This window comes from Akebia trifoliata, chromosome 14 (assembly GCF_017979445.1).
Source record: "Akebia trifoliata isolate Shusen 1 chromosome 14, ASM1797944v1, whole genome shotgun sequence".
Taxonomy (NCBI): domain Eukaryota; kingdom Viridiplantae; phylum Streptophyta; class Magnoliopsida; order Ranunculales; family Lardizabalaceae; genus Akebia; species Akebia trifoliata.
This window is the reverse complement of record NC_141388.1, coordinates 15,743,683-15,815,771: the sequence shown is the minus strand read 5'-3', so window position 1 is coordinate 15,815,771 and position 72,089 is coordinate 15,743,683. Positions and strand designations below refer to the sequence as shown.

The window sequence follows — 72,089 nt, the reverse complement described above, 5'->3', positions numbered from 1 at the left end:
GATCTCTAAAGTCCACACACATCCTGACTTTTCCATCCTTCTTCGGCACCGGGACGACATTGGCAATCCACTCTGGGTATTCTACTACTTCCAAGAATCCAGCGTTAATCTGCTTCGTAACTTCTTCTTTTATTTTCAGAGTCCATTCCGGTTTCATACGTCGAAGTTTCTGTTTAATGGGTCGAGCATCTGGATATAACGGAATCCGATGTTGAACAATGTCTGTGCTTATTCCCGGCATATCCTCATAAGACCACGCGAACACGTCTTTGAACTTTCTGAGCAACTCTACTATCCTCTTTGCGTTCATCGGGGGATAATGTGATCCCAATCCGAATCTCTTGAGGGATTGTTCCGAGATTGAAGTTGAGCCCGACGTTCATTTTCTTGGTCAAGTAATTTGATTATTTAGGGGGAGGTTCTTCATCAGAAGATTCTCCCTCCGAAGTCAGATTATTAGTTAAATTATTATTACGCTCGGGGTAATCAAAATTTCTTTCATTTCATTAAAAGAAGATGGGGTAACAGGACTCATTGCCAACTTGACAGACTCACTTAACTTAGTAGCAATAGTGGACTTACTTGACTCAACAGAAAAAAATGACTCATCTGGCATGTCAGACTGAACATGACTAAGGGGACTGACAGACCCAGTCTTGACATGCAACACAGGACTAATTACATGATAGCTAGAGAGACACCCTACAGCGGGTTTGATTGTAGACTGAGGATTTGGGATCCCCTTCTCAGTTGTCAACATCAAGACATTGTGATCTTCAATGAATAACTGGTCGATGTTGAAGGAGTCTAGATTGAACTGCCAGTCTTCAATTTTCTTCTCTTCAGCTTCTGTGTTTGCTTCCTCTTCAGGCCAATCCATACCAAAGAAGATCTCAAACCCTGGCAGACGAGTACCTGTGATGTGGTCAACGAATGGCTCGGGGAACCCACAGTAACAAAAATCTTCTCCTTCCTTCACGAAATATCCATTAAGGGTCTTACGATAAGGTTTCATTTTGATGAGATCCGTGGTGCGTCTTTGCCTTTTCGCAATTGCCTTGTCGCGCTTTGTCTTCCAGTACTGGGTCCAATCTTCATTAGTAGGCTTATATCCTAGCCCAAATGTGCCAATGACCTCTTTAATCACTGGTGCCTCCTTAATACCTTGCTGCTTACGGCCTAAGCCCATACCAGGGAAAAATCTCATTTTCTTGAATATATTGGCCATATTGCAGTTAGAAGTATTTTCCATTGGAAAATATTCTTTCATGGCTTGATCCCATTGGACTAAGCATATTTTCTCAAACTCGAATCCACTGAGCTCTACTCTTTGTTGTTCTGGCTGAATCTCAAGCAGCGGCTCATCCTTAGCTTCAGTACTATTCATGATCCCTACAATTTTAGCATCTCCATGGAGAGTAATTACTAGCCCATCTTTGATAAACTTGACCTTCTGGTGCAGCGTGGAAGGTATGGCTTTGATTTGGTGTAGCCACGGTCTTCCTAATAACAGATTAAAGGAGGACTGGATGTCTATGACCTGAAATTCTGCCAGAAAGTCAGCTATGCCCGTGGACAATCGAAGGTGCAGAATTCCCAGTACGTCCCTTTTAGTGTTATCATAGGCCCTAACCCCTTGATTAGTGGGCTTGAGATCTTCAGTTTTAAACCCAAGGCAAGTGGCGGTCTTCAAAGGGCAAACATTCAATGCACTCCCATTATCGATCAATACCAGAGGTACCCTCATCCCGTTACAGTCAACTGTGATGTGCAGTGGCTTAGTGTGGTTTGCTCCTTCCTTTGGGAGATCGGAGTCCGAGAATGACAAGATATTTTTCACATAGGTCGCCCCTACTATGTTAGCTAGCTGATCTGGAGAAGTGTCGAGGGAGACTTGGGTTGTACTTAATGCTTTGAGAACAGCCTCCCTATGGGCAGTGGAAGCCATAAGTAAACCCCAGACTGAGATGTTGGCTCCTGATTTCTTCAGTTGCTTGATCACAGAGTTATCTTCTTCAATATTTTCTGTGATAGGATCTTCTTTTTCTTTTCTTGCCAAAGCTGCCGGATTATCAACACATAGTTCTTGTGGCTTAAAAACTTTTTCCCCTCGAGTCATATGTCTAACTTCATCACAGGAGAAAGGATAAGGTTCATCTTCTTCAGTCAGCATGTATGGATCTTCATCTGTTAAAGGTACAGGACTTTTTAAGTTCATATGGGCCAACAGGTAACTGGTGAATGTGGGGCTACTGTATCGAGGTGGGGATAGACAATACGTATCATCTGAGGTTAAATCGAATGGTTCGTAGTTTGTGGTGAAAACCTCATCAGTGAAGGCTATCCCGGCAAGGGGGTAACTAGGCGGTTTGACTTGAATGGGATGGATGAGAGAGACTGGATCGAATGGCAATGGTGTGTGAGAAACCATGTTCAAAGTTGGTGGAGGTTGATAGGTAGGCAGTGGATTAGTGGTGACATTCGGTGGGCTAGGGATTGTGACCTTCTTGTTGTCAATCAGGTTTTGAATGGCATGACGTAGGGTAATACATCGATCCGTGTGATGGCCAGGGTTTTGATGGAACTCGCAGAATAAGTTAGAATTGTTTCCAGCTGGCAAGGGATTAGGTAGAGGTCGGGGTTGGATAGGGGTAAGAAGCCTTTTTTTCACCAATTTGTGAAAAGCTACAGTGAGACTCATCCCTAGATTGGTAAATTAACGCGGAGTTCGAGGTTGACTTGGGTGAGCCTTGTTACTAATTCGAACTGGGGGTTGAGCTGGGGTAGCTGATGTGTTGGCTATGTAGACATGGTTGGTGCTAGGTTTAAAAACATAGGGTTTCTTAAGCTTGTTATCCGAGGGGTTAGAAAGAATCCCAGAGGCAAATGCGTCCTCGAGTTGGCTTCCGGCTTGTAACAAAGACTCAAAAGTAGGGAGATATTGGGCCACTAAGTGTTGAACCCACAGTAACTGGATCCTGAGACATTAGCCAACGTAGTGCTGACCCTAATAAAGTCCTCTGAAACAACAACGTCATATGTTCGTCACTGAGCCCCATAGTGCGCATGTTAGTAACATATACCTTAAGATGTGTTTTTGCACACCCTATACCACTAAACTTGTCCATTTCTGGCATCACAAACTTCTCGGGCAGATGGATTCTAGGGATGCGGTTCAGAGCTTCAATACCTGCTGCAATTTCATCGATGCATTTTATACTTTTCATAGCCGACTCTAACTGAGACATTCTGTTAGCTAACATCGGATTTTCATTGACATATTCTTCATCTCCGTCAAGTTCGAAGACTTGATGTGGACGTCTCTCTTCTACTTTCTTTCCTTTTGGATCATTTAAGGGATTGCCTGTTGATTCCGAGGTCTGTTCTAGCACTTCTACTTTACCCTTTATACTGGTGATATCATTGGCAAAGGCTGTCAAGATCTTACGGATCTCTGTAAGTTCAGATTCTGAAGCCATCTCTGCTTGTTGACTTGGTACCGTAGCTCGTTCTAACCGACTGGACTTACGACTCCAACTAGGAGGTGGACGCTTGAGTTTGGGCGCAATGATAATCCTTTATGACCCCATCAAAGGTAAATTTAGTCAATTTCAGTATTACCCTCTTGATAACATTTTAAGGAATCATTTCATTGAGGTTTGTGCACCAATCCATTAATTAATCCATTCACATAATGAACATTCAAAGAAGAAATCAATATTTATTTGAAAGAAAAAAATAGCTTTATTGATTGACAAATAAATGTTCTCATTAAAAACATCTTTCAACAAATTTGACTTGATCTATTTTTACATGGACGTTTGGCTTTGTCTTGACGGTCATCAGGATTCCTGTCAGGCTTGACCCTCTTGGTTCTAACAACTGGCTCTTTGAATTCTGCTGGTCCGTCTGGATACCCTAAGGTGCGCTTGTTCCAAGCTTTCTCAATGAGGTGTACTAACTTTTCAGTCAATGGCTCGGGGGGAAAGAAAGCTTTGTGCTGAGGTAAAGATAACTCTGTAGGCACGTCGTATTGTTCTGTGATCAGATTGGGATGGTCAAAAGATGTTTCTTCTAAACCAATTAGACGGACATAGTATGATCCTTTGGTTCCTAGAACAGGGGGATCAGTCATCCACCAAGGGCACCTAAAACCAATATGACAGGCAAGGCGAGAGTCTAACCATTTGCTCCAAGCTTTGACTGAGTTGTGACGCACTAACAGGTTTCTCTTGGAAAAGTGTTCTGGCCCATATTCAAGGTTTGATGGAACCTCTACGATTTTGAGACGATCACAAAGCCACATATAGAGTAAGTAGGGGCTTCCTTTGAAGCTTTCCCGCTCACCACTTTTTATGGCATCTAATCCTGAGAAAGTTTCAGCTAGGATGAGAGGTACTGGGTTGGCTTTCCTTGAGAGTTGTGAGGCTATATCTATGAAGGACTCAGGGATAGTTTGGCCATCACTATTGGAGGTCAGTATGTATTGGGTTAGGATTTCTAAGCACAATCGATAATCTCTAGTAGTTCGTCAGGCTTCGGGTTTTACATTGATAAGGTGACTGCGGAAGCGATACGGGCCCAGTAACGGTACTAAGTTCAATCTCCCATCATTGACTAAGACTTTGGCTTCTTCCTTGGAAATGTTTAGTCCTGTGGCGAGTTCATCAGAATATCCGGTCTTCAATGAGGGCCTGACTAGAGGGCCTGAAGTGAATATCCTCATGATGCCGCAATAATCCTCGTGAGTAGGGCATAAATGCATATATCCCATATGGAATATGTGAAGATAGGGGTTCCAACGCTTAGCCATAGCATGTAGGAGGTTCCAGTTTATCTCAAACTCATGGAAGTAAAGAGCACTCTTCAACATGAATCTCCCAAAATTGATCTTCTCTACAGGGTGCATTCCTATGACGGTTGTTTTGACTGACTGTTCGATTGGGTTGTCGCCTGCGACTAGCATCCTGGTTTGACACAAAAGGGTATTTTAGTACTCTTCCAATGGTCCATGTAAAAGATCAATTTTTTATTTTCTTTTGGAAAATCTTATTCTTATGGAAAATATTTTTCGAAAAATATTTTTTCTCGGAAAATATTTTTTCTAGAGAACACTTCTTTTGGAAAATAATCTTTTCTGGAAAATATTTTCTTTCTGTAAATTATTTGAAAATTTGATTTCCATTTTCAATTTAAATGACTCGGCCCACCATGATTGTTGGATCGGGATGGACTGAGTCATTGTTGTAAAAGAATGGATTCTTTATTGGGTCGGTGCATCCATTTTAATTTTCAAAAACAACATTTGATCCTTGAGGACAATCATACACTCTGATCTACACCATTCACAACACTCACATACATTCATCAATCAACAGGTTCCAATCAACAAACAACCCGGGAACACCCACGATAAGTTCGAGTCGTGACCTATTGGGACGGTTTCTAGACTCTAAGCTTACTACGTGCAATGCATTTTTATCTGGCTACCCTTGCCCAAGCACACCTATATACCTTTCAATACGTGGTGACTTGGTTTGATATACCGTATAGGTGATAATCTAAAACCTCAATTCACTTCTCTGAAGCCAAAAACAGCCAGTTTGATCTCCAGTTGAGAGGTGGCGCACAATGCTGAACAAGGGCCCACTTAAATACCTCTCGTCTAGAATAGACGTAGTCTATCCCCCTCGTACAGTAGGGTACAACGGGGCAAGATCTGCTTAGGCACCGGTTTTGACCAAGAAGTGTAATTGATATACTTAGATTATCTTTTATACCTACGGGTACGAGTCAAGGGTTGTAGCTTTCATAAATGGTTTGGCATCCCACGAGGGGACCGACCACGTACTAGTACTACATTGGCAATCGGGACATGTGACTGTGTGACTTACAATAGGTCAAAGGCTCAGGTTGCTCCAGCCTGGGTGCATCAATATACTTCTCAGAATCACCTGATCAGATGGTATTGATGCCCCCAGTTTGATATACCTTAAGGTACATGACTGGAGTTGTGGGTTTCATGAATGACGTCGCATCTCCGAAGAGACCGGGCCACGCACTAGTACCACGTTGGCTAAATGGGACGTGTAAGTGCTCAAAACAGTAAACGTGCATGTGGTGTGTGCAAAACAGGGTGGGGTGTGCCCGGGGCCTTTTCAAACAAGTGGGTCCATGGGCTTAATCAAACCAATCATACATTGGATTAAAAAAACATTCGAATCATGTGAATATTCAATCAAGATCAACACCATTCCAATCGCATAAGCACATTAAGTATATCAAGCACACATATCCATGTTATAATCAAATATTTAATCCAGCATTACTTCTTTATGTATTTCGATCAAGGGTTATTTCGGATGGCCCAAAATAATATGAAACTTCAAAGAGTATTAGAAATAGAACAGTAATTGATGAGATCAAAGGTGATGTTTTGTTTTTTTTTTTTTTTTAGTTTTTTTTTTTTTAGAAAACAAATTGATTTTAAAATCAAAGGAGTTTTATGAAAGAAAGTATATGTTGCTGTTGGCAACACATAAACCTAAATTTATTTTCTAAAAAAAAAAATTCTTAATCAGTTCAAGGCTTTGATGGAAGTGTAATTCAATGTAAATTAATCCATTTTAATTACCGAAAAATTGTCCGAAAATTGTATAACACTTGCGAAATCCGATTTTTAATTCGAAACTGTTGACCAATGCTTTCCAACCAACATAAATTTGTATTATATGATTGGGGTGACCTGCCGAAACCACATTGAGTAATTAGTCTTTAAAATCAACGATGATCCGTAGCCGACCCAATTGACATGGGTTACGAACAAAAACGCTCCCCATGATCACCTATTCATCTCAATCTAATCTGTTTCCGATTCTCAACTATCCAAAATCAACAACAGCAAAGAAAACTAGAACCAATGATGCCAAAATTAATCAAGAGCCGAGGGAAAAAATTGATGAACTCCGGAGTCATGATTCTGGTAAAATCAATGGCTTAGGATCTTGGTTTCTGCCCATTTCCAAATCGAAAGAAATAATCAAGATTCTCACGAAGAAGAAAGAAAAAAAATCGAAAAATTTTAAAGATGATGTACCCAAACGCGATCGGGATTCTCATGAACAAACTCTAGCAATTTGATCGGAGAAGAGAAAGAAAGAAAAACAAATAAATCTGTCATGAAAATCCTTTTACAGAGAAAAACCGATCCATATCGGGTTTGATTCGATCAAAACGGCATGATTCATGTCCCGATCTTGCAAAATCTGTGCAAACCCTTGAGATTTCATGTCAATCCGAATTAGAACAGACTCTACACACTTCAGCCGAAAACCATCGTTAATTTTCATGGGAAATCTTTCAAACCGATCGGGTGTGATGATTTGCAGCTCCAAGCCTCTTCATTGGAAGAAAAGGGTTGTTTCCCTAGATCGTGAACCGATCTAATTGATCAAAATCAACCGGATTGGAGAACCAAAGCTGATCGGTCTCTGATCTGGTTTGGTTGGAGACGACGCCATTAACAGGAGAGAAAGAAGAGATAAAAGAGAAAAAAAAAATAAATAAAAAATAAGTAAAACCAAGGGGTTTAAAAAAGAGATTTTTTATTTCACTCAATGCACCCCAACCCACTCGTTTTACCCCTCTTTGTTACACACGGCAGAACGACCCTTTTTTGTTTTATTCATTTTTCTTTACTTCTCTTGCATGCTGCCAATAGACAGCACACTCACATATTAAAAAAGTGTTAAACAATTTTGAACAAAGATCCGAGAACATATTTTTTTTAAAAAAAATTTTAAAAAAAATCTAAAAAAAAACATGATCCACAATCATCGTACCATCACTATTAAAATCATTCCTTCGAATTCTCGCATTATTTGAGGCCATTTCAAATAATTCCCGATTGAATCATACAAATGATATTAGGATATTAAAGAACGAATCACATGATCTATGATTAACCAAAAGAATATAAAAACATAAATAAATAAAATGCAATAAACAAATAATCAATTGACAAAAAATCAAAATAAAAAAAGGTCCTATTAGCGACGTATCCCATACTTGGGGCTTTTCAAGTTTGATCCTCAATCGGTCCCCAGTGGAGTCGCCACTGAAAGCGCCCTCGATATGGTTTAGGAACCAAACTGACTCTAAAACGGATAAAAACTAATCTACTACAGAAAATCTGAATCCGGGGATCGTGTTACGGGGTTGGAAGGTGTTAGGCACCAACCACGTCCGGCCATTGCCGGTCTCTACTTATCCCAAATAAATCTACATCGTTAATGACAAACCTAGATTAAAAAATAATAATAATAAACTTACCTTCGATCTACAAAAGTGTTATTCCCTCAGATCTGGTGAAAACGGCTCTTTGTATCGTATTCCTTACTTCGTTCTATCTCCGGATCTGATTCCTGATCTCCGAGGTAAGGTATCTCCTTCTTGGATCTGGGTGCTTTGAATTTGTTGTGGATTTTTGGGATGTTTTTTAGAGGTTTTTCGGTGTTTTTTAAGCTAAAATCGGAGTAGGGGTGTTAGGGAAGGAGTTAGGGCTCCAAAATTAGGGTTTTGGGGAGGTTGTGGAGGCTTCTTCACCTACTTTTTCTAGGGTTTTTTCTTTGATACGAAAATAGGGTATGGAGGTTCCTATTTATAAAGTTTTTAGAAGCATTAGGGTTTGATTAGGGTTTCAATTAGGGTTTTGACTTAGGTGTTGTTTGTTAAACTGAACAAATAAGTGCTGAATGCTTATAATTGCTGAAACTGTATAAGCGCTGAATTTAAGTGCTGAAATTGTTGTTTGTTTACCGATCTGAATTGTGCTGAACTGATTTAAATTAAGCACTGTAATCACGTAAATATGTTTGTTACTTAATGCTGAAAACTAGTAAATTGACTATATTACCATTTTCAACAATTGTATGTTTAAGGAGAAATTATTAATAAAATTCAAAAATAAAATTTATTTATTAAAAAATACTAAATTTAATTAAATTCGTTTTGGGAATCTAGCCAAACAAATTCTCTCTCCTCCACATCATTTAAAAAGTAAATTTTAAATTTTTTTAATTCAAATTAAAGAGAGAGAATATTAAATATAAATATTTCAGTAAATATTAAATATTAAATATTCCAAAAAAATAAAAGGAAAGAGGAAATTTCTCTCTCCTCTTTTATTTTTTCGAAATATTTAATATTATTTAAATGCGTGAAGGAGAGAGAAAATTTCGACCCTTTAAGGGTCAAAATTTTTTCTCTTTAATTTGAATTAATATTATTTTTTAATTTAAATTAATATTATTTAATGTGAATTAATATTATTTTTTAATTTGAATTAAAATTATTTTTTAATTTAAATTAATATTATTTAATTTGAATTAATATTATTATTTTTATTTGAATTAATATTATTTTTTTAATTTGAATTAAAATTATTTTTTAATTTAATTAATATTATTTAATTTGAATTAATATTATTTTTTTATTTGAATTAATATTATTTAAATACATAGATGAGAGAGAAAATAGGAGAGATAATATTGGTGTGGGTTGCCTTATTAATTTGTGGGGTGCTTATAGCATTATTCATAGGACATAAAAGGTAATACCATTTCAAGTATAAGGGTATACTTGTCCGTGTTGAAAAAGACCGGTGCTTACTGCTTCAGCAAAATAATTAAGTGATCCAACTTCACTTAATGCTTATCACTTATTTTTCAGCAATAAGTGCTGAACATGTGGAGTAAACAAACGTACTGATTGCTGAAGCTGAATTGCATTCAGCATTAAGTGCTGAAATCAGCGGTAAACAAACACCCCCTTAGTCTTTAGGGTTTTAGGGTTTTGACTTTAGTCTTATGAGATTGACTTGATTAGTTTAGATTAGGGTTTTGACCTTAGTCTTATGAGATTGACTTGATTAGTTTAGATTAGGGTTTTGACCTTAGTCTTATTTGATTGACTTTAATATCTTGACCTTAGTCTTTCTTGATTGACTTTAAATTTTGGAGAACCCCCCTCTATTATATCTTTAATTCTTTGGACGCCCAAATGGAGGGGTCCTTAAAGAAATATCTTGCGAACCCTCAACAATTTTGCTTGAAAACCTGATTGATAAATTTTTTGGTTTAAATTTTAATAATTAATTTCATTAATGTTTCACTTTACATTATTTAATGATTTATTTATTAATTTCGAAATTTTTAATTATTAAAATTGTGAAATTACCATTTTGCCCTCGGAGAGGATTTTTTACGTTTTAAGTCGTTTTTCAATGTTCCAAGATGTTTTGAAATCAGTTTTTCGTAAGGAATTCAATGGGAATGTTGGTTTTTGTCATTTATGAAATTTTTTGCGTGAAATGATCGTGAATTTTATGAGGGGTATTTTCATAATTTTGTCAAATTTTGTGAAAATTGGCGAAATGATTTATTTGGTTTCGATTTGTCATTTTATGTATTGAACAGATTTTCCTAAGCGTAATGTAGGCTCTAAGGTTGTTTTGATGTTAGGGGTATTTTGGTAATTTGGTCATTTTTAGTGATTTTTATCGTGAAGCTTCTTTTTTGGCTTGCAGGATAATGATTTCTATGTTTCTGGGGTAGTATTTTCCTAGCGTAGCGTGGTTTCTAAGTTTTGTCAGTTCGAGATACATCATCCGGATTTCTGAAACATATCTGGTAACAAAATAAAGCATTGGAATAGACATCCATCATTGGGAACCTTTGCGATCGGGTTGACGACTTGATTAATCAGGTGGATGCAAAAATGGGGTGTCTACAAGTAGGTAGAGTAGAACTTCCCAAAAAAATTAGTTCATTACTCTTTTCACCCTAGGCAAGTAGAGTAGGACTCCCAAAAAGCTTAGTTCATTATTCTTTCACTCCGAGTAGGTAGAGTAGAACTTCCCAACAAAAATTAGTTCATTACTCTTTCACCCTGGGCAGGTAGAGTAGGACTCCCGAAAAGCTTAATTCATTGCTCTTTCACTCCGAGTAGGTAGAGTAGAACTTCATAAAAAAAATTAGTTGATTACTCTTTCACCCTGGGCAGGTAGAGTAGGACTTCAAAAAAATTAGTTCATTATTCTTTCACCCTGGGCAGGTAGAGTAGGACTTTCAAAAAATAAGTTCATTACTCTTTCACCTAGGGTAGGTAGAGTATAACATTCAACTTTTTATCAACTTTTGATCAACTTTTGTTCAGATTTGTCTCAAATATCATTCAAATGTTCTCGAGTTTTGTTTTACTCAGTTTCACGCAATGCACACATTTGCACAGTTGTTACATCAGTCAAGGAGAATTTTTTAAAATTCAAGGATCTGACACTGCCAGTGAGAGCTATGCTCAAGGACCTGACAATCTTTTAATTCGGGGAGAGCTTTACCCTCAAGGATCCGAATAACTCGACGAACTGTTAAATCAGGCTGCAAAATGAACTGTCACTAGCTTTGGCATTCAGATATCGCACTATCTACCAAAATAGATTTGCTATCTAGTTTGCTTCAACCCTCTGCCAAAGAGGGTGTCTGTAGACACCCCATTTTTGCACTCGCCTGATTAATCAACTCGTCAACCCGATCGTAATGATTCCCAATGATGGATGTTATTTCTATTACTTTATTTTGTTACCAGATGTGTTTCAGAAATCCGGATGAGATATCTCGAACTGACAAAACCTTAGAAACCACGCTACGCTAGGAAAATACGACCCTAGAAATATAGAAATCATCATCTTGCAGACCCAAAAAGAAGTTTCACGATAAAAATCACTAAAAATTGATCAAATTACTAAAATACCCATAACATCAAAACAACCCTAGAGCCTACGTAATGATTAGAAAAACGCTTTCGAACACATAAAACAACAAATCGGAATCAAATAAATCATTTCACCAATTTTCACAGAATTTGACAAAATTACGAAAATGCCCCTCATAAAGTTCACAACCATTTCACACAAAAAAGTCCATAAATGACACAAACTAATATTTTCATTGAATTCCTTACGAAAAATCGATTCTGAAACATCCTAGAACATTAAAAGCCGACTTAAATCGTAAAAAGTCCTCTCCGGGGGCAAAATGATAATTTCACAATTTTTATAATTAAAATTTTCAAAATTAATAAATAAAATATTAAATAATTAAAGTGAAACATTAATGAAATTAATTTAAAATTTTGAACTAAAAAAATCGATCAATCGGGCTCTCATGAAAAATTATTGAGGGTTCGTGAGATATTTCTTTAAGGACAGAAATCGCCTCGACCCGTTTTCCACCAAATTGTGGGTAGGGGTCCGATTGGTAAATTGGGGATTTTGAAAGGTAAGGAGTCGCCACCTAGTTTAGGTCTAGGAACCATAAATGACTCAGAAATGGATCGGGTCGGTCCACAGATCAGAGAATTGGGTAAGGGGTCAGATTACGGATTTTGGAAGGTGTTAGGCATCGAACCCGCCCGATCGAGATGATCGGTCTCTACTACGATCCAAACTATCTTACGGTCAACGGGTAGAGACTAAAGTCAAGATTATGGTCCAATCATCATCACCATCATCATCAAATTATATCGAGTGTGATAAACGAATCTCAAGGCCAATATTCCCTAAATATCATATAATTTCTCGAATTTCGCATAAAGATGGAAATATTTGAAAAAGCCTTAATTCCGGTCTATGCTTCAAAGTCCACATGGCAACATTTCAATTACAAATCCAAATATGTGAAGACTTTCCAAATCGACCAAAATAGGAATTTGTGAAAACTTTCTAAAATGGAAAATTGGGAATACAAAACTTCTAATTTGGGAATTTATGAAATTTCTAAATTAAAAATTAGAAATTTCCTAAATTGAGAGTTCAAAATTAGAAATTAAAAAAAAATGATTTTCCAAATTAGAGAATTATCAAAATTGGGTTTCCCAAATTAGCAATCTATAAATATCAATTTCTCAAAAATAGAAAACCATGATTTTAGGAAAATCACCAAATCAAAGAAAACCCCATAAATCCCCAAAATTAGTAAGTTGTGAATTTTCAAGAATCCATTTTTGCCACGTGAACACAAATCAGCGAGTCGATTCATCAACAACATTTTGAAAAGTAAAATAAGTTTTCACACCCCAATGTCCACCAAAATCAGTGAGTCAACTCATATGTCCATTTCATAAAAAAATTAGATTTTGAAATTCCTATGTACACCAAAAATCAGTGAATTAACTCACGTGGCAACTTCATAAAAGATTCAATTTTATTTTCCTATGCACACATACAAGTCAATGAGTTAACTCAACGTCTATTTTGTTAATAAATCAATTTTGGAATTCCAATGTACATAGAAATCAATGAGTCAATCCACATGCTTATTATTAAAAAGAAAATCGATTTTAAACCCATATGTGCACGCAACTCAGTGAGTTGACTCATGCTCATTTTGTTAAAAAAAATTGATTTTAACTTTCCATGTATATAAAAAAAGTGGTGAGTCGACTCAGTTGCAACTTCATTAAAAATTCAATTTTGAAATTCTCATACTCACACAAATCAGTGAGTCAATTCAATGTCCATTTTATCGGAAGATCCAATTTTGAATTCCCAATGTGCACAAAAAATCAATGACAGCCCACGTGTTAATTTCATTAAAAACTCAGTCTTCATCTTGATTTCACAAATATGAAACATGCACTTAATTGAGGTTTCCAAAAATTCCAGCATCAATATTCTAATTAAGTTAATGTGTGCAAGCTTCATGAATGCTCAATCAAAACGAAAATTAATACGAACATTATAGCAAACTAAGTCAAATAAGAAAATTCGAAATAAAAATCAGCAATCAAATTGATGCCACGTTTGAAACACATGAAGGCATACCTTGATTATTAAGATCAGAAGTCCCTCCAAATCCTTGGTTATTGTGATTCCTTCAAAGAACTCGAAAGCTCAGCTTCTCTAGAGGAACGTGGTAATGATAACTCAAGAAAATCTTGAGTAGAACCGGGATCAAAGGAACCTTGAGAACGAAATATGAGAGGGGTCCGTGATGGGGCTGCTATGAGTATGATAAGAATGAGCAAGATAAAATGGCTGATGTCCGTATGAGACAGGAAGACAAAAGATGAAGGAGGGGCTGTTTTACCGGCTGAAGCTAAGTGAATAGGGCTGAAACACGTGATGAAGGAGGGGGTATTTGGGCTGCCGTAAGGACTATTAATGGAGGCTGAAATATTGTTGATGGAGAGGATGTTTGGGACTATTAATGGGACTGTAATGGACAGTGGGGTTGCTGATTTACTGGAGAGGAAGAAAGGGCAGCAAGGTGCTGCTACGTTGGGGCGTAAAAGAGGGAGAGAATAGACTATTGGAGGAGTTGCTGAAGTAGAAGTTAGGCAGCAATAGTGCAAGGGTATTGAAGCAAGACAAGAGAGGAATGAGTTGCAGGTTTTAATGGGGGATGGGACAATAAGGGAGAAGAAGATGGGGAAGCAAGAGAGAAGAATGAGTAGAGGGGAAAGAGAGAGAACAGAGATGAACGTGATGAAGAGAGGAAGTCAGTGAGGGAGTTGAGAGAGCAACCACGTTTTAGCCCATTGGGCAGCCCCTACGTTGGAGAAGAAGTTTTTCTTTTTTATTATTTTTTTTCTTTCTTTTTCTTCTTCTTTTTTCCTACTTTTGTGGCTGTCCCTTCTCAAGAATGTCAACCTTTCTTGTTTCTTCCAAAATGTCAGCCCCCTCTTTGATGGGTTCCAAAAACCTCCCTTAAGAGAACATAGGATTCTCTTTTTATAGAGTTCACTTTCTATTTTACATTTTTCTTCAACTTTCTCTTTCTTTCCTTATTGATGTTTGCATTTAATTTCTTTTCTTTTTTTTATTTTATTTGATTCTTCTTTGACCGAACCAATAGAGAGAATATCTCTTTTAAAGTTTAGAAAGAATGGGACCATGATCCCACGCTTCGCAATATGTGGCACATTGGTGGATCATCGTTGATTGAATTTTGATTTGTAATTTTGGTTGATGGATTAAGTCATAAGTTTTAATTTCGATTTCATTTTAATTTGATAGATTAATTGTGTTTCACTTTTCGATCTTGATTGGTTGATTAAATTAAGATTTTAATTCGGATTGGTTAATTGGAGCTTGATTTAAATATTATCGATTGCTTGGATTTTTATTTATGTTGATGGGTTGATTAAATTTTGGTTTAAAGTTTTCAAATTAATTGTTTAAATTTGGAATCCGATTTTAATTGTTTAATTTTGAATTAAATTTTAAGTTTCAATTTTTTTAATTTTGAATTAGATCTTAATTGTTTAATTGTTTAATTTTAATTTTTTAATTTTGAATTATATTTTAATTGTTTAATTTTAAGTTTCAATTTTTTTAATTTTGGATTAGATTTTAATTATTTAATTTTAAATTAAATTTTAAGTTTTAATTGTTTAATTTTAATTTGATTTTAATTTTTATTATATTTTCCTAAGGATCGAGATCTCTAAGTTGGGTTTGGAGGTTGAGGGGCATTTTGGTCATTTTTCAATTTTTTTCTTAAATTTCTCTGATTTCATCGATTTGGGTCTCGTTAGACTCGAAATCCTATTCTGAGTACAATGAAAGTACTTTCGAGACTTTTCGGAGGTCCAAAATTCATAAGGAGTATTTTCATCATTTTTTCAATTTTGTCCATTTGGGTGAGTTTTGGCGTGAAGTTTCTTTCAATCGCAACGTGATTATTTCTAAGTCTCGAGATCATGTTTTCCTAGCGTAGCGAGGTCTCTAAGTTGTTCTAATGTGTAGCGAGCCTAAGCGTACGTGCTTGCTAAGTCGAGTTATACAGTGTAGCGATCTTAAGCGTGTATAATTCTATGTCGCGTGGCAAAGAGAAAGAAAGGAATAGAATTAGAAGACAAAAGGGAATTGGAAGGAGGCTTCTCTCAAACTTTTGAGTTCTTTGCACTCATCATTAAGAATCCACAACAACCGGATGACGGATCGCCAAGTCAGGCGGATGCAAAAATGGGGTGTCTATAGGACCCCTCCATTTGGGGGTCCAAAGAATTAAAAATATAATAGAGGAGGGTTCTCCAAAAAATTAAAGGCAATCAAGCAAGACTAAGGTCAAGGTATTAAAGTCAATCAAGTGAGACTAAAGTCAAAATTAGAGTCAATTAAGCAAGACTGAAGTCAAGATATTAAAAGTCGATCAATTAAGACTAAAGTCAAAATATTAAAAGTCAATCAAATAAGACCAAAAGTCAAAACCCTAATAGAGTTCTAATTAGATAATAACTCTATCTAATAGAGTTCTAACTAAAAAATAATTCTACCTAAAATAATTCTAATTAAAACACAATTCTACCTAAAACAAGTCTAACTAAAATACAACTTTAATTAAAAGAACTCTAATTAAATACTAACTCTATCCAAATCAACCCTTAAAAAATTTTTATAAATAGAGGTGCTCACACCCTATTTTCGTATCAAAGAAAAAATCCTAGGAAAAGTAGGTGAAGAAGCCTCCACAACCTCTCCAAAACCCTAATTTTGGAGCCCCAACTCCTTACCTAGCACCCCTACTTCGATTTTAGTTTGAAAAACACCCGAAAACCTCTCAAAAACATCTCAAAAATTCACAACAAATTCGAAGCACCCAGATCCAAGAAGGAGATACCTTACCTCGGAGATCAGAAATCAGATCCGGAGATAAAACGAAGTAATGAATACAGTACAAGGAGCTGTTTTCACCAGATCTGAGGGAATAACACTTTTGCAGATCGAATGTAAGATTTTTCATTATTTTTTAATCTAGGTTTGTTATTAGCGATGTAGATTTATTTGGGATAAGTAGAGACCGACAATGGCCAGGCGGGGTTGGTGCCTAACACCTTCCAACCCCGTAACATAATCCCCGGATTCAGATTTTCCGTAGTAGATTAGTTCATTATCTTTTATAAAGTCAGTTTGTTTCCTAGACCATAATAACTAGGTGGCGACTCCCAAACCTCAAGGGTCAAAAGCGGATCCGCGAACCCTGCGGATCGAGGGCGCTTTCAGCGTCACAAAACCTTAGTAGTACAAATAAAATGCCGTGTGACTTGATCACCAATAAATTTAAAAGCAACTACAAATTAGAGTGATAAGAAAAATAAATTAATCCAATCGTGAACTTTATATCCATTTCCAAATACAATCAGAAATTTTACATTGAAAAAATAAGTTCTAGAAACCTGAAATTTCACCTCTATTTTTTTGTACTTATCTAAATATCTTGAAACTAATCAAGAAATGGAACCAAAGAAAAAAAAAGCGTCAAACTAATACATACCCAAGAAAATTTAAGTAAAACAACATAAAATTAAAAATTATTTTAGAAGAATATGTTAATTTAATATATATTTATTTGATTCATCCTAGTCAACTTTTGAGTGGTAGAATTTTATAACAATGATATAGTAATTAGTGATAGAATATACTAATTAATGTATGTTATGCATTATTACATTACTTCATATGTTCTATTACTATTCTAATTTCTGAATTTAATTTGTAGAAATTAAGGATCATAAATCTTTAGGAACCTAAATCTAATACCTATACATCACTCATCACACTGTTTTTTCCTTCTTTTTTTTTTTTTTTTGATAAATCCACCAAGATATCGTTTAAAAGTTCTTCACTGGTTGGTCGGCCAAATGAATGTTTAACAAGGTCTTTTAGGGGTATGACATTAATTTTTTCATGTTTACTGAAACAACAAATTAACCCTCTTTTCCGACTACTTATACTTATGAAAAATGCTCATCAATAAATTACAACACCAGCATCAACCACAACAATTAATGCGAAAGGTAAATCAATAAATCATACCAACAGGGTAGTACAATAACATTGTTTGATAATAAAATTTAATATTTGGGGTGAAAGAGATTTTTTTGATAACATTCTTAAAACTCTTTTCCTTTTGTCATATTTACTTCATAGTCTCTACAAAATTTGGAAGAGTTACTGGAAGAATTTATTATCAAATAAACTTAAGGTGATGGGGGCACTCATTCATCTTTGAAGCAGACTCTGTATTTGTGATTTGTGCCCATAATTTGGAAAATCATTTCAGAATGTGATCCTCGAGATTATCTCAATGAGAAAATGTAGGAATCTAGATATCATATGACAATGACATTCATCTCAAATAATGATGTAATCAAAGGAACCATACTGATCGTTATTTGGGGTGAATGTCATTGTCATTTAATCGACCAAAACCCTAAAATAATTGAGGAAAATGAGATTCGATCAAAATCTAACATGAATCCATTGATAAATTTGGGTTTTTATTGAGAAATCTAACAAAGTTAGAAAAAATCCTACTCGAGCACAATAAGTTAAGAAATCATAATTCAGGAAAAAAAAATTCATATATCAATTCTAAAGAAATATCCCTCCAATATCGAAATTTCTCCAAAATAAATTAGAAAACATTGTTTGCCTAAACCGGAACAACGAATTAACAAAGCAAAATCCAAAGAAATTCTAGAGCACGCAGATTAATGATTAACTAGTTGTTTTGGAAATCAAAAGTTAATGTGGATTCAAGCATCAAAGAAGTTTCTGAAATTATCTCCAACTATCTTGAATGGAAAATCGTGCCCTAGAACTCGAAATTTGGTAAATTGTGAGATGAGAAGTAGCAAACCTGAATTGATGAGAGAATTCTTCTTGATTTGATCTTTAAGGGATGAATTTCGAAAAATCTCAAAAATAAAACCGTAGATTTCTAAAGCTTTGTTCTTCTTCTTTCGAACGATTATCGAACTATTTTATTTTGGTGAGCAATTTAGTTTCTTTGAGACAAAGATAACAAGGACTGATTTTACCGTGGTAATTTTACCCTCAACGAAACAACTATTCCAGTTCATGAGTTAAGAAATCAGTCATTTCTATTGTAGTGACTGATGTAGTCCATCGCCTTAAAATGACTAATACGAATTGTCGTTTTTACAGTGATATTTAACGCAATATGACGTAGTGTCTCTTCATTGATCATTGCCCCCTTTGTTGACGGCCACTTAATAAGAGAGTGTCCCTAGCAAAACAATCTTCTAACGATTAAGTATTAGTATGAAATATTGCAGAGCTAGTTTTATTTGCCTTTATTCTATTGTTTTAATTTTTATAGACCTGTTTTGGGTTCCCTCCCCATGATCGTTCCATTCAAAAAATTAGAACACCCTTTAATTATAGAGTTTTTTTTATTAAAAAAAAAAAAAAGACAACAATTATAGAGTTATTATGGGACACTTAGGGATTTATTTTCCATGATTGAGCTGCAATAAAAGAGCTTATTCAACTATTCTAATCCATATTCAATTCCTGTTATGTTGTTATTATAATTGTTTCTAATTGTTTGTGGTTCTTTGCATAAACATGCCTACATTCTACTATTTAATTCGGATTACTTCACCTAATACGATGTGTGATATTATAACTGTGATTTTACTATTTCTTTTGTACCATCTACACACTGTTACGGAGTACAAACTATATATTTCCGTCTTTTGTTCTACTTTGGCCTACCTTTTCTTCCTACTATTTGCATTTATTTTATTGTTATTTGTGATTGATTACCATGCCTCTCATTTTCTCTAGATGATTGCTACGCTAACGATTCTGATATAGTTTGATTTGTGACTGCCAATACCGCACGTTCTCCTGATGAAAAAACTGAAATGACTAGGAAAATTAAGATTATCATCATCATCAAAGTCTTATTGCTAAGGTTTGGTGTCAATGGGTCCCCAATAGCATATATGAAGCTAACATGTAAGATTTGTTGGGAGTTGTACTGTAAGTCAACTCCTGAAGTACGAGATCTAAGTTTAGTACATCTTTTATATATGGTACGAGATCTAAGATTAGTAAATCTTTTATAGATGGAAAGTTTAGTAAATCTTTTATTATGTCCCCACTTGGTAAGTTCATAAATTCACTAAAACAAAGTTACCATTTTTGTACTAGAACATTTTATAATTTAGACATACACCTCCATATATTTTTCAAACTAATGACATGCCCTTGATTTGGGTCTTTTCTTATAGACTAATAAAAAGTGAATTAAAATACCATCATCTTCAATCTCTAACAAAACAACTTTTATTTCTTCTCCAAAACGAATCACCTTCAAACTCTTTAATCTCTATGTTAAATTATTTTTAGCTTATTGAACTTCATTTTAAATCATTATTTTTTCAACCTCAATTACCCCCTTAAGAAAAAAAAAAAAAACTTTGATTTTTTTACCCAAAATTGCATTGTCTTCTACTTTTCGAAAAAAATCCTATATTCTTCTTGAGACTTGAAGATTCAAATAGATAAAATCTTAAGGTTGAAGGTTAAGTTAAAATATTTTAGTTGAGATATTGAAGATGATTGATTTTTAGACGAAAAATGGAGGGATTTGACTAAAGGTTGAAATTATGACATTTAGGTCATTTTACAGTAATCCAAAAGAGAAGACTAAGGTCAAGGGAGGCATTTTGTCAATTTAATAAAATAGTGGGTATTATTTCAAATATTCACCAAAACTTGAAAATTTATTCAATCTCTCTCTATAAATAAAGAAAGAAAAGCCTTTTTTTGAACAAACTAACTTTCAAGTCACAAGAACCATCCAACCATGGCGTCCACCCTCCTCTTCCTGACCCTCGTAGCGCACATTAGCATCATCAACATATGTGATGCCTCCTCAAAATTTCCAGCCATTCTTATCTTTGGTGATTCAACGGTGGATACAGGAAACAATAACTTCATACCAACGGTGCTCAAGAGCAATCACTATCCCTACGGTCGAGATTTCCCGAATCAGATTGCCACGGGGAGGTTTACGAATGGCCTGCTGGTTCCAGATTTGTTGGCATCAATGCTTGGGATCAAGGAGCTTGTTCCTCCTTACTTAGACCCAAGTTTAGCTGATAGTGAACTCCCGACAGGTGTCAGCTTCGCATCGGCTGGATCAGGTTTTGATGATCTGACTTCTTCATTGTCTGGGGTGATTCCAGTTTCGATGCAACCGAAGTACTTTAAGGAGTATATAGCGAGGCTTGAGAAGTTGGTGGGCAAAGAAGAGAGTGATAAGATAGTGAGTGGTGCATTAGTTGTGATTAGTGCAGGAAGTAATGATCTCCTTTTCAATTATTATGATACACCCTCTAGGCGCCATCAATTCAATATTAGTGGGTATCAGGATTTTCTACTACAAAGTTTTCAAGAACTCGTTAAGGTCTCTCTCTCTCTCTCTCTCTCTCTCTCTCTCTCTCTCTCTCTCTCATACATCGATTCATCCCAGCCTTGGAGACATTTTGTATCACGATAAAGATTTCTTCTAGTTCCATAAAAGTTGACTTTTTTCAATCAACCCATTGTTTCAAAGTAATGTAACATTTGATCAAAATCTTTACCTTTTAAATAAGTTTTTATAGGTTGGGATCAATTGATTCATGCAAGATGACACACAGAAAGAAAGAAATCCAACGATTGGGGTAAAACATGTATCCCAAGAATATTTCATGTAAGATAAATCTTGGAAGTTGGATTTCATATTTTATCACGAGTCATTTGTCATGAGTTTAATCTATAAAAAAAATATTTTAACATTTTTTTACTGTTTCATATTTATGATTTTTTTTTTTTTTTTGTTAAATGTATTTATAGGTACTATACGATATGGGATGCCGTATATTTGGAGTACCCGGGATTGCTCCTATCGGATGCGTTCCAGTCCAGATTACTGCAAAATTCAAGAATCCGGCCGAACGAACATGTTTGGATGATGAGAATGCAGATGCTCGTATCTATAATTCTAAGCTCCAAAACTTGCTCCTTCAACTACAAGCGTCGCTTCCTGGGAGCAAAATGATCTACGTAAACCTTTACGATCCACCCATGGAAATGATCAACAATCCACAAAAATTCGGTAGCCCTCTACTCCTTTAAGAGGAAATTACTTAATAAAACAATTATATATTATGCTCAAATTACTAAACCAGTTTTTTATTACATTTACGAGATCAACTTATTTTATGAAAGAAGGTATCTATTGTTCTATGTTTGTCAACCTTAAAAAATATAACTGATTCAATATGTAAAATATTCTTTTGTTTAAAATCATTGGATGGTCCAGTGAAGTGGGAAGGGATGTCTAAAAGGTCTGTGGGCCTCATACTTCCTTTTGTTTTGGGCTTGAACTCTCTCCTCATTGTCTGGACCCAAATAATCTCAAGTCCAGCCCGACCACACCAACTGCCTCAAGTTAAGCCCCAAGTTCCTTAGAACTGGGTCTACGCTCTGTCCCCTCCCCTCAAAGGTGTCTATGTGATTTTTATTTTTATTTTTTAAATTGGTTCGACCCAAAACCCGCTTTTTAACTAGGCCACTGGTTGGGCTTGGACTTCGAGCTTGGTTAGAGACCCAGCCCTATACTATTTAGGCTTGATGGACCTGGATCAGGCCTGGCCGACACAATTTACCTCCCTAATTGAATGTGAGTAAGAATGATCAAGTGCATCATATGTGGCAGGTTTTGTGGAAATCAACAAAGGATGTTGTGGTACCGGATTTGTGGAAGTTGGACCCCTTTGTAACTCTGCAACTCCTACATGTTCGAACCCCTCGGAATACTTATTTTGGGATGCAGTTCACCCGGGTGAAGTAGCCTACAAATTCATTGCCAAGTATATTGTGGACAATATCCTCCATTAAGGGCAGCCCTTAAAATTGTTTTTTTGCCAAAAACGGCTTTGATTTTATGTTCTTTTTATTATGGAGTAATAAATTTAAGAATATTTGAGTTATAATATAGCAACAATATCTCTCAACTACTTCGCCTTGCAGTGTGTTCTAAACTGGGTTGCCTCTTAATTTACCATATTACTCAATGGGAAACTTCCGTGGGGTTAGGGTGTGTCACCATAGTGACTGTGGAAGCTTTGGCTCACAGCCCACCTTGTGGACTGTGTATATATGAGCTTCTTGAACAACACCAAGAATTGGCCATTAGATGGGTTCCATAACCATGATGGGAAGAAAAAGGAAATAATGGGAAGAAATGATCAAAGAATAAGCACAATGTGAAAAAAGCCCAAATTTGACAGATTTGGGCCATCAAATTTTCAAAAATTCGACTGACCAAGAGGTTGAATTGGCATCGAATTTTTCATTGCCAAATTTTATTTTTTATTTTTACGGACCAAAACTGTCAAACTAGTGAAGGATGAGAGAAATTCGACAGCTCTAAGCCATTAAATCAGGAAATATCAATAATTTTGACGGTCCTACACCGTCAAAATTCAATTTCTAAAATTCGTGGGCTTTGGCCCGTCAAATTTTTCTGTCTAATTTTCCAGTTTACATATAGTGAATCCAAATCAGTAAATAAATCCATTAGTTTTTAGTTGTCCAAAAATCTTACATATATTGTTGTTGAGGTTTAAGTAGAAAGAGAGAGAATATTAGGCTCGAAGACGCATGAAAGCAAATTGGCCGGGTTGAAGTGATGGTTTTGGGAATAAACCAAATATGAAATTCTTACATTTCTATTAGAATATTTTTAATAAATGCAATGGACCATCTCATAAAACATTTTAGAGTATTCTACAGCAAATTATTGTTCAACTCAACAGTTAAACCACATAGCTAGTGACACCTGGCCACTTTACTCTTCTTATAACTACACAAAATTGAAATGGGAAAGGGTGTTCGAACACTCAAGACTTGTTTGTTACAGTTTTCTTCTGCGCCCTTTTTTTGGTTTTGAGTGGGAGAAGCATGTTTGTTAGTAACAGCTTCTGCTTCATTAGCTTTTGCGAGAAGTCCCAAACTACGTTTATGAGAAGCATTGTTGGGGTTACTTTCACATGGGAGTCACTATGAGAAGTCAACACCGAAGAACGTATGGGGATCGATGGAATGATGATTTCACCCCTCATTCTTATTCACTCATCGATTTTCCTGCACACAACTTCCCAAACTTTGAACTTCTACTTCTCCTTAACCAATAGACCGTCACTCTTCTAAGCTTCAAATCATTCTTCATTTCTTTTTTTTCTTCTACCATATTTATTGACTTAATCTTTAGAATGCATTTAGCAGGCACCACATTGATGTCTCACATTCTTCCCATCATGCCTTCAACGTGAAGATCTTAACACCATCTATCTCTCTTCCAAAATATTCAAAGAGATGAAGATCAAGCAACCACCGCCATTTGATTAAGTGAAGGCCTTCTAATCACCTAAAATGCAAATCTCAAGGAGAGTGTATCTCAAAAACACCTCATGTCCCACTATTATAAATTAAGACATAAGAATCAAGAGTTGTGATAAAATGACTCACCAAGTGGCATACTCAATTGACTCACTGACATGACAAGTTCAGAACCGTAGATCTATACGCCTTGGTATACACGATTGCACTTTCTTATAATAAAAAAAAAGTGTCTCCCAAGGGAGCCATGTATCTTGAGGTAGAAACATCTACAATTTTCAAACTTGTACAAAGGGGACCTCTTAATAGTACAAACTTAAATTAATTCAAATTATTTTATTTTCTTCTTCCATTCTTTTCGTCGCATATTGGCTCAGTGTCGTAATATGTGAAAGTGTTTATTTGGTCCAGAAGTCTGTAAAAGGAGACAAGCCTTTACTCATTCTTACACCAAAGATTTTTTATTTATTTATTTTACTTGACTTCTTGAGGGAATTTTAACAAATTTAATTATTCAATCAAAATGAAACAACATTGTACCTTCAATAATAAATGTAAAAAAAATCAAGAGATTATAATATTACCTTCCCCTGGATGCACTATTGTTATTGAATCCTAGGAGTAAATATCTAAGAGCATCACAACAACACAAATAAAGTAGAGAAAACAAATCTACTTTAGAAAAATACAAGACTTGATCTACAATTTGTTAATTCGATAAATAGATTCTTTCATTTTTGTGTAAAATATTATTTATTTTTTATTTGCAAAGAAATTGCACCTCACCTAAACTAGGGTTATTTTCATCTTTTAAAATATAATCAAATAATTAAATTTCAATAAATATTAAACACATTAAATATGTCAAAATTGGGAGTGTTCTTCATCTTCATTGTCGACCAGAATTAAAGGCTACAAAATCTCCATCTAAATTTACAATAAGAAAAAATTACAAAATTGAAGGCTCATCTAAATTTTCTGCCACCATACTTGTTTTCTGTGACCCTGACCCACAAGCAATCAATCTCCAAGTCTACCTTGCAGAGAAGAGCTCTCTATTCGTATCTAGGAGATGCCTCCAATCCACTCTGTAGTACTTAAAAGCACCAATAAAACTTGTCCAAATAAGGTCATAAACCAACTTTCTCGTCCACTGTTTCATGGTGACCAACTTCTAGTTTGCTTTCAGTATTATAACCATTTCAAGACTTAACATCCAAGTCTAGGATGTCCACACTTTTTTTTCTTTTGAATTTTATATTTTTGATATGGTCAGACAATTGATATCAGTTCATTGCTTCTCTTTTGCATACTTCCCTTGTACTTAATAAATTGTTTATTAAAATCTATAAAACCCATTCGACCAACGATCAAAGTGATCGTTTCTATGTAGATGTTGGAGGAGGAGTTCTATGGGTTGATCTTTTAGATGAGACATTGAAACATGGTATAACTCCAAAATCATGGACTAACTATTTATTTCTAAGTGTGGGTGGGACACTCTCAATATTAACATGGTATAACTCCAAGCCTGAGCAAAGGCCTAGTTAGTATTAAGAGCAAGCCAATCTTGGGTCACTTGAGCGCTTGGTATTTTTGGGTTCCGAACACCATAAACATGGGCTGAAGGTTTTAATAGTTGATTGACAATTTGTACTCATAGGGTTCCGATCCTTAAACCATGGATTAAAGGTTTTAAAGGAGAAATAGAAAGAACAAAATGGATGTAGATTGAGATTCTGAGAATAGATCTGAAGACACTTGAATTAACATAAGACATGACTTTATTTAAATATTATTGGTTACTCTCTACATCATAAAATTGTGCCCAAAGTTCTGTTATTTCGATAGGGGTGACTAAGAGTTCAACCTGCCGCTCTACAAGCTCTTACATTTGCTAGAAAAACTAAAAACAATTCAAGGAATGACAAAGTTATGATCATAAATAATAATTCACAAGGAGATATACACTTTCACAAGCTCTAGCTCAATTTTTTGCACTATTAAGTTTCTCTTTAGGAGCTAAAAATCTACTATGATTATTTTTTGTCTGTGCCATGAGAGATTAGCCAATATGCTTAAAAATTATTCAAATATAGCATGAAACAAAACAGAACTTGTTTGGAAACTAAGATCTAATTTACTGAAGGTGTGCTAATTATGTTCCTGTTGCAATAGTCATTGGGTACTTTTTTAATTCGATATAATCAGGGTACTTCAACTAACTAATCAAAATCTCTTTATATTTTACTCTTATCGATATAATATTTGAAACTATAAAAATATAGATTGGTGTACTTCAACAGAGTTATACACGGAACACATTCATATAGGTCCTTAAAGAAAACTTCAAGTTTCTACATGCATTATCTCTAACTTTACGTGATATTAAAGAAATCACTTCAACTCATCCAACCTAATTCAACCTCTCTGTTTGAACCAAACTACTTCAACTCATCTTTTGTATCTCAACACAATCAACATGAGATGAATCAGGATTTGATGAAGATTTTATAATTATATCAATTAAACAACTAACATCTGAGAATATATAGCATTTTGACAAATAACATTAAAATTAGAATCTGAAACCCTAAAATAATTGAGAACAATCTGAGTTTCGATTAAAAGCCTTAACATACCTTAAGATTAGATAACAAACCTAGCAAAAGAAAAATCCTAAATTAATATTTGAAACCCTAAATTAATTAAGAAAAATCTGATATTCAATAAAAAACTTTAACATACCTAAATATTCGATCACAAACCAAGGAAAGGGAGGGAGATCAAACAAAGCCCTAAAACTTTTGATCAAACGCCGATCGATTCTACCCTAAAACTTGCAAATCGAAATCTGATTGCATCTTCAAAATCACAGATTCTGTGAGTGAGAGATCGAGTGAAGATTTTTTGATCAAAATCCGATCGATTTCTTTCCAAAAAAAATTCCGATCAATTTACTTTCCAAAATAAAAAAGACTGATCGATTCTAAGAAAGAGAGTTGATCTTCTAGATTGAAACTTAGAAAGTTGATGTTCTTCTTAAAACTTAAAGAGAGATAGATGAGAGAGAGAGAGGGAGAGCGACGGATTCGAGAGAGAGCAAGAAGATAGAGAGGGTTGAGTGAGAGTGAGGACAGATAGAGATAGAGGGTGGAGACCGAGCTTCTGTCTGAGTTCAATAACTCGATGTTAGAAGCTTATTCTCGTTAGTGAATGAGAGAAGAGAGAACAGAGATAGGGGACGGAGATCGAGCTTCTGTCTGAGTAATTTCTTTTAGAGTGGCTATTGGCACCCCAACTTTTACTTATTACGGTCATTTGGTTGAAACGATAGTAAAAAACTGTCACAATTAATGACAGCTTTTAACAGTCGTTTTTAACGTAATTGTGACATCGCAAAAATCGCAATATGACGTAGTGGTGGAAGGGTTTCTTTCTAAATAGTCCCTTCATTTTGTGCAATAACTTGATAGGACATATAGTAAACTTTTTCTTTCTTAGTGGTCCCTTGTTATTGGCGAACTCACCGCTTTTTTATGTACTGTCGAGTTCATCACTTTTTATTACTGTCAAACTCGACACTTTTTTATTTAGTATCGAGTTCACAATTTTTACTGTCAAACTTACCACTATTTACTGTTGAGTTCACTACTTTTGATATAATTGTTGGTTAATGATTTTTTTTTTTTTTTGAGGAATCAGGTAATAAATTTTAGTATCTAGAGATATCATTAAACCATGAATTTTGTTTTTAAGTTTTACTATAAGAACCTTAAGATGTTTGACTCGAAGCTTATACATTTTGGCATGGTGTGAATTTCCATCACACCAGATGATCTTGGTTTGGCTGCAATATGCTTTGATTATTTGTATATCTTAAAAACTCTTTGCAGCATATTTATATGGTTCATCATCTTTTTGATTTGTTAGGGTTTGCAATAGTGGGTAGGATCCTTGTTATGTAGAACCTAAGATGGCCTACTTTCTTCTGTATATGTGCTGCACATGGTTTTAAAAATTAAACTGTAGAGAGGAACAAAGAAAGAGATGGTAGTACAACATACTATGTTAACTATTGCATTATAGAAACCAAATTTTGGATCTAATTACATGTACAAGAACACCAGTAGAGTACACAACTATACTCATGTTTCTTTTGAATTAGAAACAGTAGCATTGATATCGGGGGTGAACTGAGTAGAAACATGTGGAATGGGCCCTGCATCACCACCAGGAAACGTTATAGGTGTAGGGTTGTAGATCATGTAGTCTTCTTCCTCCAGAAATTCAGATTTAATCCCATGGTTGCTATCACACACAACACATGCTGCTCCATCCACAAACCAACTTGTACATGGCTCGTCCTTGATAATTAAGCTACTTTATAAACTTTTGTAATTGGCTCTTAATCACGTTTCTTTCATGAATACTCATATTTTTAGATATATATTTTTAATTTATGATGCATAATGTTGTTTAACAAGATGGGATGTTTTAATGAAATTGAGTCTCCTCTGTCACACCAGGGGAATGACATTCATGATTATTACTTGTATCTCAATTAGTGTAACTAATTTTTTGCGATAAAAAACACAATAAGTGCACCACACGGATGCATCCAAGGACATGTGTGTCCTTGCAGACAACTCGATTTTGATATAGATATTGTTTTTTTACTGATGCAATTTACAAGTATTATATTCTATTAATTATTTGGTCTTAAACTACAAGATATGTGAGAAATTGGAACGACTGTTTAAAACGGTAGTAAGCCGCTTCTAAATAAAAACGGTACTAAGCCGTTTCAACTACCAAGAATATGTGTATACTTTCTTCGTCTTCGATCTCCACAAAACCCTAATCACATTTCTCCCTTCTTCTTCGTCAACAAATCATCATCGACCTCCTCTTTTCTCTGCTGTGCTGAATCATTAGGGCTGATTTAAGTAAGATGCGGAAGGAGATCAGAAGAAGCCGTTAATCAGTGAAAATCGTGAAATCTTCAGGTCCAGAATCCCTAATTGCTGCATATTCTATCAACCTCTACTTCAATTCTCCAATTCGAAAGCTGGTTCTATATGAGGAAGATCGATGGATGGAGTTCACAATGGTGTTTGGATCCTTAGGATTTTTGGAGCTCTGATTTTCTCAAACGATCTTAATTTTCTGGTATTCTTGTTTGAAGGCTTTCTTTTATCTCATCTATTTCTACATTTCTCTTCTTCTATTTATTGCTATTGTTCTTGTGCACTCACAATCCGTCTCTATTAGGTTTTCTTCAAATATGTTTTTTTTTCCTCATCCTAGGGTTTTTGTTTTTGAATGTTTATGGTTTTGTAACGTTTCAATCATTTACATTTGCCTTCTCTCTTCATTTTTTAATTTTCTCATTCTAGGCTTTCTTTTTTGTTTGAATTTTTGTTGATTTATATGGTTGGAGACAAATCTGATTTTATTTCATTTCCCTCTCGTTGTGTCGTAGGCTGTTCTATGCTTTGGTTAGACAAAATTAGGGTGTTTTGGTCATCTTAGATGTTTGCTTTAATAGATTTTGATGGTAGGCTTGGAAATGTGTTTTGGGTGGAACAAAGTTATTTAATTTACACACGTTGAGTTTGATATCCGTGTTTGGATTCTGAATCCTCTGTTTTCTTTTCTCTTCTACTTGAATTTTGAATTTCTGGTTGTTGTTTGAACATTGAATTTCTGATTGACTGGGATATTATCCTTTGCTAATAGACACTTATAAGCCATACTGACAAACTTGTTCATCTGTAAGTGGTTGAGATTGTTATACAATTGAACATTCAATACTTCTAAACCATTTGAATCTTCCTTCAATACCCAAAGTGCAAGAATGTTTGGTCCCCTTCCCTTAGTGATGATCTCTATTAGCTGGATTTGAGCTTTTTTTTTTTAGTTTATAGGCTTCATGAAGGTGCTCCCATCCCATGATAGAGAAATTACTCAAATTCAATGTAAAGAATCACCAATCAGTCTTTCTTTTGTTGTCTGCATCTACTAAGGGATGGATGTGCTTAACACTCGTTAGGTCATTGAGCTTTGTATGAATGAATTCAGTGATATTATTTAAGAGCATAATTGGAAAGTTAAATGTGTTTAAGAGCATCCCAAGATGTGTTTTAATTCCTTATTGGTGGCATACAAGTTGGGAAGTTCTAAGAAAATATTGGCAATAGAAGCTCTGTTGTTTTTAATAATAATCCAAGATGGCTACATACGTTTGTTTTCAATAATTGTGGCTATTGTTTGCCATTATTCTGAGTATTGGTGATTAAAATGTAATGTACAATTTCGTGTTTACACGGTTGCAATCTTGTGCAATGTCATGGTGGTGTTGGTAGATGGGATGTTGATGGTGGGAACCAGACAACGACTCAACAGCACATACCCTGCTGGAGATCAAACATGATGTAGTTTTCATGAAGTGGAAATGCCACCCCTCATCCATCCATGCACCTAATTAAATCCCTCCCTCCCTTAATTGATGATATTTATTCATGCACAGATGTAGTGCTGGCTCTACATGCAGTGGTCCATCTTCCTATCTTAACCTCTTTGGGCAATACCAGAGTTTCGGAACATTCTCTTTGCTTTATCCTTCCTTATATCCTCACTCACTCTCTCCCTGCCTCTAGTCTCTATGAAAGAGTGAATTTGAGATGAAAGTGGACCCATCAACCAAACAGCAGGTGCTAGCTCCACAATCATCTTCACGCCTATCGACCCCATGAATATTTGTCCCACCTAGCCGCTTGATGGGCCCACACATATGTCACAACAAAATTCAGCCTTCTTGGTGAATTCTAGCCATTGGATTGAAGAATTTTTCTTAAGTAGGGGGTTTCTAATTGTCAGAGTTGAGCATATCCAATTCCTAAAAATCATCGAGCAAGGTGGTTCACTAATTACTGGCCCCTAACTCCCTAATGGTATTGCAGCTTCTAGTTGTGTAATAACAGTAAATGTGAATTGGATGTCTTCAATTAAATATGGGGCTCAAAAATTCATGGGTAGCTGCAATTGGAGACTTCTTGAGGGATACTTTCCCATTAATAAATTTTCACTCTTTCCTTCAAGTAAACTTCCATGTCAGGTTTTCCTTGTTACTTTGGGACTATGGTTTGAGACCCCTATATAAGCCATTGTTTCAGGTAATATTCTGTAAGATCTTGATCATTTTTGCTTGTGAATGTAACCGTTAGTTCACATAAATTTGTCGTGTGTGAATGTGATTGTTTTCTTATTATTTTTTTCTTGTTTGCTTTGACTTCTTGTCTTTCAGCATTCTTCCATCATTTTCGGATTACTTCTCGCTTCAATGATTTCTGCCTTAGGAAGTTTCAATCTTTGCAATTGATTTGAGGTTTGATCTTTTATCTTAATCAGTTTTTACCTTGTCTTTAGTTCCCACAAGTATGTAAGAACACGTGCTTGATGTAAAATCGAACGAGCCTACTATCTTTCAAATTATATATCAAGTCTATTTTTCTTTCGTCCAATTTATGATTTGTAATATAAGCTTAGCCCTACCCTGAAATCAATTAAGAGTAGATGTATAGCTTATGTAGAATTGCAATTTCAGCCTTGAGGTTTATACCTTTGGTCCCATGCGGACTTAGCTGACTTGACCCATCCCACAATACAATTATGCATTTTAATGTGTTGAAATTTTCATGATTATTTTCACGAGTGTAACTTTAGTGACTATTCTAGATCATCTTCTAAAATTTATTTAATTATTAAAAGTAAATCTATATATATATATAAACAAATTACCAAGTATGCTAAACAGGGAAATCCCTTACATGCTTGACAGGTGCACGCTTATGAGCAAATGAATAGTCTGTACAACTATACATTGGATCCATGCGGTCTTGTTTATGTAACAGTTGGAGATGGTGGGAACATAGAAAAAGTTGATGTTGAGTACGGGGATGACCCGGGAAAGTGCCCTTCCATTGGAGACAACGTACCGGAATTTGGAGTGCTATGCCATGTGAATTTCTCATCAGGCCCTGCAAAAGGCAAATTTTGTTGGGACAAATAGCCAGAGTGGAGTGCATTTAGAGAAAGCAGCTTTGGGCATGGAATGCTAAAGGCATCTTCCGATTCTTTATTGGGTAATCATTCAAGTCCAAACATGGTTATAAGCCAAATCAACTTAGACTTGTTTAATTATTTAGTGGTTGGGCTTAAATCTTTTCCTTCTTGTTACTAATTGTTAATTTGTTCTTTAATTGGTAGATGGCTTAATGACAATCAGTTAACTGGGAGATGCATGGGATCATGTTCATGGGTGCCACAAGGTGAGCCAAGGACTCTTGTTAAAGGGTGAAATCCTTACTAACTTAGTAAGACTAGTTGGAATCAATAACTAATGCACATCTCCTCATCCTTTGTGATTGATATATATTTGGTTGCAGGAAAATATCATGCATGTGTAAAAATTATCCATGAAAGGTTTGAAATTGAAATATAGTGTGGCAGATTGGCAGATTGGCAATGGGATGTTGTCAGTTTGGAAAGTCTTGGCAGAAGCTGGACGTTAGCATTTACCATTTAGTGGAAGTCATGTTATCATCATTTGCATGTCCTAGTGCTCTCCACAAACTTAAGGGACTCAATGATTAAGATGTGGCCCATAGGTAAAATTCCAGCTCTTTAATCACTGGTTTCCATTACAATCAACAACTATACTGCGAATGCATTAATGCAGTATATTTTCCCACATGTTTTTTTTTCCTCATTATGCTTTTTGTCCTTTTTCTCATATTTACTTGTTTCTTAAGTAAATAAAATGAGAATCTTAATAGTGAAGAAATGAAGTTAATTAGTATCATATGTTGTTTATTGCACCTTGTTTATCCAATGAGTTCTTTTTCTTGTTTGTTCATCTATGCATTGAGTTGTAAACCATACTAGAAGAAAAAAAGAAAATTGTATACAATATTTGAGCTTACACTAGTATCTAATAAGAGGCAAGGCTTTCAGATAGCCTCCATACATTTCAGGATGTATCAGGATGCATACCAACATGACCAAATGGCTTTATCATTGTTACAAGCTGATATCCAGTTCACATGGAATACAGAATTCATCTAATAATTTTTTTTACTTATTACACCCCAATTAAAAATATAAAAAATAAATGAATGGTTAGGACAAGTAAAAGTTGGGGTGCCATTAGAAGCTCTCTCATTTGTTTTGTTAGATTTCTATATTTGAGTATTGGATTTTATATGGACTTAATCCTAATTGTAAACAACTACTGAAATTGTTTGAATGTGTTATAATCTTGAGATAATAACTTGAGCCAAACCTTTGCAATGTTTGAATAATGTGTTTTAATATTTAATTGGGAGGTGATAATAATTTAAGAAATTGGGGAGTAATTAGTAAAAGTTGGGCTGCCACTAGCTGTTCCTTTTTTTTTCCCTTCTTACCTAAGGAGAATTTTTTACTTGATTGCAGTGCTCCTCATGCACTTCTTGCAATGGGTAAGATCGATCCAATGCATCCAGATTTAGCAATGGACCCCCTAGGAATTTTGCAGCCTGCTAGCAAGTTAACACATCAGCTTCCATTGGTAAACATACTTTCCAATATTTGCTTGGTGTGAAAATTTGAGAACTTTTGCTGATTTTAAGACTTCATTTGTTTTATAGGTCAGTGCTTATTCATCTTTTAGAATGGGTGTTGGTCTTGGTTTAGAGCAACAACGAAGGAGAATGGATTCGACAACAAATGAACCTTTATTTAGAAATTGCACTAGAGATTTTATTGGTACCGTTGATTACATATTTTACACAGGTAAGCTTGGCTTGTAGCTATTCTTCATATTTTTGTAAGAGAGCATTCTAATGGATCAGCTTTTGGTTTCAGCGGACTCTTTAACAGTGGAATCCTTATTGGAACTCTTAGATGAGGAGAGCTTAAGGAAAGATACATCACTCCTGTCCCCCAGAGTAGTCTTCTGATCATATAGCACTATTAGCCGAATTCCGCTGCAAGCCTAGAACTAGGCGTTGACACTATAGGGTAAGCAGTTGGTTTCTTTACATTCATCTTTTCATTTCAAGGTTATTTTGCTGCCTGTTGATAGAGATATGTCCTTGTCAAATTTTGAGATTATTATCCCAAGAGATAATTTTCTGTTAGGATTTGGAATTAGCTTTTATTTATTTATTTTCATGATTCTTTGTTGATGACCATAAGCATATGTAGTTGGCTATTGTTCATTTGTGCTTTCCCCTTTATGCCTCCCTAGGTCTCAACTGAAACAACAAAGAAATAGGCTCTGAGTTTAGTACTAGGAGTCGACCAATATATTGGCCCTGGAAATCCCACCATACTTGAACTTTCATAAACTTATATAAAAGTTTGATATTTTACTAGTTTAGAAATATTAATTAAGCTCTAACAGGTTCTTCGTTGAACATTTGTGCATTTGATATTTTTTGGGTATTCAGATTCCATTGTTGAAATAGTTTGATTGTAAAGTAGTTCTTGTTTTGGTTTCAAAATCAGTTTTGCTTCCAATTTAGCTTTCCAATTTAAAGAAGAGAATTGGGCTTTATTAAAGTTTTGACTGGTGTATGTTTATAATAATTTTTTTTCTCAAATGATGCATTTTCTTGTTTTGTGACACTATTATTCTCTTGGTTCTTATCCAAGATTAATAGAAGCTCTGGAGATTATGAAACTAGGCATGAGACCCTTCCATGTGCCCAAGAGGATGGTGTGGTTCAAGAACCTCCACTCGTCCTCAGGTGGCAAGCACTCGTGTACAACTCAAAACAGGTATATTGGTTAGTACAAGGAGTAGGGTATTTTTAATTTTGGATTGTAATTTTAGATTTGTAAATTATGACCCATTGTATCTCTTCTGTGTATAAATTAATGTGATAGAGAAGCTCAATGTTTTCTATTTGGGTCTATTTTGACCGCGGGTAATAGGTGAGGAGAAAAAAGAAATTAAAAATTAATTTTTTTTTAAAGTTTAGATATCGATTTATGATCACTTTAGATACCGATTTGTAACCAATGCCTAAAGTCTCAGACTTAGGACATCAGTCTTATAGACATCAGATTTTAAATTGATGTCTAAGATAATTTCTTTTTATTTATATAAATGCAGATTTGGAGTGGTTTTAAGTCCCTCCAAAAGCTGAGTTTTGGAATGGTTTTTAGCCGTTCCAAATCCTGAGATATACAACGGCTGCCAGCCGTTTAAATTCATTAACGACGTCTCGATGGTCTGCCAACCGTTTCATACTGGCTTAGGAACGGTTATAAACGTTTCCTAATTGCCATATTTGTTGTAGTGTTAAGTTAATTTCAGAAGATAAGTTGATCTCTTGTACAAATTCTGATTCAGAAAATATAATGAAGTACATTTTGATAGTGTACCATCAGTGTGCATTGCATGATGTCAAAAAATGATTTTTTTTAATATCAGCTGAATCATTTGTAACCTCCACATCTTTTGAAATGTTAACTTCATAATCCACCTATTTTATTTATTAAAACTATCAATCTTATAGTCTTGAATGTTTTTTTTCTTTTTTTAATATCAAATCCTTCCCGAATTAAATTGAACCCGTCGAATAATTGTCCAATCAACTTAAAGTTAATTTATGAAATGAAAATGTGCTGCCAATAAAAAAACAAAGCTTAAATCTGCATGAATATTTTCTGAGAATAATAAATCCAAGGGAAACATCTTCATAAATAATATATATAATCAGTTAATTATATTTAATGACATAAGAATGGATTAGCAGCTATTTGACTTTCTACTCAAACATATATATATATATATATATATGGGTCCTGTTCAGCAACAAACATTTTGACAAACATTTTTCAAAACATGGGATAGAAGTTTTGAAATGGGCTGATTTTTGGTGAGGATGATCTCTACGGTGAGGAGATCATCCTCACCAAAAATCTGCCCATTCCAAAACTTCTAACCCCATGTTTACAAGTTGAAAAGTCGTGGACCGTCCATTTCTTGTAAACCATTTTTGATGGGGTTAGAAGTTTTGGAATGGGCTGATTTTTGGTGATGATGATCTCGAGATCATCATCACCAAAAATCAGCCCATTCCAAAACTTCTAACCCATGTTTTGAAAAATGTTTGTCAAAATGTTTGTTGCTGAACATTTCCCTATATATATATATATATATATATATATATATATATATATATATATATATAGGGTCCCGTTCAGCAACAAACATTTTGACAAACATTTTGACAAAACATTTTTCAAAACATGGGTTAGAGGTTTTGGAATGGGCTGATTTTTGGTGAGGATGATCTCTACGGTGAGGAGATCATCATCATCAAAAATCAGCCCATTCCAAAACTTCTAGCCTCAGTTTACACGTTGAAAAATCGTGGACCGTCCATTTTTTGTAAACCATTTTTGATGGGGTTAGAAGTTTTGGAATGGGCTGATTTTTGGTGATGATGATCTCCTCACCGTAAAGATCATCCTCACCAAAAATCAGCCCATTCCAAAACCTCTAACCCATGTTTTGAAAAATGTTTTGCCAAAATGTTTGCCAAAATGTTTGTTGCTGAACATTTCCCATATATATATATATATATATATATATATATATATATAGGGGACGGTTCAGCAGCCCTAAAGTTTGCCAAGTTTGGTGCCAAACATATTTCAAAACATGGGTTAGAAGCTTTGGAATGAGTTGATTTTTTGTGAGGATGATCTCTATGATGAGAAGATCATTCTCACTAAAAATCAGCCTATTCCAAAATTTCTAACCCCATCAAAAGTGATTTACAAAAATTGGACGGTCCTCGATTCTTCAACTTGTAAACTAGGGTTAGAAGTTTCAAAATGAGCTGATTTTTTATGAGGATGATCTCTTCACGGTAGAGATCATCCTCACAAAAAATCAGCCTATTCCAAAACTTCTAACCCCATCAAAAGTGATTTACAAAAAATGTTTGGCAAACTTTAGGGTTGCCGAACTGCTCCCATATATATATATACACACACACGGATCCAGATTTGGGGCGTTATATATATACACACACGATTCTAGATTCGGGGCGAGATAACTGAACTCTTAGAGGATCATATCTAGCCAAATCCCCGGTATATGCAATATCCCCACATACCAGGTAAATAAGAATAAATCCCATAATAGAGATATGAGAATCACACACATATATAGTCAAATCATGGTTAAGTAACCCATGGCATAGTTTAGCAATCCAGTCAAGCTCATAAAAAATCTACATTATTAAGTGATGGCGATCATTTGACATGACACAATTTTTTTAAAAATAAAAGAAACTATGGTTCAAAAGAAATCTAGATTGTTTAATTACGAGATCTGAATAGTGTTCATAAAAGAGGTCCATTTGGTGGGGAAGAAAAGAAATCCTCACAGCATTCACCACCACTATCAACACAGCACCACCACCTGATTGCGACCTCCACCGACTTCCACTCCCGCTCCCTCCATAACCATTCCCATCACCACAATCATCATCACTGTTGCTTCATCAAAGCCATGATCATCACCACAACCACCATGAACAAAGAAACAAGTGTTAAGGAAAAATTCAGTTTCTGACAAAATCAACCAAATGGCCACAAATATGTGAAATCCAGGAAGTGTCAAAGAAATGAGTAATGCAGGTGAAACCTATTTAATTGGCAAATGTCAATCGATCAAGATATGATCATGGACTATGACACATACAATATATCTTGTAATATATGATACATTCAAGGAGTAGAGACCTCTTTCCTACTAAGATCATGAAAAAATGTGTTATATTCGTTTTGATTGTCCATCATAGCTAGCTGGGATATAGTATTTCACATCCCAGCTGTAGAAGTCGGTAAGAAAAATGGTGCTATAGTTCTAGATACTAAAACCAATTTCCCAAATCTAACTTTGACAATCTAAAATAAGAAGCTAGAAGCAGAATTTAGCAATATAAAACAAAATCACCTTCAACTCTCTACATTATTGGTAGAATTGAGGTAATTGCATGGCACTATGTGCAAACGGTTAGTATTGTTGACCCAAATCCACCTTATTTTAATTTACTTTTGATTGGCAATGAGTGGAGAGGGTCATGTGTTTCTAAGAAGAGAGACAAGGCGAGACAAGGCAATTTGTGACCGATATGGACTAAACTCAACAAAGTAAGAGATGGGTGTGTAATGTTAGACAGGAATTTAAATTCATTTATATTTTTAAAATACAGAATTTTCATTAATTCGTATTTCTAAAATAGAAAATAGAAAACTGCTAGCATCAAAAATATATTTACAATGATTAAAATTCTCCAAACAAGAAAAGGGAAAATAAATAAATAAATATATATATAAGATCCAATAATTTTGAGGAGTCTCTGTTCTTTAAGTAGTAGGTAATGAATAAATAAAAACTTAGCGGCATAAAAGTAAAAGGTAAAAACATTGTAAAAAAAAAGTGAGCAATTGACAGAGAACTGGATTAAAATGGCTTTTACTGCAAAATCAATGTTGGCTTGAGAAACCAAATAAAAACTCACCGAGAATTGAACTGATGGATGACTTATTGTTTCGAAGGGTAAATCTTGATAGAAGGTATGTGTTGGACTTTGTAACAATCCTCTCCTCCTTCTCGAATCTTGTCAGTGAATTCTTCTGTCATTTCATTGATAGACAACTCCTTGAGGGTAGTGATGAATCTTAATCCTTCTGGAACCATCTTCAATTTGTGGCACTGACGAATCACTAAATCCTTAAGATATGGCATCGATCCTTTCTCTACTGTCCAGTCCTCTAAATTTTTCAGACAAAAAAGACATAGAAATTGGAGTTGAGGAAACCCTTTAGTAGAGAAAACCATTTTCTTCCCTTCGTATGACTGACTACCTAAAGTGAGGTAAATCAGGTTTGGTAAATCCTGCAATGTTGCCACCTGGTCTTCTAGAAGAAGTTTGCTATAGCCCAAGTGCAACTTGACGAGGTTTGGCGGCCATTGGGGCAGATTCTCTATGCGGCCATCTAAATATAGTTTGCGCACATGATGACAACGAGAAAGTGGTTCCAGATCGGAAATTGTTTGATATGTGTGCAAAAGCAATGTTCGAAAAGGGCATTTCAACGTGGCAACAAAGTTGACTACTGCCTGTGCTTGTGATTTTGTTAGATTATATATCCCCAATTTTCGCAGATTACTCAACTTGGCCAAACCTTGTACTATCTGACGCCCAGCCTGTACGACCCAAAGGGTTTGGAGATTTACCAAAGTGTTTATTCTGAAGTCCCTTCCGAAATCCATGTATAGATGCCTCAATTGTTCTAATTTCCATATATCATCAGGTGCATATGTAGAGTTCCTCATCTCTAGGGTCTGTAGACTTTGTAGATTGCCTATAGATGTTCTCCGAGTCATTCTTATGTTACTATTCGTTATCACCAAGTACCTTAAGTGAATTAGTTTTCCAATTTCTCTGCGAAAAGTAATGGCTTTTTTGAATTTCGTCTCACTGATATCCAAGACTCTGAGTAATTCCAAATTTTGGAAGACAAATTTTGAACATGTATATGAACCAAAGAATAATAAAGTACGAAGGAATGACGGAGATGAGTGCTGTAAGGAAGTGCACCTTTCCAACCCAGAACCAGAATGGATTGCTCCTCTACGCAGCTTGTCATTGGATGATGGTTCAATGGAATTCTCATCGAAGATATCAAGGAAATTTTCTTCCCTCGCCTTTCTTATGCATAGATCTCGCATAAGGTCATGTACCTGGATTGTCTTAACTCCTCCAGTGATACCCCGTTCACCCATCTGAACCATACACCTATTAATCAGCTCAGCCAAATATTCTTCTCCCATCTCCTCCATTGTTTCTCCCGATTCTTTTTTTATGAAACCTTCCGCAACCCATAATTTAATCAATTTCTTTCTACGGATCCGAGAATCCTCTGGAAAAAGGCCTAAATAGAGAAAGCATGGCTTTAGTCGATAGGTCAAATCAATATAGCTTAGAGCTAATATCCCATTTGACTCCAAGTTGGTCTTTACTCAAGTGCAAATTAATGTGTGCAAGCACATTCTCCCATTCATTCGCTGACCCCTTCGTCGCTAATAACCCGCCAAGCACGGCAACCGCCAGAGGCAGACCACTACATTTTTTCACCATATCTCTTCCTATCTTCTCCAAAGCTGGAGAGACAGTTGTATTTACATTTCCATAGAACGCTTTCTTACCTAGTAACTCCCAACTCTGATCTTCTGTTAAGAACCGTGGCTCATGAAGAAAACCTCGTGCATCCATGTGCAAAGCGACTTCTTTATTACGGGTGGTGAGCATTATTTTACTTCCTAGCGTCCCAGTTGGAAAGGCAGGTTTTAGAATATCCCAGTCCTCACTCTTCCATAAATCATCAAGAACAATCAAGAACATCTTTCCTTCCAAGAATTCGTGAAGCTTCAAGACCAAGTCTGTATCATTCATTTCTCTCTTATCATCGGCAGTGAGATTGCTAACTTGTTTCATAATCTCCAACAAAACATCTCTTGGTTTGCATTGTTGGGATATAAAAGTCCAACCATAGCAATCAAAATGATGTTTAACGGCATTATGCTTGTAAACTTTCTTTGCGAGAGTGGTCTTACCCAGACCACCCATTCCCACGATAGAAACCATATGAAGTCGTTCTTGGTTTTTGAGCAACTCCGCTACCAATGTCTCAATGTCATTCTCCAGGCCAACGATGTCTTCATCCTCAACATGAGGGAAGGGCCGTCTCAGCTGCTGCAGTCTCATGCTTGCTGTAGTAGAACTACTCGCTTCTCCAATATTTCTAATGCCGAATTTTTCCCGACGGAGAGAGATACTGTTTATCCTGCTTTGGATCACTTCAATCTCCTTACCAACCATGTGAAGATCTTTGCCCTTGTCGAAGATGCAAGAGAACCTCTTGACGATACCCCATCTCCTCTTCGATGCAACTTTGATGATGAATTTGTCGATGACATCCTCCGCATCATAAGCAACGTCTCTGATTTGTGCAACCCAATTGCGAACGCCCGCCTCGCCTCCTTGCAACTTTGAATCTGCATCTTCTAGGAAACATTGCATCGCTGTTAGTTCATCTTTCATCTCCTGAACTTTGTCATTCACCCCCAACAAGAAAACTGCTTCTTGAATGAGTAGGTCACCGAGCCTTTCTACAGCTAAGGAAACAATTGCCTCCGCCATTTGTTTATTTTCTATCTTCTTCTCTCTCACAAGTGAAAGAACGAAAATAACAACTTTATCTTCTTCAAATTAGCTTACCAAAGGACTAAGGTTACAGATACTAGAGCTCTGCCAATAGAATACAATCTGGTTTCCTATTGTGGAGGGTATTTCTCGGATAAGTGACACGTAGTAATCTCGAGGAATCATAGTCGAAGAACCGATTTGTGTGATAAACCAACCGAGCATCCAACCATTATTAAGACCGATCTCTCACAGAGAAAATTTATGGAGATCTACGAGCAGAAAATCTTATAAATACATGGTGGTACAAAAAATCCTCCGAGAACCCTCAATCAAACTAACACATAAGAATTTCAATATCGATTTACCACGAGAGATCCTGGTACTCCAGTAGATATAGACAGGTTTCCAGACGCACTGGAGATTTTGTTGACTGACGATGGATGGGATACATACTGACGATGGATGGGATACATATTGGTTTCTTAACTAAAAACTGAGACTAGGTGAGAAGGCCAACGATTTTTTTCTTTGAAGACGCGGCTAAATCGGACTTCAAGTCGTAATAATCATCTCGGGATGCTGGATTTGATGAATCTGAATGAAACCCACGAGGTGCACGGCCAAATGGCAAACGAAATCGTATTAATGGGGTTTCTTGCACAGAAGTCTGATGCAGGAGAGGAGGGGGTGCTGTCAAGGATGGCAAAGGTGCTAATCAAGCCCCCTGGAGCAGTGAAGCAGCAGTTGTTGCCAAGCCGGATGCCAAGAGATGTTCATGTATAAGGAGTAACAGCTCCTTGGAATGATAAGTAATAAGAGTGGTGGCGGCTATTGCTGCTCTCATTACTGTTGAGAACGAGGTACCTGGTTCAGCTTCCATGTTATCTTAACAAGCCCAATTGGGGGAGGAGATCCATCGAATAATGCTTCAGACCTAAAGAACCTGTGTTCGACGATGTCATCGCTGGTTTTTTGGTTTAATAGCTCATTTGGGGAAGAATAATGAGGGAGTTATCACTTCAAACCTGATAGAATCAATTCCAATGGGTGAACAATAATGGTGGTCTGATGCTTACCTGTCACGCAAGTTGCAAGCAAGGACGGATTAGAACAAGAAAGCAGTATCACATGTGAATACCATCAGGTATTTATGATTTACATTAAATTCATTCAATTATTCAAAAGTCAAATTTGAAAAAGAATGATTGGGTGTATTACATGAACATAAAGGTCGATGTGCATTGAACCCTCTTGATGGTGAGAACACTAAAAAAAAATTGAATGATAATTGAGTTGCTAGTTATTTTGTATGAACATCAATTTTTAATGTTCATTACCTTGACACCCTCTATTTGAAAAAAATAAAAATAATGAGGACTATAATACGTGATATAGAAGATAGAGGTTTGACACTAAATTTTCATTAAGAGCCTATTGAGCTAACGAATCTAATAAATTCGTCATTAACTCAATTGGACCATAAGATTTTAATTCAACCCAATTTGTAATTTCGTGACTCAATTGAGTTGAACGAAATAAGACTGGGTTTAATCCAAATTGAACTCGATGAACCGAGTTACTTGTCTTTCGACTTAATCAAGTCAATTAATATGTTGTAACAAATAATTAAATTGCTTGGCCGCTTAATCACGTAGAGCCAACTTCTTGATAGTTGGGTCAGCTTGACAAATAAGACTTGGAGGCCAATTTACTCGAGTTAGAAGACTCAGATGATTAAAATGGTGAATTTATCTAAGGTTCAATCCAAATTCGACTTGCCAAGTTGTACGGTGTAAGTGAGGGTGTAGTTTAAACTACGAACGATCAATTTATTAATGGACAAACCAACTTGAGTTAGAAACAGTAGCATTGATATCAGGTGTAAACTAAGTAGAAACATGTGGAATGGGCCCTGCATCACCTCTGGGAAATGTTATAGGTGTAGGGTTGTAGATCATGTAGTTTTCTTCCTCCAGAAATTCAGATTTAATCCCATATTCTGGAGATCCTCCTTGCTTGTGATCCTCAAACCCTTTTAATCGAGGGAAAAGTGACGCAGATGACAACATGGTGACTATGAGTACTATAGTTGTTATCACACACAACACATGCTTCTCCATCCACAAACCAACTTGTACATGGCTCGTCCTTGATAATTAAGCTACCTTATAAACTTTTGTAACTGGCTCTTAATCACGTTTCTTTCATGAATGCTCATTTTTTTAGATATATATCTTTAATGAAATTGAGTCTCCTCTGTCACACCAGGGGAATGACATTCATGATTATTACTTGTATCTCAATTAGTGTAACTAATTTTTTGCGATAAAACACACAATATGCGCACCACACGGATGCATCCAAGGACATGTGTGCCCTTGCAAACAACTCGATTTTGATATAGATATTGTTTCTTTGCTGATCTAATTTACAAGTATTATATTCTATTAATTATTTGGTCTTAGTTTAATTTCAGAAGATAAGTTGATCTCTTGTACAAATTCTGATTCAGAAAATATAATGAAGTACATTTTGATAGTGTCCACCATCAGTATCAGTGTGCATTGCATGCACCTTCACCCTCTACCATAGATTTGGTCATCTATGCTCTAAGCCCCCATTTGGTTGGGCCCATAAGTATGCACTTTCAGATCTTCACAAAGTATAATTATAGAAGGGTGAGTCTTTTTTATGCAAATTCACATTTGTGAATTTTTAAAATCAGCATAATATCCTAATAAAAATACTGAAGATTTGTCACAAAGATTTAGAGTTGGTAGAACGAATTTTGTTATGTATTTGGACTCTATCCAAAGTCAAGTCTTTTGTTATTAAGAGTGAGTTTATTTCAGTGTTCCCTATCTCAAATATATGATTAAAATAAAAGAAATAAATGTTTTTTTAGAGATCAATTCTTATTTTCTAGGGTCTAATTCAATTTTTTAGGGGTACATTCTTCTTAGGAATCCCTAAAATCTTAATGACTGTTAAAGTCTCAACTCTCAACTAAACATATTGCTTTCCATTACAAAATGTTACTCCATTACGTTAAATGACTCATTGAATGTTTGGCTGTCGACATACCTTACTGCCCCTGTTACCACCAGTTCATGACCAACTCTACCAGCCCCACCATCACCATAACTACCACGAAGAGGGAAACATGAATCTTTGTCAGATTGGCAACCCAAATAAAATCTTTGACATAATGTAAAAAAATGATTTTTTTTAATATCAGCTGAATCATTTGTAACCTCCAAGGGACTTTGGCATAATGAGATGAAGGATTCATATTAATTATTATCGCGTCAAATGATCTTCGAGGTTAAGATGAATTGTCCAAGTCATCTCGATTTTTATCGACAAGTTGTGAAAACAAGATACCAAACCAACTAAAATAATTCAATCGTATTGCTATTGCATGTGCATGTGCATGTGCATGTGCATATGAATGTGATTCTTATGACATCAACAGTAGACATTGTGGATCCTTATGGTCACGAGGCTTGTCTTTTAGCCAAATAATTGTACGTAACAGGGGGACCAAGGATACATTTTTAATTATTGAAATCGTCCTTGTTGTATGGGTTAACCTAACCGACTTTTTGATGGTTACAACTTATGAAAAGGTGGAACCTCAAATATTAGCAGTAGTGTAGCACCCACGTGGTATGAACTAGTAAATATGAGGAAAAGTTTCTTTTTTTATGGCAGTAAGGAGAACGTGATGCTTTTTGTCATCAATAATGGTATGGTGTCCACAGGTAGTAGAAAGTTAAGGATTTGTTTTGGATTCATTATTACTCACCGACACTAAACTAATACGTGTCTATTGCTATCGTTATAATCATTCTTATCTCAAAATATTTGTTGTCGAAAAAAGAGAAAGATTGGATTAAGGTGCCACATGAATGTATGACATACAATTCGGGAGTTGGATTTTAAATCTAAAAATTCAATAATTTGAATTTAATATGAAATGAAAATGTCCTGCCACTAAAAAAACAAAGCTTAAATCTGCACGAACATTTTCTGAGAATAAAAGATCCAAGGGAAACATCTTCATAAATAATATATATAATCAGTTAATTATATTAATGACATAAGAATGGATTAGCAGCTATTTGACTTTTTACTCAACCTATATATATATATATATACGGATCCAGATTCGGGACGTTATATATATACACACACGGTTCCAGATTCGGGGCGAGATAACTGACCTCTTAGAGGATCATATCTAGCCAAATCCCCGGTATATGCAATATCCTCATAAACCACACATACCAGGTAAATAAGAATAAATCCCATAATAGAGATATGAGAATCACACACATATATAATCAAATCATGGTTAAGTAACCCATGGCATAGTTTAGCAATCCAATCAAATTAATAAAAAATCTACATTATTAAGTGATGGCGATCATTTGACATGACACAATTTTTTTAAAAATAAAAGAAACTATGGTTCAAAAGAAATCTAGATTGTTTGATTACGAGATCTGAATAGTGTTCATAAAAGAGGTCCATTTGGTGGGGAAGAAAAGAAATCCTAACAGCATTTGCCACCACTATCAACACAGCACCACCACCTGATTGCGACCCCCACCGACTTCCACTCCCGCTCCCTCCATAACCATTCTCATCACCACAATCATCATCACTGTTGCTTCATCAAAGCCATGATCATCACCACAACCACCATGAACAAAGAAACAAGTGTGAAGGAAAAATTCAGTTTCTGATAAATCAACCAAATGGCCACAAATATGTGAAATTCAGGAAGTGTCAAAGAAATGAGTAATGCAGGTGAAACCTATTTAATTGGCAAATGTCAATCGATCAAGATATGATCATGGACTATGACACATACAATATATCTTGTAATATATGATGCATTCCAGGAGTAGAGACCTCTTTCCTACTAAGATCATGAAAAAATGTGTTATATTCGTTTTGATTGTCCATCATAGCTAGCTGGGATATAGTATTTCACATCCCAGCTGTAGAAGTCGGTAAGAAAAATGGTGCTATAGTTCTAGATACTAAAACCAATTTCCCAAATCTAACTTTGTGAATCTAAAATAAGAAGCTAGAAGCAGAATTTAGCAATATAAAACAGAATCACCTTCAACTCTCTACATTATTGGTAGAATTGAGGTAATTGCATGGCACTATGTGCAAACGGTTAGTATTGTTGACCCAAATCCACCTTATTTTAATTTACTTTTGATTGGCAATGAGTGGAGAGGGCCATGTGTTTCTAAGAAGAGAGACAAGGCAATTTGTGACCGATATGGACTAAACTCAACAAAGTAAGAGATGGGTGTGTAATGTTAGACAGGAATTTAAATTCATTTATATTTTTAAAATACAGAATTTCATTAATTCGTATTTCTAAAATAGAAAATAGAAAACTGCTAGCATCAAAAATATATTTACAATGATTTAAAATTCTCCAAACAAGAAAAGGGAAAATAAATAAATAAATATATATATATATATATATAAGATCCAATAATTTTGAGGAGTCTCTGTTATTTAACTATTAGGTAATGAATAATAAAAAACTAAGCGGCATAAAAGTAAAAGGTAAGAACATTGTAAAATAAGCAAAAAAAAAAGTGAGAAATTGACAGAGAACTGGATTAAAATGGCTTTTACTGCAAACTCAATGTTGGCTTGAGAAACCAAATAAAAACTCACCGAGAATTGAACTGATGGATGACTTATTGTATCATCGAATTGTGAATCTCGATAGAAGGTATGTGTTGGACTTTGTACCAATCCTCTCCTCCTTCTTCAATCCTGTCTTCGAATTCGTCTGTCATACAAATGATATACAAGTCCTTGAGGGTAGTGATGAATCTTAATCCTTCTGGAACCATCTTCAATTTGTCGCACTTACAAATCGTTAAATGCTTAAGATATGGCATCGATCCTTTCTCCACTGTCCAGTCCTCTAAATTTTCCAGAAAAAGAAGATGTAGAAATTGGAGTTGAGGAAACCCTTTAGTAGAGAAAACCATTTTCTTCCCTTCGTATGAGTGACTACCTAATTTGAGGAAAATCAAGTTTGGTAGATCCAGCAATGTTGCCACCTGGTCTTCTAGAAGGTAGCTATAGAGCAACTCCAACTTGACGAGGTTTGGCGGCCATTGGGGCAGATTCTCTATGCGGCCATTTAAATATAGTTTGCGCACATGATGACAACGAGAAAGTGGTTCCAGATCGGAAAATGTTTGATATGTGTGCAAAAGCAATGTTCGAAAAGGGCATTTCAACGTGGCAACAAAGTTGAGTACTACCTGTGCTTGTGATTTTGTTAGCTGATATATCCCCAATTTTCGCAGATTACTCAACTTGGCCAAACCTTGTACCATCTGACTCCCAGCCGTTACGCTCCAAAGGGTTTGGAGATTTACCAAAGTGTCTATTCTGAACTCACTATTGACATACGAGTATAGATGCCTCAATTGTTCTATTTTCCATATCTCATCGGGTATATCTGATCCACTGTTCCTTGTATCTAGGGTTTGTAGACTTTGTAGATTGCCTATAGATGTTCTCCGAGCCATTCTTATGTTACTATCCTTTATCCCCAAGTACCTTAAGTGAATTAGTTTTCCAATTTCTCTGCGTAATGTAAATGTTTCTTTGAAACGCGTGTGACTGAAATCTAAGACTCTGAGTAATTCCAAATTTTTGCAGACAAATTTCGAACTTATTTCTGTATTAAAGAATAATAAAGTACGAAGTAATGACGGAGATGAGTGCTGTAAGGAAGTGCACCTTTCCATCCCAGAACCAGAATGGATTGCTCCTCTACGCAATTTATCATTGGATGATGGTTCAATGGAATTCTCATCGAAGATATCAAGGAAATTTTCTTCCCTCGCCTTTCTTATGCATAGATCTCGCATAAGGTCATGTACCTGGATTGTCTTAACTCCTCCAGTGATACCCCTTTCACCCATCTGAACCATACACCTATTAATCAGCTCAGCCAAATATTCTTCTCCCATCTCCTCCATTGTTTCTCCCGATTCTTTTTTTATGAAACCTTCCGCAACCCATAATTTAATCAATTTCTTTGAACGAATCCGAGAATCCTCTGGAAAAAGAGCTAAATAGAGAAAACATGGCTTTAGTCGATAAGGCAAATCAATATAGCTTAAAGCTAATATCCCATTGACTCCAAGTTGGTCTTTACTCAAGTGCAAAGTAATGTGTGCAAGCACATTCTCCCACTCATTCGCTGACCCCTTCGTCGCTAATAACCCGCCAAGCACAGCAACCGCCAGAGGCAGACCACCACATTTTCTCACCATATCTCGTCCTATCTTCTCCAAATCTGGAGAGACAGTTGTATTTACATTTCCATACAACGCTTTCTTACCAAGTAACTCCCAACTCTGATCTTCTGTTAAGAACCGTGGCTCATGAAGAAAACCTTGTGCATCCATGTGCAAAGCGACTTCTTTATTACGGGTGGTGAGCATTATTTTACTTCCTAGCGTCCCAGTTGGAAAGGCAGGTTTTAGAATATCCCAGTCCTCATTCCTCCATAAATCATCAAGAACAATCAAGTACATCTTTCCTTCCAAGAATTCGTGAAGCTTCAAGACCAAGTCTGTATCATTCATTTCTCTCTTATCATCGGCAGTGAGATTGCTAACTTGTTTCATAATCTCCAACAAAACATCTCTTGGTTTGCATTGTTGGGATATAAAAGTCCAAGCATAGCAATTAAAATGACGTTTAACGGCATTATGCTTGTAAACTTTCTTGGCGAGAGTGGTCTTACCCAGACCACCCATTCCCACGATAGAAACCACATGAAGTCGTTCTTGGTTTTTGAGCAACTCCGCTACCAATGTCTCAATGTCATTCTCCAGGCCAACGATGTCCTCGTCCTCAACATGAGGGTAGGACCGCCTCAACTGCTGCAGTCTCATGCTTGCTGTAGTGGAACTACTCGCTTCTCCAATATTTCTAATGCCGTATTTTTCCCGACAGAGAGAGATTCTGTTTATCCTGCTTTGGATATCTACAATCTTCTTACCAACCATGCAAAGATCTTTGCCCTCGCAGAAGATGCAAGAGAACCTCTTGACGATACCCCATCTCCTCTTCGATGCAACTTTGATGATGAATTTGTCGATGACATCCTCCGCAACATAAGCAACGTCTCTGATTTGTGCAACCCAATTGCGAACGCCCTCCTCGCCTCCTTCTTGCAACTTTGAATCTGCATCTTTTAGGAAACATTGCATCGCTGTTAATTCATCTTTCATCTCCTGAACTTTGTCATTCACCCCCAACAAGAAAACTGTTTCTTGAATGAGTAAGTCACCGAGCCTTTCTACAGCAAAGGAAACAACTGCCTCCGCCATTTGTTTATTTTCTATCTTCTTCTCTCTCACAAGTGAAAGAACGAAAATAACAACTTTATCTTCTTCAAATTAGCTGACCAAAGGACCAAGGTTACAGATACTAGAGCTCTGCCAATAGAATACAATGTGGTTTCCTATCTTGCTTAAGTCTCAAGTATACTTTTTCTTTCTCTCTCTCACATTAACAAGTAAAGTAAGTAAAATGGATTACTTCCTTCCTTATTTCCTTGATGCTTGAGATTTCTATAATTCTGATTCTCATTCGAGTTGGAAAAGAAAGAAGAATAAAGAGTGGATTACTTCCTTCCTTATTTCCTTGATGCTTGATATTCTATGATTCTGATTCTCATTAGAGTTGGAAAAGAAAGAAGAATAAAGAGTGGGTTACTTCCTTCCTTATTTCCTTGATGCTTGAGATTTCTATGATTCTGATTCTAATTAGAGTTGGAAAAGAAAGAAGAATAAAGAGTAATAGTAAGTGTTGAAGCCTTGAATCATCTTCAGGGGTTGCCATGGATGGAAAGCCTTTCTAATGGATCAAATTAAAAGCATATCATCTATTACATAATAAGTAACATAAAAAAAAGAAAAAAAAAATTTGATGCTCATAGGAACATCTTATGATTTCTATAAAGAAGAATTCTACAAAGAGTATAAATCATGTGCTTTACTTTACTTTCTCTCTAAGGCAGGATAGTCTGTATATATACTTTATTAAACATAAATTGTACTTTGGACAACACACAAAGAAGGAATGTTCTCTTTAAAAATATTTTAAATGAGTCATGCTAGAGTGAACTCAGCAGCGGGGACACCTTGACATGGTGGTGTATGCATGTTTGTAGATGCGTTTTACTTGTATCTCAGAGAAAACTCATTTACGGGCATACACACATGACCACGTCAAGATGTCCCCCACTATGGTCACTCCAGCATTAATTATTTTAAATCTCATCGGAGACCAAGATGATTCGCCTCTTATTTAACTAAGGCTATGGATTCATCACATGTCTCATACGGGACAACATCTCATTTGATAAACAAAGCGACATGGGTGATATTTTGAAAATATGAGATGAGTCCACAAAACTTGGTTGAGTCAATAGGTATTTATATTTTTATATATAAACTAAAAAAAAAAAGATTTAAAATCATGCTTTGAAAGCTTGTCCATGAAAAAAGAAAACAAAATTCTGATGATGGTACATTTAGCATCTTCTTGATTTTCAAAAGAGTGCTTATTTTGTAATTCAACCTGACATTGTAGCTCAAAAACTTACTGACATGGTAGGAGCAAAAACTGTAGGGATGCACAACTATGTATCCCCAGGGAAAAATCTTCAATTCTTCAGAGTAAACGTCAGTTGAGATTTTAAGTCGTCCTTTCGGTTAAATTACAAAATCATTAAACTTTTCAAAAGGGGGTAAGGTAAATAAGTGGAATGGTTATGGTGTGGGAAATTCTAGCAGTGATGGTGTGCTGACCCATACCAAGGAATGGATCCACATTAATTTTTGGGTGGCCACCCAAAGAAGAGAAGAAAAAAAATGTGTCACGGTATCATAAGTCATAACTAGGAGTGCAATTTGATCCGGTTCAAGCCAGGACTGAATCAAACAGATAGCTTTGAATTGGTTAGATTCGGTTTGGAATAAGTAACGGTTAGGTTCAAGACTTGTACAGAACTAAAAACCAAACCCACAATAAATAAGTATATATTAATTTACTATAAATTATTTTAGGAGTTAAGGACATGGATTAATGACTTATAGTCAAACTACATATATATATATATATATATATATAAGGACATGGATTAATGACTTATAGTCAAACTACATATATATATATATATAGAGGGGCGATTCATGGGACATATATAAAAATAATGGTTTTTTCAAAATATGGGTTAGAGGTTTTGGATTGAGCGGATTTTTTGCGATGATGGTCACTATGATGAGAAGATCATCCTCACAAAATATCAGCTCAATCTGAAACTTCTAAATCCATCAAAAGTGATTTACAAATTATTAGCAAAAAGTCGACGGCCCACATTCTAAATCACTTTTAATGGGGTTAGAAGTTTCAGGTTGGACTGATTTTTTTTTTCGAATAATCTTCCCATCATAGAGATCATCTGCACAAAAAATTAGCTCAATCCGAAACTTCTAACCCATATTATGAAAATTTATTAATGTTACATTGTTTTTACATATGTCCCTTGATCCCAGAATCCACGGGATATATATATAGGATTTTTATATATACTTTATATATATATCCCGTTCAGCAACAAACATTTAGGCAAACATTTTTCAAAACATGGGTTAGAGGTTTTGGAATAGGCTGATTTTTGGTGAGGAGGATCTCTATGGTGAGGAGATCATCCTCACAAAAAATCGGCCCATTCCAAAACTTCTAGCCCCAGTTTACAAGTTGAAAAATCGTGGACCGTCCATTTTTTGTAAACCATTTTTGATGGGGTTAGAAGTTTTGGAATAGGCTGATTTTTGGTGAGGTCATCCTCACAAAACAATCAGCTCAATCCAAAACCTCTAACCCATATTTTGAAAAACCATTGTTTTTACATATGGTTTTACATATGTCCCATGAACCGCCCCCATATATATATATATATATATATATATATACAACGTGTTTTGTTCTAGTGGCTAAAAGTTTTAGATTGAATTGATTTTTGGTGAGGAGGATCTCTATGATGAGGAGATCATCCTTACCAAAAATCAGCTCAATCCGAAATTTTAAACCTCGTCGAAAGTGATTTACAAAAAATGGACGGTCCATAATTCTTCAACTCATAAATATGGGGTTAGAAGTTTTAGAATTAGCTGATTTTTTGTGGGGATGATCTCCTCATCATAGAGATCATTGTTACCAAAAATCAGCTCAATCAAAATTTTTTGGCCGACATAAGACAAAACACGTTGTAGATATATGAGTAGATATGTCTGTACACGGATCCTAATCCATATATATATATATATTTCAATTAAAATATTTTATTTCCAAGAATGTTTATAGAATATTGGCAACCCATAGTATCAATCCAAACCAAACTGACCTTATTTCGATTTGGATTGGTTTGGTTCTATTGGCATTTCGGTTCAATTCTAATTATTATTTAGTAAAATTGACCTATGTTGGTTTAGTTCCAATTTGACCACAAACCAAATCAAGTTGCACCCGTAGTCATAACTATATAAGGTGAAAATACTCTTTTTTTTTTTTTTTTAAATACTAAATAATATAATATAAAATAGCGGTAATATACTTATTTTGATTACATGGATGGATGTGATACCTATGTTTTAAGAGTGGAACCATATTCATTATTAGTTGAGCACCAAAAAAAAAAGAAAAAAGTTTTCATGGAAATAAGTCATAACTACATAAGATGAAAATACTTAAAAAATTATATTTATATATATATTGAATAATATAATATAATATAATATAAAATAGCGGTAAAAACTTATAAGGGACATCTCAAATATTCATCAAATCAAAGAAGGGTATGCTAAAAATCACTCAAAAATTGGACGGATCCTTTCAAAAACCCGGCCGGGTCATCGGTCAAACTGGTTGAACTGAATGAGTTAATTGATTTTTTTTAAATTCATTTTTTTTAGATTGATTCAGTTAGTAGAAGTTATCAAGTATGGTCCAAGTTCCAAACCAAGTTTAAATTTTGGAGGAGGGGAAAATACCTTCTACTCTAGTCAACCATCAATAAAGAGTTTCCATCTAATTGGGATAAAAGGGAAAAAAATCCAAGTTTTCTTAGAAATCAATTATTGTTTTATAGAGATTAAATAATATAGATTTTTATAGATACATTTTTCTTGGAAATCCCTAGCATTTCAACCATGGATAAAGACTTCAGAGATGAGACTAGTGCTTTCTTAACTAATACCAAAGAGAAAGTGAAGAACCCACATGAACATGCACATGTTGCTTGAGTAACATTATTAGCTTTTTTTTTTCTTTTTTTCTCCAAATTGAGAATTTTGTTAAGAGTACTAATATTGTTTTAAGATAAAAGTGTTAGTAGTTCAATACAAAGATAAATAAGGAGATAAAATTGTCATATTACCTCTATATAATCATTTTTCATCATAAAAACAAAATTTAAAGGGTAATGTAGTAAATTTTTAATTTTAAATAAAATAATAATTAATATTTAATATGGATAACATTATGAATAATGATAAAGAGACCTCAAGATTGTACCTAATATTGCACATCATGGCGTGAAAGTGTGTAAGAACCATAGATTATTTTCATCGAAATACGAGTAAAAAAGTATTTATGGTTTCTGCACACTTTCACGTCAGGATGTGCGATATGAGGTACAATCTTGAGGTATATTCAACACGATTCCATCATTATAAAATCTCTACAAAAATTATATTATATTTTATATATATATATTGCAAATCAACTATAAGATTGAAAGTTACAGAGATTTTATAGTTGGAAGAAAAACAAAGAAGCACCTTATAGTAAAAAAGAAAATACTTATATACATTCTAATCTATGAATTTGAGGTTACATGCAATTGCGTGTCCATATTTTTTTCTTATAAAGTTTAAAAAATAAGGGCAGTTATCCATAACTTCCGATTCTCCTGAAATGGATATCTCATTTGTTCCAATCCGAAAACCCTAGGTCTAGATTGAGGATTTGTGTTCCAATAAAGAATAGATCTGATAAGGATCAATTTTGATAACTTTGATCATTTTTGGATCGATCATTTCCTCGATCCAATAGGGACTCAATGAGTTCATATGTAAATGTATGACTTTCTTATATAGATTATATATTTATTATATTTTTATCAAAAAATCGAATCAAGTTAGATTTTGATCCATCTGAAATTATTTAATTTTCAAATCAAATCTGGAACATCAAATACTATATTGGATCGGTTCCAGAACATAAAATGATAGATTTGATTGGGTTTGGGTAGTAAATTAGCATTGATACGAACCTGATCCAACGACAATCCAAAATATTTGGGCACAGACGTGAGCTACATTATAGATTCGGTTACTACAATCAGGCTAAATTTGTAAGACCTGTTAACTAGACGTACTTGGTTTGGATTTATTTTTACCAAAAGAAAAAAGAGCTTAATTCTGACTTAAATATACTGGATTTGTCCATTAAACCAACCATTAGGCCAAGCTTAGGCTTAAAATTTTTGAGACTGTGATGTTCTGGGTTCATACCTGGTCGGGTTTAGTTTTGGATACAATGTTCTAGACAGGGTTTGAACATTAGCTCAGCCCATTTGGAACCTGACCCATTAACACTCGTAGATATGTCTGTGTCTCAACTCAAGTAAGAACTTTGCCATCGAATGAAAAAGAATAAATTCAGACAATGATCAAATTAATATTTGAATAGGTTCAAAACCATCCTGATAAGAAGATAATAGTAATAGATTATGGAGTATCATGTTAAGGTGAATAACGAAGCATGTGATTGTTATCTCAATGAATTATCATACATTGTATTGTTGTGAAAGTTGTTCCTAAAGTCTTAGGTTCAAATCCCTTAAACCCCTTCTTATACTAATGTTAATCGTTAACCACCAACCCCACCAAGCAAAAAAAAAATTATCTTAGAGTGCATTGAGAGTTAGGCTAGTTATGTGCATTGAGAATGGTTACATATATGTATATAACTAGCCTAACTAGAAAAATATATGATTCAATGTTTCACAATACACCCTAATACAATGTATCATAACTATCGTGACTACATTGAAAGAACAATCTCATACTTTGTTGTTCATCTTAACACGATACTTCATAATATAATACCTTATTAAGTAGACATAACATACTAATTTTCTTTGTTATGTAGTTTTTATTTTTTTATCGTTGTTTGGAGGTTATCACAGCCTCATTTTTTCTCCTTCATTCTAATAAAATTTTATATTTATCAAAGAAAAAAATAACATACTAATATAATGTTCGAAGCACATCACACCCTAAGATATTTTCAAACATAACACCCACTCGTACGTTCCCGCTCTAGTCACTGAGGATCACCACAAAAAACATTTTACTGTATGATGAGAACCGCTGCAATAGAAAACAAGAAGCAAAAAAATTATTTTCTATAGTAGATTGGTCTTCTTGACCCTCTATTTATTCTTTTCAGTGAAATCCGAGGAAATGGTGATAACCCTAATGAATCAACTATGAACATGATTGTTATATACTAACAAGGTTGGCATTCAAGTTATAAGTTGTTTTTAAAAGTAACCGAATTGCATGCTTACTTATTTCCAACAAGAAATTTGAAAAAAAAAAAAAGCTCATCCTAAGCTCGTGCCTTAGGAATAGTGAGAATGCTTATGTGTCACTCTATGGAAGTCTTTGCTCGACGAGTGATGAGTTCCTCCAACTCGACTGAAGGAATCCACATTGTTTGCACTACATCTTTCAAACAATTCCATCGAGTCAGTAACTACTGAAAGCCTGAATTTGGTAAGTTGCAGCAACCTGCCACAAAATCATGAATTAAAATTTAATAAAATATTGGAACATCATGTCCCGACTAAGAGCGATCCAGTCGTAGAATCCCAACTCTCTAATTTCACTACTCCACCATTATTTTATTTTGAATTATAAAATGAAAAGTATGTTTACTGTTTCAATTTTATCAATTAAAATTGTATAAAAAAAATATTATAGTAAGTACTTTGATTGATGTAATATGAATTTTTAACTGTTTAGTTGCTCATCACTTATTATATGTACTAGTTAATCATAATTTATTCTATAAAACTTTGCAGGTATTAAAATAATTTAGAATGCGTACTCATTCATATTAGGAGCGGTTATTGGTAGGAATTGTTTGTTTACCTATTAGATAACCATCGTTACACCCTATTTTCTTCTCATTTTTTTAGTTTCAGGTTCTACACTTAACGAGGTTAGTGTAGAGCATGTTAACGAGGATTATCTAGTAAATTAAATAGGTGGTCATAGTCCTTTACCTAGTGAGCATTGGAGCTATACCCACTAGCAGCGTCAGTTTCGTTCATGTTGTATTATAGATTTTGATTTAGCGCTAAGATTTTGTTAGAGAGATGAGTTTTTATAGAATCTTGTATATTATTTACTTCTTTTACACTCTGATTTATCTTATGTTACTAGAGGTACATAGACTTCCATTGTTATTCTATTTTTGTATACATATATATATATATATACAGGATATTATATATATTATTTATCAAGTGAAATAAGTAGAGTGCATTGGAATGCTAATATAAACAGAGGAAATCATGTCGAAATTTTGAAGCGCCACCTAGTGACTCAAGATCTGACATGGGGCTTTGTGTTAGTATTTCAGGGGCTCCACAAAACTCTAACAGTACAAATAAAATGTCGTGTAACTTGATCACCAATAAATTTAAAAGCAACAACAAATTAGAGTAATAAGAAAAATGAATTAATCCAATAGTGAACTTTATATCCATTTCAAAATACAATCAGAAATTTCACCTTGAAAAAATAAGTTCTAGAAACCTGAAATTTCACCTTTGTTTTTTCTGTACTTATCTCAATATCTTGGAACTAATCAAGAGATGGAACCAAAGAAAAAAAAAGTGTCAAACTAATACTAATAGCATACACAAGAAAATCTAAGTAAAACAACATAAAATTAAAAACTATTTTAGAAGATTATGTTAATTTAATATGTATTTACTTAATTCATCCTAATCAACTTTTGAGTGGTAGAATTTTATAACAATGATATAGTAATTAGTGACGAAATATACTAATTAATGATGACTTAATGTATGCTATACATCTTATTACATTACTTCATATGCTCTATTATTATTTTAATTTCTGAGTTTAATTTGTAGAAATTAAGGATCATAAATCTTTAGGTATCTAAATCTAATATCTATATATCACTCACCACACTATTTTTTTTTTTTTTTTTTTTTTTTGATAAATCCACCAAGATATAATTTAAAAGTTCTTCACTGGTTGGTCAACCAAAGGAATGTTTAACAAGGTCTTTTAGGGGTATGACATCAATTTTTTCATGTTCATTGAAACAACAAATTAACCCTCTTTTCCGACCACTTATACTTATGAAATATGCTCATCAATAAATTCCAACACTAGCATCAACCACAATAATTAATGTGAAAAGCAAATCAATAAATCATACCAACAAGGTAGTACAACTGTAGACACCCCATTTTTGCGTCCGCTTGATTAATCAACTCGTCAACCCGATCGCAATGATTCCCAATGATGGATGTGTATTCCATTGCTTTATTTTGTTACCAGATATGTTTCAGAAATCCGGATGAGGTATCTCGAATTGACAAAACCTTAGAAACCACGCTACGCTAGGAAAATACAACCCAAGAAACATAGAAATCATCATCTTGTAAACCAAAAGGAAGTTTCACGACAAAAATCACTAAAAAGTGACCAAATTATCAAAATACCCCTAACATCAAAACAACCCTAGAGCATACGTTACGCTTAGGAAAACTCTCTCAAACACATAAAATAACAAATCGAAATCAAATAAATCATTTCGTCAATTTTAACAGAATTCGACAAAATTACGAAAATACCCCTCATAAAGTTCACAACCATTTCACACAAAAAATTTCATAAATGACACAAACTAATATTTTCATTGAATTTCTTACGAAAAATCGATTCTAAAACATCCTAGAACATTAAAAATCGACTTAAAACGGAAAAGTCCTCTCCGGGGGTAAAACGGTAATTTCACAATTTTCATAAGTAAAAATTTCGAAATTAATAAATAAAACATTAAATAATTAAAATAAAATATTAATGAAATTAATTTAAAAATTTTGAACTGAAAAAATCGATCAATCGGGATCTCATGAAAAATTGTTGAGGATTCGTGAGATATTTCTTTAAAGACCCCTCCATTTGGGGGTCCAAAGAATTAAAGATATTTTAGAGGGGGGTTCTCCAAAAATTTAAAGTCAATCAAGCAAGACTGAAAGGTATTAAAGTCAATCAAGTGAAACTGAAGTCAAAATTAAAGTCAATTAAGCAAGACTGAAGTCAAGATATTAAAAGTCAATCAATTAAGACTAAAGTCAAAACATTAAAAGTCAATCAAATAGGACCAAAAGTCATAATAGAGTTCTAATTAAATAATAACTCAATCTAATAGAATTCTAACTTAAAAACAATTCTACCTAAAACAATTCTAATTAAAACACAATTCTACCTAAAACAAGTCTAACTAAAACACAACTCTAATTAAAAGAACTCTAATTAAATACTAACTCTATCCGAATCAACCCCTAAAAACATCTATAAATAGATGTGCTCACACTCTATTTTCGTATCAAATCATAAACCCTAAGAGAAGTAGGTCTAGAAGCTCATCTAGCTTCCCATAAACCCTAGTTTTGGAGCCCCAACTCCTTACATAACATCCCTCCTTCAATTTTTGTCTAGAAAACACCTAAAACCCTCCAAAAACACCCCCAAATCCGCAACAAACTTGAAGAGTTCAGATTCAAAAACAAGGAGATATTTTGATCTCGGAAATCCGAAATCAAATCCGGAGACAGAACAAAGCAAAAGAGTACGGTACAAGGAGCTCTTTTTGTCAGATCTAAGGGAGCTAAATCCTTGCTATCGGAAAGGTATGAAATTTTTATATTTTTTTTTTATCTAGGTTTTTTAGCAATGTGATATATTTGGGAAGTTAGTAGAGACCGGCTTTGACCGGGCGGGGTTGGTGCCTAACACCTTCCAACCCCATAACATGATCCCCGAATTCAGATTTTTTATGGTAGATTAGTTCTTTTTATCCATGTTATAGTCAGTTTGGTTCCTAGACCACAATAACTAGGTGGCGACTCCCAAACCTCAATGGTCAAAAGCGGATCCGCGCACCCCGCGGATCGAGGACGCTTTCAACAACAATATTGTTTGATAATAAAATTTAATATTTAGGGTGAAAGATATTTTTTTAACAACATTCTTAAAACTATTTTCCTTTTGTCATATTTACTTCATAGTCTCTGCAAAATTTGGAAGAGTTACTAGAAGGACTAATTATCAAGTAAGCTTAAGGTGATGGGGGCACTCATTCATCCTTGAAGCAGACTCTGTATTTGTGATTTGTGCCCATAGTTTGGAAAATTATTTCAGCATGTGATCCTCAAGATAATCTCGATGAAAAAATGTTGGAATCTAGATATCATATGACAATGACATTCATCTCAAATAATGATGTAACCAAAGGAACCATACTGATCGTTATTTGGGGTGAATGTCACTGCCATTTAATCAGCCAAAATCCTAAAATAATTGAGGAAAATTTGAGATTCGATCAAAATTTGAGATAAATTGAAACTCTAACATGAATCCATTGATAAATTGATTTTTTGACTGAAAAATCTAACAAAGTTGTTAGAAAAAATCCCACTCAAGCACGATAAGTTAAGAAATCATAATTCAGGAAAAAAATTCATATATCAATTCTAAATAAATATCTCTCCAATATCGAAACTCCTTCAAAATAAATTAGAAAACACCATTTGCCTCAACCGGAGCAACGGATTAACGAAGCAAAATCCAAAGAAATTCTAGAGCACACAGATTAATGATTAACTAGTTGTTTTGAAAATCTAAAGTTAATGTGGATTCAAGCATCAAAAAGTTTTTGAAATCATCTCTAACCATCTTGACTGGAAAATCGTGCTTTAGAACATGAAATTTAGTAAATTTCGAGATGATAAGTAGCAAACCTAAATTGATGAGAGAATTCTTCTTGATTTGATCTTTGAGTGATGAATTTTGAAAAATCTCAAAAATAAAATCGTAGATTTCTAAATCTCCGTTCTTCTTCTTTCGAACAATTATCGAACTATGTTCTTTTGGTGAGTAGTTTAGTTTCTTCAAGACAAAGATAACAAGGACTGATTTTACCGTGGTAATCTTACCCTCAACGAAACGACTATTCCAGTTCATGAGTTAAGAAATCAGTCATTTCTATTGCAATGATTGATGTAGTCCATCACCTTAAAATGACTAATACGAACTGTCGTTTTTACCGAGGTATTTAACGCAATATGACGTTGTGTCTCTTCATTGATCATCGCCCCCTTTGTTGACGGCCACTTAATAAGTGAGTGTCCCTAGGACAACAATCCTCTAACGATTAAGTGTTAGTATGAAATATTGCAGAGCTAGTTTTATTTGCCTTTATTCTATTGTTATAATCTTTATATACCTGTTTTGAGTTCCCTCCCCATGATCTTTCCATTCAAAAAATTAGAAAACCCTTTAATTATAGAGTTTTTTTATAATAAAAAAAAAAAGATAACAATTATAGAGTTAATATGGGACACTTACGGATTTATTTTCCATGATTGAGTTGCGATAAAAAAGCTGAATCAACTATTTTGATCCATATTCAATCCCTGTTATGTTGTTATTACACATGTTTCTAATTGTTTGTGGTTCTTTGCATAAACATGCCTACATTCTACTATTTAATTCGGGTCACTTCACCTAATACGATGTGCGATTACAACTGTGATTTTACTGTTTATTTTGTACCATCTACACACTGTTACGGACTCCAAACTATATATTTCCGTCTTTTGTGCTACTTTGGCCTACCTTTTCTTTCTACTATTTGCATTTATTATATTGTTATTTATGATTGATTACTATGCCTCTCATTTTCTCTAGATGATTGCTACGCTGACAATTCTGATATAGTTTGATTTTGTGACTGCCAAGACGGCACGTTCTCCTGTTGAAAAAACTGAAATGCCTAGGAAAATTAAGATTATCATCATCATCAAAGTCATATTGCAAAGGTTTGGTGTCAATGGGTCCCCAATAGCATATATGAAGCTAACATGTAAGATTTGTTGAGAGTTGTATTGTAAGTCAACTCCTGAAGTACGAGATCTAAGTTTTGTAAATCTTTTATAGATGGTACGAGATCTAAGTTTAGTAAATCTTTTTTATAGATGGAAAGTTAAGTAAATCTTTTATTATGTCCCCACTTGGTAAGTTCATAAATTCACTAAAAAAAATTACCATTTTTGTAATAGAAAATTTTATAATTTAGACATACAACTCCATCTTTAAGTGAATATTTGAGTATCCTTATATTTTTCAAACTAATGACATGCCCTTGATCTGGGTCTTTTCTTATAAACTAATAAAAAGTGAACTAAAATACCCTCATCTTCAGTCTCTAATAGAAACAGAAAATTTTTTATTTCTTCTCCAAAACGAATCACCTTCAAACTCTTTAATCTCTATGTTAAATTATTTTTAGCTTATTGAACTTCATTTTAAATCATTATTTTTTTCAACCTCAATTACCCTTTAAGAAAAAAAGAAAAAAACTTTGATTTTTCTACCTAAAATTGCATTGTCTTCTACTTTTTGAAAAAATCCTAAATTCTTCTTGAGACTTGAAGATTCAAATAGATAAAATCTTAAGGTTGAAGGTTAAGGTAAAATATTTTACTCGAGATATTGAAGATGATTGATTTTTAGAAAAAAAATGAAGGGATTTGACTAAAGGTTGAAATTATGACATTTAGGTCATTTTACAGTAATCCAATAGAGAAGACCAAGGTCAAGGGAGGCATTTTGTCAATTTGATAAAATAGTGGATATTATTTCAAATATTCACCAAAACTTGAAAATTTATTCAATCTCTCTCTATAAATAAAGAAAGAAAAGTCTTTTTTGGACAAACTAACTTTCAAGTCACAAGAACCATCCAACCATGGCGTCCACCCTCCTCTTCCTGACCCTCGTAGCGCACATTAGCATCATCAACATATGTGATGCCTCCTCAAAATTTCCAGCCATTCTTATCTTTGGTGATTCAACGGTGGATACAGGAAACAATAACTTCATACCAACGGTGCTCAAGAGCAATCACTATCCCTACGGTCGAGATTTCCCGAATCAGATTGCCACGGGGAGGTTTACGAATGGTCTGCTGGTTCCAGATTTATTGGCATCAATGCTTGGGATCAAGGAGTTTGTTCCTCCTTACTTAGACCCAAGTTTAGCTGATAGTGAACTCCCGACAGGTGTCAGCTTTGCATCGGCTGGATCAGGTTTTGATGATCTAACTTCTTCATTGTCTGGGGTGATTCCAGTTTCGATGCAACCGAAGTACTTTAAGGAGTATATAGCGAGGCTTGAGAAGTTGGTGGGCAAAGAAGAGAGTGATAAGATAGTGAGTGGTGCATTAGTTGTGATTAGTGCAGGAAGTAATGATCTCCTTTTCAATTATTATGATACACCCTCTAGGCGCCATCAATTCAATATTAGTGGGTATCAGGATTTTCTACTACAAAGTTTTCAAGAACTCGTTAAGGTCTCTCTCTCTCTCTCTCTCTCTCTCTCTCTCTCATACATCGATTCATCCCAGCCTTGGAGACATTTTGTATCTCGATAAAGATTTCTTCTAGTTCCATAAAAGTTGACTTTTTTCAATCAACCCATTGTTTCAAAGTAATGTAACATTTGATCAAAATCTTTACCTTTTAAATAAGTTTTTATAGGTTGGGATCAATTGATTCATGCAAGATGACACACAGAAAGAAAGAAATCCAACGATTGCGGTAAAACATGTATCCCAAGAATATTTCATGTAAGATAAATCTTGGAAGTTGGATTTCATATTTTATCATGAGTCATTTGTCATGAGTCAACTGATCCCAACCCATTTGTTTTATAAGTTTAATCTATAAAATAAAAATAAAAAATTTAACATTTTTATACTGTTTCATATTTATGATTTTCTATTTTTTTGTTAAATGTATTTATAGGAACTATACGATATGGGATGCCGTATATTTGGAGTACCTGGAATTGCTCCTATCGGATGCGTTCCAGTCCAGATTACTGCAAAATTCAAGAATCCGGCCGAACGAACATGTTTGGATGATGAAAATGCAGATGCTCGTATGTATAATTCTAAGCTTCAAAACTTGCTCCTTCAACTACAAGCGTCGCTTCCTGGGAGCAAAATGATCTACGTAAACCTTTACGATCCACCCATGGAAATGATCAACAATCCACAAAAATACGGTAACCCTCTACCCCTTTAAGAGGAAATTACTTAATAAAACAATTATATATTATGCTCAAATTACTATTTTATTTGCGAGATCAACTTATTTTATGAAAGAAGGTATCTATTGTTCTATGTTTGTCAACCTTAAAAAATATAACTGATTCAATATGTAAAATATTCTTTTGTTTAAAATCATTGGATGGTCCAGTGAAGTGGGAAGGGATGTCAAAAACGGCTGTGGGCCTCGTACTTCCTTTCGTTTTGGACTTGGGCAACCTCCTCATTGTCCGGACCCAAATAATCTTAAGTCCAGCCCGACCACACCAACTGCCTCAAGTTAAGCCCCAAGTTCCTTAGAACTGGGTCTAGGCTATGTCCCCTCCAAGTCAAGCTCCAAAGGAGCCTAAGCAACATGGCCGAAAAAAGTACAAGACCGGCTGAATCAACCACCTCCCCTCAAAGGTGTCTATGTGATTTTTATTTTTATTTTTTAAATTGGTTCGACCCAAAACCCGCTTTTTAACTAGGCCACTGGTTGGGCTTGGACTTCGAACTTGGCTAGAGACCCAGCCCTATACTATTTACGCCCGATGGACCTGAATCAGGCCTGGCCGACACAATTTACCTCCCTAATTGAATGTGAGTGAGAATGATCAAGTGCATCATATGTGGCAGGTTTTGTGGAAATCAACAAAGGATGTTGTGGTACCGGATTCGTGGAAGTTGGACCCCTTTGTAACTCTGCAACTCCTACATGTTCGAACCCCTCGGAATACTTATTTTGGGATGCAGTTCACCCGGGTGAAGTAGCCTACAAATTCATTGCCAAATATATTGTGGAAAATATCCTCCATTAAGGGCAGCCCTTAAAATTGTTTTTTTTGCCAAAAACCGCTTTGATTTTATGTTCTTTTTATTATGGAGTAATAAATTTAAGAATATTTGAGTTATAATATCGTAACAATGTCTCTCAACTACTTCGTCTTGCAGTGTGTTCTAAACTGGGTTACTTTTTAACTTATCATATTGCTTAATGAGAAACTTCCGTGGGATTAGGGTGTGTCACCATAGCGACACTGTGGAAGCTTTAGCCCACAGCCCACCTTGTGGACTGTGTATATATGAGCTTCTTGTACAACACCAAGAATTGGCCATTAGATGGGTCCCATAACCATGATGGGAAGAAAAATGAAATAATGGGAAGAAATGATCAAAGAATAAGTATAATTTGAAAAAAGCCCAAATTTGACAGATTTGGGCCATCAAATTTTAAAAAATTCGACTGACCAAGAGGTTTAATTGGCATCGAATTTTTCATTGTCAAAAAAAAAAAAAATTTTGACAGACCAAAAATGTCAAACTAATGAAGGATAAGAGAAATTCGACAGCTCTAAACCATTAAATCTGGGAACATTAATAATTTGTACGGTCCTATACCATCAAAATTCAATTTCTAAAATTCGTGGGCCTTGGCCCGTCAAATTTTTATGTCTAATTTTCCAGTTTACACATAGTGAAGTCAAATCAGTAAATAAATCCATTAGTTTTTAGTTCTCCAAAAATCTTATATTGTTGTTGAGGTTTAAGTAGAAAGAGATAGAATATTAGGCTCCAAGACGCATGAAAGCAAATTAGCCGGGTTGAAGGTGATGGTTTTGGGAATAAACCAAATATGAAATTCTTACATTTCTATTAGAAGATTTTTAATAAATGCAATCAACCATCTCACAAAACATTTTAGAGTATTCTACAGCAAATTATTGTTCAACTCAACAGTTAAACCAAGCTAGTGACACCTGGCCACTTTACTCTTCTTATAACTACACAAAATTGAAATGGGAAAGGGGTTCGAACACTCAAGACTTGTTTGTTACGGTTTTCTTCTGCGCCCTTTTTTTGGTTTTGAGTGGGAGAAGCATGTTTGTTAGTAACAACTTCTGCTTCATTAGCTTTTGCGAGAAGTCCCAAACTATGTTTATGAGAAGCATTGTTGGGGTTACTTTCACATGGGAGTCACTATGAGAAGTCAACACCGAAGAACGTATGGGCATCGATGGAATGATGATTTCACCCCTCATTCTTATTCACTCATCGATTTTCCTGCACACAACTTCCCAAACTTTGAACTTCTACTTCTCCTTAACCAATAGACCGTCACTCTTCTAAGCTTCAAATCATTCTTCATTTCTTTTTTTTCTTCTACCATATTTATTGACTTAATCTTTAGAATGCATTTAGCAGGCACCACATTGATGTCTCACATTCTTCCCATCATGCCTTCAACGTGAAGATCTTAACACCATCTATCTCTCTTCCAAAATATTCAAAGAGATGAAGATCAAGCAACCACAGCCATTTGATTAAGTGAAGGCCTTCTAATCACCTAAAATGCAAATCTCAAGGAGAGTGTATCTCAAAAACACCTCATGCCCACTATTATAAATTAAGACATAAGAATCAAGAGTTGTGATAAAATGACTCACCAAGTGGCATACTCAATTGACTCACTGACATGACAAGTTCAGAACCGTAGATCTATACGCCTTGGTATACACGATTGCACTTTCCTATAATAAAAAAAAGTGTCTCCCAAGGGAGCCATGTCTCTTGAGGTAGAAAACATCTACAATTTTCAAACTTGTACAAACTTGTACAAAGGGGACCTCTTAATAGTACAAACTTAAATTAATTCAAATTATTTTATTTTCTTCTTCCATTCTTTTGGTCGCATATTGGCTCAGTGTCGTAATATGTGAAAGTGTATATTTGGTCCTGAAGTCTGTAAAAGGAGACAAGCCTTTACTCATTCTTACACCAAAGATTTTTTATTTATTTATTTTACTTGACTTCTTGAGGGAATTTCAACAAATTTAATTATTTAATCAAAATGAAACAACATTGTACCTTCAATAATAAATATAAAAAAATTAAGAGATTATAATATTACCTTCCCCTGGTTGCACCATTGTTATTGAATCCTAGGAGTAAATATCTAAGAGCATCACAACAACACAAATTAAGTAGAGGAAACAAATCTACTTTAGAAAAATACAAGACTTGATCTACAATTTGTTAATTCGATAAATAGATTCTTTCATTTTTGTGTAAAATATTATTTATATTTTATTTGCAAAGAAATTGCACCTCACCTAAACTAGGGTTATTTTCATCTTTTAAAATATAGTCAAATAATTAAATTTCAATAAATATTAAACACATTAAATATGTCAAAATTGGGAGTGTTCTTCATCTTCATTGTCGACCAGAATTAAAGGCTACAAAATCTCCATCTAAATTTACAATAAGAAAAAATTACAAAATTGAAGGCTCATCTAAATTTTCTGCCACCATACTTGTTTTCTGTGACCCTGACCCACAAGCAATCAATCTCCAAGTCTACCTTGCAGAGAAGAGCTCTCTATTCGTATCTAGGAGATGCCTCCAATCCACTCTGTAGTACTTAAAAGCACCAATAAAACTTGTCCAAATAAGGTCATAAACCAACTTTCTCGTCCACTGTTTCAGGGTGACCAACTTCTAGTTTGCTTTCAGTATTATAACCATTTCAAGACTTAACATCCAAGTCTAGGATGTCCACACTTTTTTTCTTTTGAATTTTATATTTTTGATATGGTCAGACAATTGATATCAGTTCATTGCTTCTCTTATGCATACTTCCCTTGTACTTAATAAATTGTTTATTAAAATCTATAAAACCCATTCGATCAACGGTCAAAGTGATCGTTTCTATGTAGATGTTGGAGGAGGAGTTCTATGGGTTGATCTTTTAGATGAGACATTGAAACATGGTATAACTCCAAAATCATGGACTAACTATTTATTTCTAAGTGTGGGTGGGACACTCTCAGTATTAACATGGTATAACTCCAAGCCCGAGCAAAGGCCTAGTTAGTATTAAGAGCAAGCCAATCTTGGGTCACTTGAGTGCTTGGTATTTTTGGGTTCCGGACACCATAAACATGGGCTGAAGGTTTTAATAGTTGATTGACAATTTGTACTCAAGGGTTCCAATCCCTTAAACCATGGATTAAAGGTTTTAAAGGAGAAATAGAAAGAACAAAATGGATGTAGATTGAGATTCTGAGAATAGATCTGAAGACACTTGAATTAACATAAGACATGACTTTATTTAAATATTACTGGTTACTCTTTGCATCATAAAATTGTGCCCAAAGTTCTGTTATTTCGATAGGGGTGACTAAGAGTTCAACCTGCTGCTCTACAAGCTCTTACATTTGCTAGAAAAACTAAAAACAATTCAAGGAATGACAAAGTTATGATCATAAATAATAATTCACAAGGAGATATACACTTTTACAAGCTCTAACTCAATTTTTTGCATTATTAAGTTTCTCTATAGGAGCTAAAAATCTACTATGATTATTTTTTGTCTGTGCCATGAGAGATTAGTCAATATGCATAAAAATTATTCAAATATAGCATGAAACAAAACAGAACTTGTTTGGAAACTAAGATCTAATTTACTGAAGGTGTGCTAATTATGTTCTTGTTGCAGTAGTCATTAGGTACTTTTTTAATTCGATATAATCAGGGTACTTCAACTAACTAATCAAAATCTCTTTATATTTTACTCTTATCGATATAATATTTGAAACTATAAAAATATAGATTGGTGTACTTCAACAGAGTTATACACGGAACACATTCATATAGGTCCTTAAAGAAAACTTCAAGTTTCTACATGCATTATCTCTAACTTTATGTGATCTTCAAGAAATCACTTTAACTCATCCAACCTAATTCAACCTCTCTGTTTGAACCAAACTACTTCAACTCATCTTTTGTATCTCAGCACAATCAACATGAGATGAATCAGGATTTGATGAAGATTTTATAATTATATCAATTAAACAACTAACATCTGAGAATATATAGCATTTTGACAAATAACATTAAAATTAGAATCTGAAACCCTAAAATAATTGAGAACAATCTGAGTTTCGATTAAAAGCCTTAACATACCTTAAGATTATATAACAAACCTAGCAAAAGAAAAATCCTAAATTAAGATTTGAAACCCTAAATTAATTAAGGAAAATCTGATATTCAATAAAAAACTTTAACATATCTAAAGATTCGATCACAAACCAAGGAAAGGGAGGGAGATCAAACAAAGCCCTAAAACTTTTGATCAAACGTCGATCGATTCTACCCTAAAACTTACAAATCGAAATCTGATTGCATCTTTAAAATCACAGATTCTGTGAGTGAGAGATCGAGTGAAGATTTTTTGATCAAACTCCGATCGATTTCTTTCTAAAAAAAATTCCGATCAATTTACTTTCCAAAATAAAAAAGACTGATCGATTCTAAGAAAGAGAGTTGATCTTCTAGATCGAAACTTAGAAAGTTGATGTTCTTCTTAAAACTTAGAGAGAGATAGATGAAAGAGAGAGCGACAGATTCGAAAGAGAGCAAGAAGATAGAGAGGGTTGAGTGAGAGTGAGGAGAGATAGAGACAGAGGGTGGAGATTGAGCTTCTGTCTGAGTTCAATAACTCGATGTTAGAAGCTTATTCTCGTTAGTGAATGAGAGAAGAGAGAAGAGAGATAGGGGACGGAGATCGAGCTTCTGTCTGAGTAATTTCTTTTAGAGTGGCTATTGACACCCAAACTTTTACTTATTATGGTCATTTGGTTGAAACGACAGTAAAAAACTGTCACAATTAATGACAGTTTTTAGCAGTCGTTTTTAACGTAATTGTGACATCGCAAAAACCGCAATATGACGTAGTGGTGGAAGGGTTTCTTTCTAAATAGTCCCTTCATTTTGTGCAATAACTTGATAGGACATATAGTAAACTTTTTCTTTCTTAGTGGTCCCTTGTTATTGGCGATCTCCCCGCTTTTTTATGTACAGTCGAGTTCACCACTTTTTATTACTGTCGAACTCGACACTTTTTTATTTAGTATCGAGTTCACAATTTTTACTGTCAAACTTACCACTATTTACTGTTGAGTTCACTACTTTTGATATAATTGTTGGTTAATGATTTTTTTTTTTTTTTTTTTTTTTTTTTTGAGGAATCAGGTAATAAATTTTAGTATCTAGAGATATCATTAAACCATGAATTTTGTTTTCAAGTTTTACTATAAGAACCTTAAGATGTTTGACTCGAAGCTTATACATTTTGGCATGGTGTGAATTTCCATCACACCAGATGATCTTGGTTTGGCTGCAATATGCTTTGATTATTTGTATATCTTAAAAACTCCTTGCAGCATATTTATATGGTTCATAATCTTTTTGATTTGTTAGGGTTTGCAATAGTGGGTAGGATCCATGTTATGTAGAACCTAAGATGGCCTACTTTCTTCTGTATATGTGTTGCACATGGTTTTAAAAATTAAACCGTAGAGAGGAACAAAGAAAGAGATGGTAGTACAACATACTATGTTAACTATTGCATTATAGAAACCAAATTTTGGATCTAATTACATGTGCAAGAACACCAGTAGAGTACACAGCTATACTCATGTTTCTTTTGAATTAGAAACAGTAGCATTGATATCAGGTGTGAACTGAGTAGAAACATGTGGAATGGGCCCTGCATCACCATCGGGAAACGTTATAGGTGTAGGGTTGTAGATCATGTAGTCTTCTTCCTCCAGAAATTCAGACTTAATCCCATGGTTGTTATCACACACAACACATGCTGCTCCATCCACAAACCAACTTGTACATGGCTCATCCTTGATAATTAAGCTACTTTATAAACTTTTGTAAGTGGCTCTTAATCACGTTTCTTTATGAATACTCATATTTTTAGATATATATTTTTAATTTATAATGCATAATGTTGTTTAACAAGATGGGATGTTTTAATGAAATTGAGTCTCCTCTGTCACACCGGGGGAATGACATTCATGATTATTACTTGTATCTCAATTAGTGTAATTAATTTTTTGCGATAAAAAACACAATAAGTGCACCATACGGATGCATCCAAGGACATGTGTGTCCTTGGAGACGACTTGATTTTGATATAGATATTGTTTTTTTGCTGATCTAATTTACAAGTATTATATTCTATTAATTATTTGGTCCTAAACTACAAAAAATGTGAGAAATTGGAACGACTGTTTAAAACGGTAGTAAGCCGCTTCTAAATAAAAACGGTACTAAGCCGTTTCAACTACCAAAAACAGTTTTAAATGTACGTTTACATTATACACCTATCGAGAGAATATGTATATACTTTCTTCGTCTTCGATCTCCACAAAACCCTAATCACATTTCTCCCTTCTTCTTCGTCAACAAATCATCATCGACCTCCTCTTCTCTATGCTGTGCTGAATCATTAGGGCTGATTCAAGTAAGATGCGGAAGGAGATCAGAAGAAGCCGTTAATCAGTGAAAATCGTGAAATCTTCAGGTCCAGAAATCCCTAATTGCTGCATATTCTATCAACCTCTACTTCAATTCTCCAATTAGAAAGCTGGTTCTATATGAGGAAGATCGATGGATGGAGTTCACAATGGTGTTTGGATCCGTAGGATTTTTGGAGCTCTGATTTTCTCAAACGATCTTAATTTTCTGGTATTCTTGTTTGAAGGCTTTCTTTTATCTCATCTATTTCTACATTTCTCTTCTTCTATTTATAGCTATTGTTCTTGTGCTCTCACAATCCGTCTCTATTAGGTTTTCTTCAAATCTGTTTTTTTTTTCCTCATCCTAGGGTTTTTGTTTTTGAATGTTTATGGTTTTGTAACGTTTCAATCATTTACATTTGCCTTCTCTCTTCATTTTTTAATTTTCTCATTCTAGGGTTTCTTTTTTGTTTGAATTTTTGTTGATTTATATGGTTGGAGACAAATCTGATTTTATTTCCCTCTCATTGTGTCGTAGGCTGTTCTATGCTTTGGTTAGACAAAATTAGGGTGTTTTGATCATCTTAGATGTTTGCTTTAATAGATTTTGATGGTAGGCTTGGAAATGTGTTTTGGGTGGAACAAAGATATTTA

At 34.7% G+C, this 72,089-nt stretch overlaps 5 protein-coding genes and 1 long non-coding RNA gene across 14 annotated transcripts in view; 4 read left to right on the top strand and 2 right to left on the bottom strand.

The window, feature by feature from the left end:
* Positions 1-20,667: 20,667 nt before the first annotated feature.
* Positions 20,668-22,859, top strand: LOC147386440 (GDSL esterase/lipase At2g24560-like). Its single transcript, XM_086423589.1, has 3 exons — positions 20,668-21,284; positions 21,716-21,977; positions 22,581-22,859. The coding sequence occupies exons 1-3, from the start codon at positions 20,682-20,684 to the stop codon at positions 22,760-22,762; spliced, it is 1,047 nt and encodes a 348-aa protein (XP_086279715.1). The 5' UTR covers positions 20,668-20,681; the 3' UTR covers positions 22,763-22,859.
* A 6,161-nt stretch (positions 22,860-29,020) lies between these two features.
* On the top strand, positions 29,021-35,915 carry LOC147386439 (carbon catabolite repressor protein 4 homolog 2-like). 8 transcript variants are annotated; one of them, XR_015172107.1, is made up of 9 exons: positions 29,021-29,437; positions 31,575-31,655; positions 32,109-32,412; positions 32,537-32,598; positions 32,716-32,937; positions 33,764-33,878; positions 33,958-34,102; positions 34,175-34,330; positions 34,941-35,913. XR_015172107.1 is itself a non-coding variant. In XM_086423780.1 (9 exons), exons 7-9 carry the CDS (start codon positions 33,786-33,788, stop codon positions 34,267-34,269), a joined length of 333 nt encoding a protein of 110 aa, XP_086279906.1. In that variant the 5' UTR covers positions 29,021-29,437; positions 30,634-31,443; positions 31,575-31,655; positions 32,109-32,412; positions 32,537-32,598; positions 32,716-32,937; positions 33,764-33,785; the 3' UTR covers positions 34,270-35,915. The 8 variants fall into 8 exon arrangements, 5 of the variants coding, with proteins under 5 accessions (XP_086279906.1, XP_086279908.1, XP_086279904.1 ...); XM_086423780.1 differs by adding an exon at positions 30,634-31,443 and having other exon boundaries at positions 34,175-35,915; XR_015172106.1 differs by having other exon boundaries at positions 29,022-29,437; positions 34,967-35,912.
* A 1,565-nt stretch (positions 35,916-37,480) lies between these two features.
* LOC147386438 (putative disease resistance protein At1g50180) lies at positions 37,481-42,663 on the bottom strand. The gene is given in 3 exon segments (XM_086423120.1): positions 37,481-37,825; positions 38,860-40,337; positions 40,339-42,663. Coding segments are annotated over 2 exon segments (2,661 nt in total). The 5' UTR covers positions 41,545-42,663; the 3' UTR covers positions 37,481-37,825; positions 38,860-38,882.
* LOC147386437 (putative disease resistance protein At1g50180) lies at positions 37,481-49,973 on the bottom strand. The gene is made up of 2 exons (XM_086424547.1): positions 47,263-49,973; positions 37,481-37,831 (listed from the first exon to the last, which is right to left on the bottom strand). Exon 1 carries the CDS (start codon positions 49,950-49,952, stop codon positions 47,286-47,288), a length of 2,667 nt encoding a protein of 888 aa, XP_086280673.1. The 5' UTR covers positions 49,953-49,973; the 3' UTR covers positions 37,481-37,831; positions 47,263-47,285.
* Positions 49,974-62,757: 12,784 nt separating this feature from the next.
* LOC147386436 (GDSL esterase/lipase At2g24560-like) lies at positions 62,758-64,969 on the top strand. Its single transcript, XM_086423612.1, has 3 exons — positions 62,758-63,381; positions 63,836-64,097; positions 64,759-64,969. The coding sequence occupies exons 1-3, from the start codon at positions 62,779-62,781 to the stop codon at positions 64,938-64,940; spliced, it is 1,047 nt and encodes a 348-aa protein (XP_086279738.1). The 5' UTR covers positions 62,758-62,778; the 3' UTR covers positions 64,941-64,969.
* Positions 64,970-71,167: 6,198 nt separating this feature from the next.
* The window catches only part of LOC147386435 (uncharacterized), a 5,610-nt gene continuing 4,688 nt past the window's right edge, over positions 71,168-72,089 (top strand). For both annotated transcript variants that reach the window (XR_015172142.1, XR_015172141.1), the window contains exon 1: positions 71,168-71,664. This is a non-coding gene — a long non-coding RNA (uncharacterized LOC147386435). The remainder of the gene's footprint in view (positions 71,665-72,089) is intronic.

What these genes read in the sequence shown, in the direction of transcription:
- LOC147386440 (XM_086423589.1), top strand. Translation starts at nt 20,682, where the DNA reads ATGGCGTCCACCCTCCTCTTCCTGACCCTCGTAGCGCACATTAGCATC. An exon ending in GTTTTCAAGAACTCGTTAAG is followed by an intron (nt 21,285 to 21,715) that starts GTCTCTCTCTCT and finishes ATGTATTTATAG; the next exon opens with GTACTATACGATATGGGATG. An exon ending in CAACAATCCACAAAAATTCG is followed by an intron (nt 21,978 to 22,580) that starts GTAGCCCTCTAC and finishes CATATGTGGCAG; the next exon opens with GTTTTGTGGAAATCAACAAA.
- LOC147386439 (XM_086423781.1), top strand. Translation starts at nt 33,786, where the DNA reads ATGGGTAAGATCGATCCAATGCATCCAGATTTAGCAATGGACCCCCTA. An exon ending in TAACACATCAGCTTCCATTG is followed by an intron (nt 33,879 to 33,957) that starts GTAAACATACTT and finishes TTTGTTTTATAG; the next exon opens with GTCAGTGCTTATTCATCTTT. An exon ending in TGATTACATATTTTACACAG is followed by an intron (nt 34,103 to 34,174) that starts GTAAGCTTGGCT and finishes TTTTGGTTTCAG; the next exon opens with CGGACTCTTTAACAGTGGAA.
- LOC147386437 (XM_086424547.1), bottom strand. Translation starts at nt 49,952, where the DNA reads ATGGCGGAGGCAGTTGTTTCCTTTGCTGTAGAAAGGCTCGGTGACTTA.
- LOC147386436 (XM_086423612.1), top strand. Translation starts at nt 62,779, where the DNA reads ATGGCGTCCACCCTCCTCTTCCTGACCCTCGTAGCGCACATTAGCATC. An exon ending in GTTTTCAAGAACTCGTTAAG is followed by an intron (nt 63,382 to 63,835) that starts GTCTCTCTCTCT and finishes ATGTATTTATAG; the next exon opens with GAACTATACGATATGGGATG. An exon ending in CAACAATCCACAAAAATACG is followed by an intron (nt 64,098 to 64,758) that starts GTAACCCTCTAC and finishes CATATGTGGCAG; the next exon opens with GTTTTGTGGAAATCAACAAA.